General features: G+C 36.7%; 1 long non-coding RNA gene across 1 annotated transcript; it reads left to right on the top strand.

Annotated features, from left to right (window-relative positions):
* The first annotated feature begins 34,617 nt into the window (after positions 1 to 34,617).
* On the top strand, positions 34,618 to 59,516 carry LOC145671717 (uncharacterized). The gene is made up of 5 exons (XR_014128527.1): positions 34,618 to 34,721; positions 46,653 to 46,770; positions 51,537 to 51,695; positions 55,312 to 55,357; positions 59,425 to 59,516. It is a non-coding gene; the product is annotated as an uncharacterized LOC145671717 (long non-coding RNA).
* The last annotated feature ends 12,573 nt before the right edge of the window (positions 59,517 to 72,089 follow it).

Below are 72,089 nucleotides of genomic sequence, written 5' to 3'. Positions count from 1 at the left end.
TTCAAGAATTCTCTTCGCTCTAGTAAGTTTCATTGTAGCTAGTTTGAGCGAGATACTTCAGTAAGAAAAAAAACTTTTTTCGTTAATCTTCACCTGAGTCACTGAATGTGGAAGAGAATACTAAATTGGAAGAAAACTGAAATGAAATTAAATCTTTAAGTTTTACGTCCCACGAATATGCCGTTAGGCTAAAGGAGACGGTGATGATGAGAGATGAGTGAAATACGGGAATAAAGAAAGTGGGAGGAAACGGAAGAACCCCGAGAAAGCCCACGAGCACGGTGTTTGTTCACCACAAAGTCTACACGGCGAGAGCTGGCATCGAACCAGGGACCCCAAGCACCGGAGGTGAACGCTCTACCCCTGAGCCACCTTGCCCCCATACAAAATAGGAAGAGTTAATTTGAATTTGGTAAGTGTCCTCTGAAACATTTAGTTATCGTAATAAACGGAGAAAAAAGGAAAATTGACTAAAATTCTCTTATTCAAGTCAAATGTGAATATTATTTGTATAGTAAATTCAAATTTGATACGTTTCCAAAAATAGGGTCTCCATTTGCAATAGTTTCTCTAAGAAAAGTCCCTTATTCATGAAATGTTCCACTGTTCTAAATTTAGTTTAAATGTGCTGATTTTTATATACATCTATCTTACAAAAAGAAAAAAAAAGTTTCGGTTAGTAAGGAATAATATTTAGAAATGCATTTGTTTATAATGATGTGACATTCCTGGTGGTAACTCCCAAAATTTCATTCGATTTATACTGTAGTATTACTTTTGTCCTACTCCAATAACCATGCAATAGGTCCACTAAATAGAATTCCTAAATAGTAAATATTCGACTCTCTTACCAGTAAATACTTAGCTTTGTCGCTATTCTGCGGAAGACCCACTTTCAAATCCAAATAAAAGTACTTGTTTCGGTTTCCATGTTAAATTAGAACTCTGTATCTCGTTATAGCCTTTTGTACTGATAAGGGACATTAAATTAAACAAAAATAAATAAAACGCATACCATAGTGATGATTTTTGTGCTGCATTGTATGTTGAAATAACACGAAATATTCTTGAATAGAGTTATAAATTATTCCAATATTTTGATGTATTCATTAATATTATATTACAAAATTAATCCTATACATTATTTTTAGTAATATGTAGTTCTCTGTTTGAATGTAATACAGTTGACTATCTTTTAATCGTCCATCTACCAAGAAATAAGTCATTTTCGTTATCAGCTGCCCCCGATGCTCCACAAAAATATGTCTTTCCTTTGTTTAGTAAATGTATATATACGAGGTTTGTCCGGAAAATACGTATAAAAGTTGAATAAGAACTTTATTTTACAATTATTCAGGTATTATAATATGGTCTCCTTCAAAGTACTCTCCCTTAGACAAGATACACTTCTGCCAACGCCGTTTCCACTGTTGATAACATTGCTGAAAGTCTACAGTTGGGATGCTGTTCAGTTGCCGTGTCGTTTCTGCCTTGATGGCTTCCACATCTCCCAAGTGCCGCCCCCGAAGCACCATTTTGCATTTCGGGAACAGGAAAAAAATCACAAGGGGCTAAATCGGGTGAACAAGGCGAATGGTCTGTCACGGTGATTGAGCTTCGGGTAAAAAACTCCCGCACAACGAGCGACGTGTGAGCGGGCGCATTGTCGTGATGAAGGATCCACCTGCCCCCTTGTGCCAAATCCGGTCGAACTCGGGCCGCACGAGCTCTGAGACGTCTCAAAACTTCCACGTAAAACTGTCCGTTCACACTCTGGCGGGGAGGGACAAATTCCTTGTGAACAATGCCCCTAGAATCAAAGAAAACAATCAACATTGTCTTCACATTGGATCTTGCTTTTCGCGACTCTTTTGTTCTCCGTTCTTCTGGTAGCTTCCAGTCCTTGCTTTGAGATTTGAGCTCCACATCGAATTCGTAAAACCAGGACTCGTCTCCAGTGATGACTCCGTTGAGAAAGTCCCCTCTTTCCTCTGCTTCCAACCAATCTTCACAGCACTCAACCCTCTTTGCTTTCTGTTCTGGAGTCAAGAGCTTCGGTACGATTTTCGCACACAATTTCTTCATTTCAAGTTTTTGTGTCAGAATTTCGTGAACGATTGTTTTGGGAATTGACAGCTCGTCAGCAATCATTCTGACTGTCAATCTACGGTCTTTAAGAACACAAGTCCGAATTCATTCAACATTTTCATCAGAACTCGATGTCGACGGGCGTCCTGAGCGAGGGTCTCACCCCGCGAGAGTGTCTTTTTTAACCACTTGTTCACGGTTGGTTCCTTCAGAGAATTATCTCCGTACACTTGTTCCAAACACTCAAAAGTCTCACGGCCATTCTTACCTAGCTTTGCAAGAAACTTGATGTTGATGCGCTGTTCCTCAATCAGAGAGAGCTCCATGCCGACGGCAGGTGAAACAGGGTAACTTTCAACAAGTAGCCACACACTTCTACTGACACGCAGAGCGCTCTGACTCGAACTGAGCGTGGCTACAGCAGTAGTGCCACCTGGCGGTGACTGCAACCTGTAAAATAAAGTTGTTATTCAACATTTATACGTATTTTCCGGACAAACCTCGTAAAATATGAACTGTACTTCATTACTGTACTGCACATATACTTCATACAGTATTGTAGACTCAATCATATATTTTCAGTTTTGTGTCTTTCTTCAATCAATACATATACACTTAAATAAGTATGAGGTCTACGTGATAGTCTAGTGTATTTTATTCAATATACAGTATTTTGTGTGGATTATGTGATAGTCTAGTGTGCTTTATTCAATATACAGTATTTTGTGTGGTTCGTGTGATAGTCTAGTGTGCTTTCTTCAACATGCAGTATTTTGTATGGGTTTTGTGATAGTCTAGTGTGATTTATTGAATATACAATATTTAGTATAGATCATGTGATAGTCAAGTGTACTTTATTCAACATTCAGTATTTTGTATGGTTTTTGTGATAGTCTAGCGCAGTGTTTCTCAAAGTGTGGGTCACGACTCATTGGGGGTCGTGTTTTTTTTTTTTTTTTTTTTGATCGCGAGTTTTTCCTTTCAATTATGAAAACCTTATTTTGATGGAGAAACATGTTATAAGGTACTATTCAGGAATTGAAAATTGGAAGCATTTGTTAATGAGTTGTAGAGTAAGTGGTTACTCAAAGCCCTGCCCTATTGTATAGTCAGTAGAGATGCTGTGTTAGGATGGAAAGAAAGTGGGTGAGTCAAAATCTGTCACAGGGAAGGGCATTGCGTCGGAAGTAGTGTTAGATCTTTCCATGGAAACACTTTAACCATCTATGCGCATGCGTATAATTTCATATAATAGATAAAGTTATTGAAAAAGAAATTTATGTTATACTTGCTCTATCATCACAGACTGATATTCTCCTACCAACATGGCCACTATATTCAAAAATGTACATTATAATACGATAAAAGAAACCAACTAAATTTTGCTTTATTAAAATAAGCATCGAGCTTAACTTTGTAGCACTCGTGGTCGCTCGGGGTGTTTACAACATTCCAAAATAAATTTTATGTTAATCTTTCATACGGTTGGTTATAGTTTGACATTGGTTGTAGTTTGACAAAATTCGAAGAAATCGGCAACAGTAACAATCCGGTCATCCAGTGACCTCTGTAAACTAACATGTCTCGCTAGATATTTCAGCGTCTCACCTATGCTATCGCAAACACTTTTGCCGTGGTTTGTGGCAAAATAGTTCCACTCACAAGTGAGTCCAAAATCACTCATGCAGGCATAAGTTGACAGTTTTTTTTTAAATAGTCTTTATATCGGGCTGCTGACCCATCTCCAAAGTAGATAACGTGTTTAATCTGAGAAAAAAAAATCGTTAACATACTTCAAAAGAATAACTTGGAAAGCATAAAATGTAACTGCATCGTGCTTTAACATATCACCTACACAACACAATGAAACATTTGATAACAGAAGTTACAGGATCTCTTAGGATGTTGCATTGAAAAAGATTAGAATGTTGCACAGTTGAGTAGAATATTGGTCCAGTGCTACTCTTAAACTTCATCTATATATATAAAAGAGAACGTACAAATCCTTTGTTAGCTCATCACGCTAATACGGCTGAACCAATTTCTTTCATTTTTGGGGGGTTATTAAGATTTGGACCCTAGATGGTTTTTATCATATCACTTTAATTTTCAATTACCAGTGTCTTGAGATAATTGACCATTCAAGTGTCCATAACGTAGAAATCCTTTGTTAGCTCATCATAGCTAAATCTAACCGTATTTATATGCAACCCACATGACCGTGTCACTCGGCGGGTTAACATAAATGACAGGCGATATAATGTTAACATTTACTGCAATCTTCTATGGTTTTTATCATATCACTTGAAAGCGAAAAAGTAAAAATTATCTAAGTAACAAAGTTTATTGCGTTCCGGGGTGACCCCAGCGAAGCGGGGTGAACGCTGCTAGTCTAGAATAATACAGGATTAGTTTTCAGCAAAATCAACTATAATTAAGCATGATTTGTCATCCAAAGTCTCTATTTTGTGTATTTGAAGTAATCACTCTGGGATTTGGCTATGAAGTGATGCTGCGCTAATTTGTCATTTTTTAATTACTAAAATCTCAATGAAGTCGTCTGTATGTTTTATCATTGTCTCCATTTGGGTTCTGTCAGTTTGAACCCATTGTTTGTACTTATATCTTCTAAGTGAGCCAGTTCTTTTAGTGCACAAACGAGATACTCGGTAGTTTGAAATGTTTCAATAGTTTTCATAATCGTCCATGATTTTGGAACTAATGACAGAATCTAAAAATGAAATCTTTAAGTTTAACGTCCCACGGTTATGCCGGTTAGGCTAAAGGAGACGGTGATAATGAGAGATGAGTGAAATGAAGAAAGTGGGAGGAAACGGGAGAACCCCGAGAAAACCCACGTGCACGGTGTTTGTCCACCACAAAGTCCACACGGCGCGAGCTGGGATCGAACCAGGGACCCCAAGCACCGGAGGTGAACGCTCTACCACTGAGCCACCGCGCCCCCTGATAGAATCTGAGTCCCTTCAGGAATGATACTTGAAGTTTCAACTTTCTTTCACAATTCATCTATTTAATCACCTCAATCTTGACAATTATAAACATTTTCAACACGGAAAATTGGAGTCATTGGAAATAGGGGGGTTTTGTGCGAAAGGTGGCTAAATCCGCCTTCAACTTACATTGTGCCATAATTTGTTTTTCTTGAACATATCAGAAAACACCCTCCTAATTTTTTTATATGTTAAAGAGTAATATTAGAGCTACTTATTTTGAAAATTTGAGGTTGATGTTAGGTGGGCCTTTTTCAGAAATAATTGTCAAATTTTGACATTACTTTTTCTTCTTTTTTCTCTTTGATGGCGAAATTAATGTGCTTAACCCTATTTGAGAAGTTTATTAGTACAATGTTTTAAATGCTACAAATTCTAAGATTGTTTTAGTGGAAAACATTTTCCAATAGCTTTAATATCTCCATAGATCTACCGGTTTCAGTACTTTAAGTCGAAGGCGGACTTAAGTGTGTTTTTGCACAAAACCACCAAATTTTGAATGGCTCCTACAGCAGTTTCCTTTCAGGTAGAGTTCTAAAATTTGACAGGTGTGCTATGTTTGGATACCACAACATTTGTACAAAATTTGAAGAAAATCTAAAACACATGAGCCATGTTGATTTGTTGGTTTCATATGAAATGGACCTACTATTGACCATGAAATTTGAACCGGTAGAATCATGGCTAATATAAAGATAACCAAGAAAGTTCTGTCGCTTTTTGTAGAGGTCTGTGTTTAATAGACCTTTACACCGCAAGTAGAATGCGAATGGAGATAAGGTGAAGGTAAGTTGTTGGTGGAGATATATACAACATACTACTTGGTTATGGTAGTTCAGTTGCACCGTGAACTTGCGTAAGAACAGGGTGAACATGGGACTTTCACAGAGCGTCATAAGGAGTGTATGCTGTACGAGTTCAAACTGGGATCAAACGCCGCTGCAGCTCGGCTGAAGATATACCAGGTCTGGCGAGGGTGTCGTGGCTACGTGGACAGTGCACCGGTGATTTAACAAGTTTAAGGACGGGGAAGAAATACTCAAAGACGTACCACGTGCCGGAAGACCAACACATGTTCAAAATGAAGATCTTCAGGCAGCAATTTATGCGAACAGTAGCCAGACAGGTGAGGAACTGGGTCGGCTGCACCTCCATCAACTTGGGAAGCACTACAAGTTGGGTCGATGGGTCTCACATAATTTGACTCCGGGCCAGAAGGCAACGCGAGCAGACATGTGTTTCTTTGCTATCTCGTCTGAGGAAGCAGCAATTTTGGACAGGGTGTTGGCATGTGATCAGAAGTGGGTCCTGTACGAAGCTCCACGGCGCCATCATCGTTGGTTAGCATCCCATGGACAGGTTCGAAAACAGCCGAAACCAGCACTGCTTCAAAAGAATGCCCTCCTGTGTGTTAGTTGGACTATTCGCGGCATCGTGCATCGGAAACTGTTACCAGCTGATCAGAGCATCAATGCAACTGTGTACTGTCAGCAGTTGAGCCGTGTTCAAGATGAATTCAAAACTCTGGAGCCAGCACTTCTGAATCGCAAAGGAGTCCTCCTGTTACAAGACAACTCTAAGCCCCGCGTGCCTAGGATGACCCGAAACACCATTCTACGCCTTGGATGGGAAACATTGCATCTGCCATATTCCCCTGACTTTGCACCGTTCTTTTATCACCTGTTCCATTCCTTGGACAATCATCTTTGAGGACTTCAGTTGAAATCCCTAGTTGAGGTTCAAAATGCCCTTGATACCTTTTTCACTTCACGGTCCACCAAGTTCTACCGCGATGGAATCCGTGGCCTTCCAGAAGGGATCGATACTGATGGAGACTATTTTTGATCTTCCAGGTGCGTCTTAGGTGACATATAGATGTGCGAAGATGGTGGGTGAAAAAGCACGTCACACACTTGGTTACCTTTAAAATTAATAATGGTAAAATTGAAATTCCTTATTAGAATAAGATTGTTTGACAGTAATTATCTGAGCAACAATTCTAATCTTAGGGTTCAAATGAAGAGTTGGTCACAGCAAAAATTAAGGATTCGTTTTTAATTTCTTCATCTCAGTTCCTTTTAACACTTCATGAGTTTTCAATACGGAAAATAATCCTATTCACTCTATTTTTCAATAAATATTTTTCATAATATATTTCTTCAAGGCTTTTATTTAATAATAAAGCATATGGTATAGGATTAATTTTACATAATGTTTATTTCTATTTTAGCAGTTATCGAATGTGAATCCTCAAGCTGTAAAAGTAGACATTGCTTGGCTGCAGGACTCGATTAAACTTCAGGAAAGACAAATCACCAGCGCATATCGTCCAGGGCGAAGACATTCTTAAGGATGCCACAACGAAGTATATGGATAAATGTATTTCATTACAAATGTTCAAAATTATGTATTTATTTCATAATCATTATTTGGAATAAAAATTAAAGATGATATATACGATTTTTCATCTTTTTCTTCGAATTACTTCACCTGATTGAAAATTTTATATGCAGGGTAATTTTAGTTCATAGGTACAAACGTTTAAATGTTTAATTACTACCAATTAAGCAAAATAGAAATTTTAAGTAGGAAGTTGATTTTTTTTTTTCAGAGCTGTAAGCTGCCACAAGTCTGGAAATGTGAAGCTTTAAAGTTACCTAAAGCAGATGGTCAACTACAGAATGTAAAGGAAATCAATATTTCTTAAAATAGTTTTTTCATTTTATTTAAGGTTCAGTGAAAATTATATGCATGTTTCGTGCAATATATTGCATTTTTTATAAGAGAAATTTCATCATACCTGAAAATTCTGTCGATACTCAATCTTACATTGTGAAGCTCATAGTGTAGGTACGACAGGTTTCTTGAACATAGATGTTTTAAATGAAGGGATATATTTAACAGACAGTTTTAGATGCACTTGGTACAGGCAACACTGTACCCATAAAACATCTTTAAAATAAATAAACCGTTCAATAGTATTTTGTTAGTATTAAATTACCTATTTTTGAAAGCAGCCAAATTGTTTCTGATACTGAGTTAATTACAGAAAATAAGAGAAATTAAGGAGTGATCTTAGTGACGAGTCTGTAATACACACTTTCGACTTCTTTTGGCCGTAATAAGATTCCCAGATTTGGTAGGACCGAATGCTCGTACCAGTTGTTAGCTCCTTTGTGCTTATATCCATCCTACACTGCACACATTTGTCAATAGCGTTAAATTATTCCAAAGGAAGCAAGAATTTGACGAATAGTAAGAATCATCTGGTTATTTGATATTAAGTAATAATCACACTTAAGAAAAACTGTTCTTGTATGTGCTAAATGTTAAGTGCATCAGAATAAGCTCACATCATCTGAAATTGCTGTGAAATAGTAGCACACTTATTTATCACGGTCCAATTAAAATGTTAGGCTGACGATGAAACCACGTTACGGTTTCGAGGGTTCACGGTGGCTCTGTATAAACTGCTTATTTCTAGCACGTGGGGTCCTTGATTCGATCATACCTTGCGCCAACTGGCCTTGTGGTGAAAAAATACCATGTGCATGTTTTTACTCGGAGTTTTCCAGCTTCCTGCCATTTTCTTCGTTCCACGATTTTGTTTATCATCATGATCACAGTCTCCGTTAGCCTTGGAGCATAATGTGACACTTACACACACACACACACACACGCATATATATATATATATATATATATATATATATATATATATATATATATATATATATATATACACTTAGGAGCTTCCTATAAATAACTAGATAACCAACTGACACTCATATCAATCTTATTTCTCCCTTTATGTTTAAAAATACAATAGTTTTAATTTGTTTCCGTTTCTGTCACTGAATGCCGGGATTGTTATGACTATTACCATATTTTTGAGATAACAGATTAGGAAGAGTTGTTACAAAGTACCGGTGAATGTTTACCTAAGTGTTCTTAAGAAAATCACTTATTGGGTCAATTGGCGTTAATTACTGGTATCTTCAAAACTCATATTGTCAATTTCTAATATGTAACACAAGCTTCCTCGTTTATTATTTTTATTTTTTTGTTGTAAAGCAGATAATTAATAGTTTAAGAGTTTAATATTGTTATTTTAATCTGATGGCCATCAATTAAGCAAAGATATTTTTTAACCTGAATAACAGTCAAATGACGGAAAGGTATTAAAAAAATGCAGATTGGAAAGATGTCATTTCTTCTTACTATATGCTCCTATCAACTACTGGAACTTTTACCCTATGCCAGCGTTTCCCAACCGGTGTGCCGCGGCACACTGTTGTGCCGTGAATGGGCCGCTGGTGTGCCGCGAGGAATCGAAACAAAATTACTAATTTTATAGCAATCAAAATGCAAAAGGTAGGGAAAAATGTATATTTGTATTTCACATTACTATGAACCTCTACTATGAGTCTACAATTTTAAGTTTCATACCAGGTTACTGTTCTATATATTTCTAATGTTGAAAAAAATGGTTATCATTGTTATGACCATTATTGCTTCTTTATTATTACAGACTATTTCGTAACTTGAAAATTTAAAATATCATTCAATCCTTTCGATAAATTACCTACATTTGAGTTTTAAAAGTAAAAGAGATTTGTTTGTTTGTTCGTTATTTAGTGATCTTCCTTCTTAGTAAAAGGTTGAATACAGTTTTTTTTTTTTTTTAACAAAGCGTATTTTTAAAAACCTGAGTCCAATATTTCATTACAATTGTTTTCTATTTTTAAATTAGAATGAAAAATAAGCATAATAATTTACCATGGGCAGTGGCGTATTTACGATTTTGTTTCGGGAGGGGCTTTGCCTGAAAATGTGAAATTTCTGCAAGATATACTTGACTATAGTAAGTAAGATTTCAGGGGGGCTTAAGGCCGGAAGCCCCCCCCTAAATACGCCACTGACCATGGGTAAAAACCAGTGATAGTGCTTTCTTCTCTGTAAGAAGGAGATCAATAATCACAGAAAAATACCACTGTGTTTTATATTTACAAATGATAATATCTATAAGTGTGCCGCGAGAATCCACGTAACACCCGTAGTGTGCCGCAAGTTGAAAAAGGTTAGGAAACGCTGCCCTATGCAATAACTAGAGTCAGGATTGAAAGCAAAAACGAGCTCTCCGAAGAAAGGAAAAAGAAACACATTAAAGATGTTGATTCCAGTTAGGAATAGAAATAACTTTCCAGCGCCTTTTACCCCCTTTTTGGTTTTTTTTATTCCCGTAATCTAACCCTAATTCCATTTTCTCTTCTTCTATTAGCACTTTTCTTATTTTTATTTATAATTTTCCAGTCATCTTGAATTGGGTGTGCTGTATGTCGCGTGAAAATTTTTAACAAGATCAAGAAACTTGTGCTTTCTCTGGATCCAAACGACGCAGGTGCAATTTCCATGATTTGTAGAGGAAATCATCCAAACGATGCAGGATGCCGTTCTCATCCAGAGAAAGTTTATGATTTGTAGATAGAACTATATTGAATATATGGTTACAAATGTGTAGCGGCTTCCATTAAAACATTGGAACAACAACGCTTAGAAAAGGGAGGTGGACTATGTACTTGCTTTGTTGAAAGAGTGCTTGAAGTTAACTCTTCAAAAGAATCCGAATGTTTTCGAATTTGAAACATTTAGAGAGTGCTTCGTGTGTATATGAAATTTGCTACACTGGTCCCTGTGATTGTGGAAAAGAATGTATTCTATTCAATATTAGAAAGAGATTTACACAGTTTATACAGTATATTCAATTAGACTTGATTCTAATTATATGAAAGGCCAATTGGAAAAATACTTGAGGGAAATATATTTTTTTTTCCTTTTTTTGTACTATTTTAACACCTTTTCCATTCTTTTTTTCAAAAGTCCTAACCTTGGCAGTTATTTTTCTAGACTACGTTTCTTTTCTGAAATGAGGATCATAAACCAAAAAAGAAATGATTTTTAAGGTCTTGAACAGAAAGAAGTACTAAAAGAAGGAAAAACAACTTTTAATGTCAAAAAATATTTTCGGAAACGATATATATATATATATATATATATATATATATATATATATATATATATATATATATATATATATAAAATAAAGAAATTCGAAGAACGAAAAGCGATAAAATTTTCGAAAAACAAACTTTTCCGGTAAAAGAAAAACGAATATTCCTCTCAAAAACAAAAATCGAATAATTCTTCCAACAATTAGGTTTAACAAAAGCGAGAAAAATTCATTCTTAATTGGACATAGGAAAATTATACAATGCAATGAACACTAATCAACATTTGAAATTTCATTACTGTGAAATTCTATTATTTCCCATTTGGAGATACATTCGAGTGGGCCATCTTCACAAGGATATTGAAGTTGAATTCAGTATAATATGCTTTCTCTTCATTTTAATCATCTCTGCACATTATGTACGTTATGTATCCTAATTGATTCATTGAATGACTATCAACAACAAAGATTTAGCTATGATAGTTCGAGGTCTACAAGTATGTTGAATTTAGTCAAGATCGGATTGTTATTTTGCGTAATGATATTTCCTAATTTCAAACTAAAGTCAAAACTCCAAATTTGATGGTCAATAATTCGGAAGTTAAATCACACCAGAACATCTCATATGAATACTAAGCTATCATTGGATGAATTCCATCTTCCGTGTTTTAATGAAATTTCTTGATTTCACTAAAACCGAACCTAATTTTGAATGCCAGTAGCTTGGAAACCAAAGGACTCAGATCATAATATTTCACACTAAGCTTGCATGCACACGAAGCTCGTGAAAGTCTACCAATCATACCAAGTTTGGTGAAGATTAAATGAGTTACATCAATCGCATTTTAGTCAAAACTAATCTTCATGGGCGAATTACTCCGGAGCCCAAAAGCCTCAATATCGTAATATTTATATACGTACTCAGCTTGAGATCCATTTTCGTTAAAGTTGGCTGAGTTTAATAGAACGCATTGGTGAAATTTCTTGATTTCGCGAAGTTTAAACCCATATTTAATGATCAATAATTCGGGAACCAAACGCCCATTATACTATAATATTTCACATGCCTACTAAGTACGTCAAAATCTACCGAGAAACAAATTTTGATCAAAATCAGATTATTTACGTCAACAGTATACGTTAAATATCCTTTCGTGAAGTCCAAACCTAACTTTGATAGATAATAATTCAGGAATCAAAGACTTGCACACCATAATATTACACATGGTTACTAAGCTCTTCAAAGTCTACCACCATGCCAAATGGCCTAACTCTAAAACTGAAAGTTTCCAGGAGTGAAAGTTAAAGTTCAATATCTCATGAACAATCTACATTTCTGTTATGTTGGCAACCAAAATCATAACTATGTAGTTCATAATTTTATAATTTACTGTTTATACAAATCATTTTAGAAAGATATCTATAGAAGTGAATGTAAATATTAGTCCATTTTTTCTTTTAGTTAGGCCACTTGGCATAAAAGCAGTCCATTTATTGTAATACACTAGTAAAATATTCTTATATCCATATTATAATATTAATATACAACAATTATTACATTATACATTTTCCATAAATCATGATATGCTAGTCTTTCCTTTTCAAGTGTGCCCTCGGAATATATGCGAAACATACTTCGGTTCCACCCCGCCGCCCTCTTATGGAGAAAACCTTCCTTTTGCTTTGGGGATATAATTGAATGACCTCGGCTGTGTTGCCAATTTGTCATTCAGTCCTTTGGTCTTGGCGAGTGAAGATCGAAGGCTACTTAGAATGTCTAACAAGACAGTGCACAGCGAAGCCCGTCAATGTGGCAACCCTGTCCACATCAACTATTGAAGAATCTCGGCGAAATCAACTTGTCCCTCCTCTTTCGGGGAGGTACGGGAAAAAACACATCGACAGCAGCACCAGCAGGGGTTACACTTGAAATAGAACGGCTCTACAACATATTAGTTGCGGTAGTGAATAGTCCAGAAGTTATTATGTATGCCCGTTGCTTATTCATGGGAACGAAAAGACAATAACTATAAATATGTTAAATTACTATTGACTGTCCGTTGTTCACCCCAAGAGAATTTATAAAGTTCACATTATCGGAATAGTTTTATACAAACTAGATATATACTCGTAGATAGATGCTTAAGTATTGTTATTATACTTGAAATACTGTCAACTATCACGACACACAATCATTAGTTTTAATTAACAGAAATGAAAATGAAAAAACTTGTTGTCGAAACGGTAACTATTAAGTTCACTCATCCTATACCATTTCAAAGTAGTAAATGCTGGTATTGGTTTCAAGGCAGATAGCTGTTTCTGAGTCATTAATTTCTTTGAAATATTTTTTTAAAATATTATGCAAATATTTAGGAGACATCCGAGACGATTCAACATTTTAGGAGCAGTTTCATTTAGATTCATGCCTCGACTCGAAAATTCGAAACGAAACTGATATTCGTCTTGACTCGTCACGAATTTTTACAAAGTGTGTCTCGACTCGTGATCATCCTTAAAACTATTCCTTGTAGATTTTTCATAAAAATAATTTATGCCATGTGTTGGGGTTATTAATGAAATATTGTTTTTTAAAAATAACAACAGAATAATAAAGTAAAAATGATAACAATGATTTATAAAATAATAATAAAATAAATGGTATTTTACAAAATCTTCAAAAAAGAAACAAAAACTCACCCCAGGAGTAAACTACGCCTTATCGATATTTTCATGGAAGTGATTTATACAGCATGATAAGATTTTTAATGAAATATTTTTTTAAAAATAAAATTTGGTCAAAATCGCCCATGTTGTTAGTGAGAAAGCAGCCTGAAAAAAAAAGCCATCCCCAAGAGTAAACCATCCTTTGTGATTTTGTCATAAGGAAATTTATACAATATTATAATTATTAATGAAATATTTTTTTAAACTGAAATATGAATAAAATGACATGACTCGTTATGGAGAACATCGTCCAAGAAACTCACTCCTAAGAATAAACTACCCCTCGTAGATTTTTCAGCACAAATGAGTTTGACATTGTTAGGTATTAATTATTTATTTATAAAATATGAACAAAATTGCCTCAGTCGTTTATGAGGAAATCGTCATAGAGAAAACTTACCCTCAATAATAAATTCCCAGAGAAGTGACACGATTTTTTTTTGAAAATTGATTTATGAAATATAAGCAAAATCATTATATCTATTTTTGAGAAAATAGATTTTTTTTTTTACTTTTTATCCTTACTTGAGCTATCCTTATTTTTACGAGTAGGAAGAAAATTCAAAAGTTACCGTGCAGAATCACATGAAAACCTTAAATTTAAAATTTAGTCTCGATATGCTGAATGGTATGGCTTCTAGATGAATGGCCTCTACATTACGAACGGACGAATAGACTGACAGATGTCGAATCACTTTTTCGGTATCTATGGGCCAAGAAAGTGTAAACCCGTTAACATCTCGAATTCGTGTCTTTCATTATCACCAAACTTTCTTCTCTCCTTTCATCACTCGAAGTAACCTGGGTAGTGTGAATATTAAAATTTGCTGTTTTCTCATAAATGGCTCCAATGATTTAATTCATATTTCATAAATTAAAGTTCCACTAACAACCCTATAATATATGTCATAAGTCATTTCTCTAGCAAAAATCCAGAAGGGATAATGTTATCTTGGGTTGAGGTTTCCGGACTATCTTCTCAAAAATGATGTTAGCGATTTTGTTCATATTTCGTAAATAAATATTTCAATAATAACCTGACGATATTGTAAACAAATGTTTCATAAATAATGGAAGGGTATCAACGAATTTAAGAAACGCTATCAACCTCGCGCTTATATATTAAAGAAAGCCGACCGACTGTTCTCATTGATACAGATAGCATCTTAAATAGATGGAAAGATTTCTTTGACAATTTGCTTAACACGCAGCCAAAAGCTAATGTTCGTGGAGAAAGGGAAAAGCACATCGCAGAACTGTATATTCCAGTATCTAACCGAATAGAAGTAAAAATCGCTATAAAGAAATTATTAAAAAAAAAAAACTCAAATTTCTGGATGTAGACGAAATTCCGGCTGAGTTAATTTTAACTGGAGGGGAAAATTGTGGAGCAAGATACACAAACTGATTCTCCTTAACTGGAACAAGGAGGAATTGCCACAAGGGTGGAAAGAATTTTAACCCTTTAACGCACCATTTTTCCGATCAGATTGATTTTTTAAAATTTGGAGTGGTTTCGGTGTAGGAAACACGAGATTAAAAAAACATTAATGCAAATAATATGGGATCTATGGGATATTTTATGGTGTTTGCATATAGAGTGTAGGCAAAATAGCATTGAAACCAGATAGAACCAATAAAGAGCGACGAATGTCAGCGTACTTGTACTTTTGCACTCATTACACTTCTGCTTAACACAGAAAAAAAATCAACAATTCAAAATGTGCCCACCTAAACGAACAAAGAAGGCTCAAAGATGACAAGACGACAACTCCGCGTGCAGCAAGTAATACAAAGAGACCAACGCTGGCTTACTATGACATCTAGCGGGAAATTCAGAACTTCATTAGTGAAAGGCATCTTAACTGATACGCAAAGCTGCTTTTCTATGTCCGAACTAGAAACTACATTGTGCAATACAATTTCAAAGTAAATTTTGCATACATGCAAAGCTGCGCGCTAAAGGGTTAATCATTGTTTTAATTATAAGAAAGGTGACAAAACTGTTGTAATAATTATCGAGGAATTTCTCTTCTGTTGACATCCTATAAAATCCTCTGAAAGATTCTATTAGCTAAATTGACCCCATACGCACATGAAATTATTGAGATTATCAGTGGGAATTTAGACGAAATCGATCAACTATTTACTAACCAACCGACGAAATATTTACCATTCGACAAATACTCGAAAAGAAATGGAAAGATAATAGCCCGATACATCAATTACTTATTTATTTTAGATAGACTCGGGTAGGAGAGAAAAAATGTACATTCTTGAAGAACTTGGAATACCGAAAAAACTAGTTAGATTAATTAAGATACATTTAAATGAATCCCAAAGTAAAGTCCGGGTAGGAAAATTCTTGTCCAGGAACTTTCACTTCTACCTAGGTACAAAGGTCTTAAACAAGGAGATGCGTTGTGGCGAGTATTATTCAACTTTGTTCTGGAATACGCTATAAGGAAAATCAAAGACAGCAACCTGGCCTAGAGTTGAATGGTATTCACAAGGTTACGGCGTATGCTGATGATGTAAATTTAATAGGGGATGATAGAACAATAGAAAGGAATGCAGAGGTTTTATTAAATGCTTGCAGGGACATGGGTTTAGAAGTAAATGCAGACACATGGAAGTTCGTCGGGATCGTAATACTGCAAATTATGATGAGTGAATTAAAATATCAAATAATACTTTCGACAAAATGGATAGTTTCAAAAATCTAGGATCAGTATTAAAAGACCAAAACCATATTCACGAAGAAATAAATGTCGACTAAAAGCAGGGAATTCGTGTTACTAAAAAGTTCAAAATCTTTTGTCGTCGCGAATTCTGTCGAGGAATTCGAGGCTTAAAATATATAAAACAATAATCATGCCTCTTGTTCTGTATAGTTGTGATGGTGAAACATGGTCGCTTACTCTGAAGGAAGAACGTAGACTGAAAGCAGGGTTAAAAGTGAGGTGGAACTCGGGGTACGGCGTTATGTCATGCGTTCCCCTACCTTTTCAAATCCACTTTTACCCCTGACTGAAAGTATTTGAGAACAAGATCCTGAGACAAATATTCGGACCCAACAGGAACGAGAATGGGGAATGGCAGAAATTCATAACGAGGAACTACATAATTTAACAATTACTCTCCCCCCTATAGTTACCAATTTCTTAACAAGTTGGCATATTAAAATACCTAGTTAGCAATTTGGAGAATACCGTTTTGTTCAAGTGACTTATTTGGTTTAACATTTTCTTTGGTACCCAGTTGCTGTAACTTATTATCGGTTCTTTTATAGACTTGGCATAAATTTTTTGTAGTTTCTGACCTTGAAACAAATTGATATATTCGTTTAAAGCTTCTTCACTTGTTGCAAGTGATTACACTTCACTTTTGTTCATTTGATATTCCTAAACATTTTAAAGAATCTTTAATAAAAAAAGCGGGAAATCGTACCACTGGCAAAAGCAGAATAGAGGTGGTGTGCAAAATTAAAACAAAGACAGACAGAAGAGGCCTCTCGGTGGTATTCTTGCCGATCCCAAACGTTTCAGTATTCGCACGTTACCCTGTATTTGTTTTCGCGCGCTACACCGCTTTAAGTTCGTCATGTGAAATGTACAGAAAAAAATTGAACAAGTCTGTAATTTGCCGATTTGATGTCGAGAATAGAACTCAACCAACCCCTGCGGGGCTTCTATTTCGTTCCTACTACTACTACTACTACTACTTATACTATGGATCCGTATAGTAAAATTGCATGCTTTTTAATCAAAAATGTTATGAAAATTGAAAAATAAACTTTCCTTGGGTCGGGTTTGAACCTACGCCAAAAGCGACTTTCATTACTAGACCGCTCGGTAAATCACTTTTTTTAGTATTATTTTCAATCTTATTTTAATGAAAAAAGTGTTATGAAAATTAAAAATAATAAAACTTTCCGTGGGCCGGGTTTGAACCTACGCGAAAACTGATTTTCATTACTAGCTCGCTTTTTTATATATAAAATAAGTTAACTGATTCACCGAACGTGCCTCAATTACTTGCTTATCTACTTATTACTAGTTTCTACTTCATTTTACTCGCATATTACTTGTTTAACTCGCTTTACCAGTAATCTAGAACGACAAGGACACGAACACAGAAACATCGAGGACAGTTAAAATTCCAAAGGCTCTCCCACCGGGGATCGAACCCGGGACCACGTACACCAAAGGCCCTCTCGGCTACGAGGGCCTACAGCTTCTGGCGTTTGCTTTCTGCTTTATGTATGTCATGACTCTTGATGTCCTGACTTATTTTTTAAACTGAAATCGTGTTATTATGATCATTTAGCCAAATATGAAGTAAAAAAAAAATAAAATAAAAAATGAATTTTGAAATTTTGGAATTCTTGCTTCATATGTATGTTTTAGTATTAACTGATTCATATCGGACTCCCGAAGAGAAACATGAAAGTATTTAATGACCGTGTCTATAGCGACAACTCGCAGTCACGACCCCTCTTCAGTTTTATTAGAAACAGGAAAAGAAAGAGTGAGAAAGAAGAGAAGAAAGGAGGAAAAGAGGAAAAGGAGAAAGGAAGAAGGAACTAAAGATAAAGGATTACTGGATAATTATGGAAATATGGTGAAGGAACTTGAATAGTTATTAAAAGGCGATTCATATTCGAAGGTTATTACTTGAGGATCAATTCTGAAGTGATCCTGAAGAGACACGTGTTCCCTCATACTATCCCGACCTGGATCTAGGCAACTGCACAAGTGGGAGTTGCCCTAACCCAGGCTAGGTGACGAGAAGTTTTAATATTATTCCGCTGGGAACAACACTGATCTTTACGACGCTGTTAACTAAAGGATGGGGCTATAAGTTTTTTTTGGTTTGATTTAGTTTAACGTCCCACGATTATGCCGGGTAGGCTAAAGGAGACGTGGACCTACTGATTATAGTGGAATCCGACCTACCTCGGTCGTTCAACTGGGCTCAAAAGCGGAATAAGGACTGTTCGCATTCGTATCTCAGATGGGGTATGGAATGGAACGAATATGAAAATAAGGTTGCGGTCATAGTTTTCTACAGGGTTGGTAAAAGTGAGACTAAGATTTTCGAAAAACTTGGCATTTTGTTTTATCAAGACCTGGCATTTTTTAAAAATCAAGACTTGGCAACTTTAAGTTTCATCAACCCCCGAACCTTGTAATGCTCGCTACGCCGCTGGAAATGAAAGAATAAGAGGCAGCGTGAGATATCGAAGGAAGTACAAGACAGAAAATTACACTGATATCATCATGTTATGAGAAGAAATAATTCTAGGAAGATTGTGTAGAAGATGGAAGTAGAAGGTAAAACAGGAAGAGGAAGACTAAAAGATGGATAGATTGTGTGACTACGAACTTAGAAGAAAAGGGGTTAATAGAAGATAATTTGGGACAGTCTGATGGAGGCAAATGGTCAAAAGTATCAAACAGTGTTTCTTCCAGACCCGTTTTTCTGGGTGCACTGTACCCCCCGGAGCTCTGAGAGTGCCCCCTGGAGGAGACCAAAATAATATGTCTATAATATAATAATAAATAGAATAGGATTAGCAGTGCCCCCTGGAATACCAAATGTGCCCCCCGGAACAATTTTTCTGAAAGAACTACTGGTGTCAACCCCCGTAAGCAGGAAAAGACAGAGGAGGAGGAAATTCAAAGACCCTTTTGGATGTTATCCGATGCTTGGGGTCCCTGGTTCGATCTCAACTCGCGCCGTGTGGACTTTGTGGTGAACAAACACCATGCTCCTGGGTTTTATCGGGGTTCTCCCGTTTCCTCCCTCTTCTTCATTCCATCATTTCACTCATCTCTCATCATCACCATCTCCTTTAGTCTCACCGGCATTACCGTGGGACGTAAAACTTAAAAAGATTTCATTTTTTTCTTTTCTTTTAGATGTTTGTGGATTTTCAGCTGATTGAGTTTGAAGGTGTTCAAACGATAGTCTACTGGAAAATAGACAACTAATAAGTTTTCTCTTTCCTTTTAAAGTGCTGAATGATCAGATTAAAGGGAAAATACACTTTCATATCCTCCCCTACAGGTCGTCCTCTTAAAAAAATCTAATCTAGTGGTCGTCCGTCACACTTGTTGCTGTAATATAATTTATTGAAAGTTATTTATTTTTATTTTAATTTTAAAATATTTTAAAGAATTGTGATTGTTGTTATTGTTTCATAGCGATGAGTGATTCAATTGTTACCATAACAATTTCTTCAGAAAGCGCTATAGTTTTGTGTGATACGGTTGATAGAGAGAATAGCTCCGCCAATAGAGAGTGAAAAGAATAAAGAGAAAAGAAGCACTTAAAGGTAAATAAGTAATACATATAAATATGCTACGTGGTAGTTAGTTTAGCCTCAATAATTAGATTTAAATCATATTTAAATTAGTGCTTTTCTATTAATTGCTTGGACTTCACATTGCTAGTGATACCTAAAAGCTTACTTACTTCTTGAATGTCATTTGCCAACTAAAATGCTGTAAGAAATCAAATACAACAAAATAAAACTTTTATTCAAAAAAAAAAAAATAGATAAATTAGTTCAATAGAATTGTCAACAAACACGATATATGTAACTAAAATGCTTGCGCGTATAAAATTTCTTTTACTTTAACAAAATATAATGCTATTTTTACATACCAGTTCAAATTTAGAGATGGTCAATAGTTAAGCCTAATAGCAGTGATGTATTGCTAGAATTTCTGGTTTCTGTACACTAGAGACTCTGTTATTTATTTGGGCCGGGCCGGGCTTGAGCGGGCCGACACTGATTTCTCTTCAGGTCGGGCCGGATTGGGGCCGATTAATTGCAATTCTTTAACAATTATTGGCTTTCGTTAAACGATAATTAGAATAAAGGCAAACGTTGAAGAAGTGTGCTAGTGAAAAATGTTACAAAATGAGACTTAAAATTTATCGGGCCCGGGCCGGGCTTGGGCCAAGAATTAAAAAAAAACTTATCGGGCCGGGCCGGGCTCGGGGTGGTCCGGGCCTAGGTACATTCGGGCTGGATTGGGCTCGGGCCGAAACATTCGGCCCGCGCAGGTTTCTACTGTACACTCAATTCTGTATATATATACAAATGGTGATCAGAAAAATGGAAACACCTGAACGAAATTGCAACTTACCAGATTAATATGGTGTCGGGCCACCTTTCGCCTTCAGAACAGCCTTGATGCGACGTGGGATGGAGGCACAGAGGTGGTGAATGGTAGCAAGTGGAATTTTACACCATTCCTCGTGCAGGGCATCGGCCAGTTCTGTGAGAGAGGATGGAGGTGGAAATCGTCGCCGGAGTCGTGTTTCCAAGACGGACCACAGATGTTCAATTACGAGTATGTTGAGATCTGGGGATTGGGCGGGCCAGGGGAGGTGTTGAACTTCATCTCGATGTTCCTCAAACCACGCTGCAACAACGCCAGCTGTTTGAATGGGTGCATTATCATCCTGGAAGATGGAGTCATTGTCCGGGAACAACATCCAGACCATAGTATGCAAGTGGTCTCCTAAAATTGCGACATAATCGTTGGCAGTGATTCGTCCGCTAAGTGTGACCACAGGACCCAATGAAAACCATGATATGGCGGCCCACAGCATCACCGAGCCGCCGCCATGTTTCACAGTTGGGCGGAGACGCTACAGATCATAAGCTTCTTTGGGCGTTCTCCACACATAAACACGGCCCGTGGTTGGGAATAGGGTGAAGGATGACTCATCCGACCATATCACACGTTTCCAGTCCTCAACGGTCCAAGTTGCATGGTCGCGGCACCATTTACGGCGTGCGAAAGCGTTATGGTCCCTGATGAGTGGTTTGGCCCGTGCAACACGACTCAGTAAGTTCATGTCATGTAATTTGCGGCGGACTGTGATTGTCGAAACAGGGTGGGGGAGGTGCTGATTGAGTTCCTCCGTCACTTGCTCCGCGGTGGCACGACGGTTCTGCGTGACAATGCGCTTTAATACCCGGCGTGACCTGTCACTCATGATTTTCTTCCGCCCACTGTTCCGCTTCCCCGATGTGGTTTTCCCGTGTGTTGTGTAGGCCGTCATCACCTTCGACACTGTCCCACGCGACACACCTAACACAGTAGCCACTGCCGTCACACTCGCTCCACATAACCGCGCACCAACAATTTGCCCTCTTTGAAAATCTGAGAGGTCTCCCATTTTACACTACCTCCGTCTGCTGCAGCCAGTGGACACTGCTGTTCCACTGCGCCTGACGTAGTATGGTGACCGACCTAACACCACCACCAGCGGTCCGGCGCTGCGGGCGCCACGACACCACTGCCAACCCATACATCTGACGTGTTGCCAACTACAGGTGTTTCCATTTTTCTGATCACCATCTTTATATATATATATATGTATGTCTCTGTATATATATGTCTCGAAAAAAAAGACAAGTGAGGTCGAATGTTAAGATGATGATCATTGTTTTTTTTAAGTTTGTGCAATTATGGGCCGCGAATTTGTCCACCCTGGTCCTACTATCAACCAGCACTTTTATTTGGAAATTATAAGATATTTGCTGGAGCATGTGCGTAGGAAACACCCGGAACTCTGGTGATCTGTTGAATTGTTCCTTCCCCATAACAACGTCCCTGCACACACGGCCTTGTCTGTGAACCAATATTTGGGTTCTCAGCGATGTGGTATCGTACGATACCCTCCGTATTCGCCAGACCCCGTGCGTCTTTTTCATGTTCCTGAGAATGAAAACACCTAAAATGGAAGCGTTTTAATGATGTGAAGATTGTAAAAAAAGACTTTAACAGAGGGCATTGAATGACATTAAAGTTGAGTTCCAAAGATGCTTCAGTGTGCTAGTTATGACCTTGCTAAAAGGTGTCATATTGTCCTATGTTCGCACTTTAGAAGATATTTACCCCCTTCATCTCCCATGTTGGTAAAAAAAAAAAAAAAAAAAAAAAAAAAAAAAAAAAAAAACGTATGTCCTACTTTACTCACTGCAGGAGTTTCAAGCAAATCAGTATTGTGGGATGCTATTACGGCCTTGCTAAAAGGTGTATTGCCCTCTGATCGCACTTTATGGGATGTTTACCTCTTTCATCTTCCACGTTGGCCGATATAAAAAGACAAGTATGTCCTACTTTTGATTCCTTTATTCACTCCAGGAGTTTCAAGCAAATTGGAGTGTGACACTTGGAAAACCTTGCTTGTGAGTTTTGTTGGAAACACAACCAGGCTTTTTTCCAGAAAAAAAAATGTTTACAAGAAAAATCAAAAAGTTCGAGGGATGCAATTGGACACTATTCGCTAAAGAACGTGCGCTGAAGAAGAATGACAAGTAATCTTGATTTAATTTACGTTGATTCCTTGGGAGGGTGCGGTTGTCTATATCCGGGAGGGTTTTACCCCCTCCGGAAGTGTGCTAGAAGCAACACAAATTTTTGCAAACAATAAGATAGATAAAAACAGAAGACTTCGGAGAACGATAGAGTGTTGACACGCTATTCAGTTTAATAATTTTTTTTATTTATTTATTTATTTTTTTTTTAAGTTGAAAGTGTTTTCTTCAAAACTAGTGCTAATATGGAGATGCAAAGTGTTCAAGTGTAGAAAAAAAAATCTCAACATATGGAACTGTCAACATTGTTATCTTTGTGAAAGAACTATTACACACTTTCCTTTATTCTTTTACGGGAATTGAAAGGTAAATAGAGCTCTTTTGTGGTTAACCGGTTAGTACACGCTCATTTGACGTGGGAGACCCGGGTTCGATTCGCGGCGGGAGCTCATGTGGTTCAGATTCCACGTTAATCAGTAGGTCTACGTTTCATATAGCCTCGCTGCTGAATGGGATGTTAAACCCAAAATCAACTCACCTCAAAAAGTAGTGTTTCCAAACGGGCTTTCAAACGCTAAATGCCAAGGAGCTGTTAAATATCATATTTTATTTTGTTATCTATGTTAAATAAATGTCACAGACATTTCCCATTCGCTTTCCCTGTCTCTTCAGGATGAGAGTAAACAAAACCCTCTTGACCGACTGTCAGAATTCTTTCTTGCTTGACTGTACATTGTATTTTTCTTCTATATATACATATATATACTAGCTGAAATACCCATTCTTCGCATGGATAAGATAAAATACGAGGGTGAATCAAATATGAAAGAGCCTTGATCGGCTAAACATCGGAACGGATTGCTGGGTGTGATTGGGCAGGTGTGCTCGGTAGGTGGGGCTGCCAAGAGTCAAGAACCAGAACAAATGGTTTGTCGCATGCTTCGTTTAGTAGCCCTCACGATGAGTGATAAAAGTGCGCCAGTGTCTGTTGCGCAACGCATAATTATCAAGTTTCTCACCCAGGAAAACTTTAAACCGTCCGAAATTTACCGCAGACTGCAGGCCCACTTCGGGAACTATACCCTTTCGTGTGCAAGAGTGAAGGTGTGGTGCAACGAAGTCAGCGCAAGGCCGTGAACGTGTTGCAAGTGAAGTTCACCTTTGTCGTCTTCCCACGAGTGTAACTAATGACAACATGGCACGTGTTCGTGAAATTATCGAACGGGATCGACGTGTCACTGTGCGTCAAATTGCGGCACAACTTAATGTGAGCTGTGGAAGTGTCCAAATCAATCATCACAAAGCAGTTGGGCTTCCGCAAAATCACAGCTCGGTGGGTTCCCAAGATGCTGAATGATGATCAAAAAGCTGAACGAGCTCGCATTGCTCGAGTGCTTTACACTTCTTTTGACGTGGAAAGGGAAGCTTTTTTGCATCGCATCGCTACCTCTGACGAGACATGGGTACATAATTACACTCCAGCGATTTGCGACCAACGATCAAGTGGAAACCTTCGTGCACAAGTGGTTGGCTACCCGCCTAGACTCATTCTACCAAAACGACATTAAAAACTTAGCAAAACATTGGGGAAAATGTATCTGTAAAGGCGGAGATTATGTAGAAAAATATTTTGTGGCAATGTCTCTGTTTCCTACAATATATATATTGATTCAACACAAGGCTCGTTTATATTTGATCCCCTCTCGTATCTATGTAAACAAAGTGAAGAACGAAAGAAAAAAATATCAGTCATTTTCGATACTTTTACATATCCCGGTAAACGCCCATGAGACCCCCTAGTTTGAATTTTGAAAAACAAACGCCTCTGACCCCCAGCTGATGGGAGCTGTATTTAGAAGTCAACGCCTGTGTATCACCATTGATCTCAGCGACCGCGAAAACTGTGGATTTGACACTAATATCGGTCATTTTAAATTATTTTTACATGTCTCTGTATCTCCTCCCAGCAACCCCGAGCCCGCGGCCGAATGGGGTGAATTTGGAAGTTAATGTGATTAGAGGTTCACCGTTGATCTCAGCGACCGCGAAAACTATGAATTCGACACTAATATCACTCGTTTGTACAACTTTTACATGTCGCGATAAACCCCACCCTGAGACCCTTTAGTTCGAATTTTCAAAAAAAAAAAAAAAAAACGCTTCGTCTTGGACCTGGAGCCTGGACCAAGGTATTCGTGACCAAAATTTGATAAGTCTCGGTCCACTCGTCTGGTTCCCAAGCCGCGAACAAACCCTTCATTATTTATATATATATATATATATATATATATATATATATATATATATATATATATATATATATATATATATATATATATATATATATATCTGTGGCTTGGGTCTAAAAGGGCCAATGTCACTTTTTGGCTGAAATGAGATACTCTTCAATTTTAACGTCTATAAATGAATATTTTATTCTGCAAGAAGAGCAAATGTCAATACGAAATAGTTTGGAATATATACCATTCATATTAACATTTGCTTTTCTTGCACAAGAAAATATCCATTTATAGGTGTTAAAATTCGACGAACATCTCTTTCTTTTGCCAAAAAGCGACATTGCCCCTTTTGGACCCAAGCCACAGATATACAGGGTGAGCATAAAGTCTTGCCCTGATTACAAAAATTTATTATAGAAGAACCGTTTGACATAATAATGTAAATACTGGTCAGTTAGATTAGTATTACAAGTTTTCTTTTTAAAGACCACTTACGTTACTTATGTTACTGATGGGCGATTTGCTTTCGTGATACCACAGCACGCATTGCGCTTTCTCCTGCTTCCATGCCATTTCGCCAACTAACCCGCGCGCGCCAAGTAACGTATGCGTCACTCTTGGGTAGCACTAGTGCCATCTATTGGTCTTTAAAAAAACTTGTAATACTAACCTATGTAACGGACCAGAATTTACATTATTCTGTCCAACGGTTATTCCGTAATAAATTTTTATAACCAGGACAGGATTTTATGCTCACAATATATATATATATATATATATATATATATATATATATATATATATATATATATATATATATATATATATATATATATTCACAAGCCTTATTTGAGTCCGCGAAAGAGAGCTGTCACCATAAATAATTATCAATTTAATATAAACACATGAAAAGTGCAATTTACGATATTAATATGGCATAAGAGAACCTATCGCGCCCACACAGAACAACTCTAATGCGACGTAGAATGGAGTCAGAAAGATCGAAAATGGTCCCAAGCAGAATATTTCACCAAGACTTGGCAGATCTTAGGTTTTCCCCGTCAGTTTTACGTTTTGCTGGCACGTTTAAGTTATACGTTTTTATTTCCCCTCCAAACAATTTCTTCCCTTTTCAATGAAAGAAGTGATCGTCCTGGATATTTTTAAAATGTTTCTATACGATTTTGTTAGTATGTCTTCTTTTTATTTTATTTTATCTTAATTTAATTAGAGGAACTCACACACTGTTAACGCAACGTTAACTTAGTATTCAGAGAGAAAATACAGCAGGTTGCTTTTCTTTTATTTCCTTTCTAGCCTTACCCCAGCCTTGTGATTAAAAATAATTTGGTTTTCGTATTTTAGCCTTTGTCTGATAACATCGTCTCGATCAGATTACAATTTCGATCGTTCGTGATATGCTTATGTCAGAAACAGAAGCTACAGAGAACTAACGAAAGCAGAATTCCAAGTGCTTGTGAATTGACCTGCAAGTATTTTTGAGCGGAGACCATATGCATGTTACGATTCAAATATTGTTTCCGAGCAATAATTCCATGTTCCAGGATAATAATGTGTCCAATCACACTGCTAGAGCAGTAGCGACATTTGAGGGACGTCGTAATGAAGTTGAATATCTCGCCTAGCCCTCTTAACCTCCGGACCTGAACATAATTGAAGATCTGAGGTTCGCGTTGGAGGCACTAATCCAATTCAGATTTGTCCATCCTCTCTCATGGAACTGAGTGGTATGCTGCACCTGGAATGGTATAATAACTAGGATTGTCAAGTTTTTTAGAAAGAAAGAGGAAAATCTTTACGGGAAAAACAGAAGATATTTGATATTGAAAATGCACATACGACAAATGTAGTACGAGTATATATTAGTTCACATAGTATCGCAGAATAATTTTGATTGGAAAACTGAAGCAGAATCATTAAAATCAATTGCAACAGATAAAATACACAAAAAATATTATAATTCCCGGTGGGAGATCGTGTGGCTCGGATTCCACTTGAAGTTTTCAGATTCTCGTCTCATATAACCTCGATGCTGGAAGAGACGCTACTCTCAAATTCATCCAACCATGTATTTTACACAAATCATGCTTTTTAACTGTATTTTAATGAAAATTGCATAATCACAGGCAATCAGACGACCAGTAAACTTCAGTACCGTTCATTTAAAACCAAGATATTGTTATTCACAACATCACAGAGCTGCAACCATGTTTCACAGTAGAACGGAGAGACTGCGGATCGTACGCTTTTTTGGGCGTTCCACACACATAAACACGGCCTATGATTTGAAATAAGCTGAAGGATGACTTATGCCACCATATCACAAATTCTTAGTCATTAGCAGTTCATGTTTCATTTCATGGAACCATAGGGGTCGCGCTAAAGCGTTTTGGTCTCTTATCAGCAGTTTCGCCCGTGCAACCCGACCCCGTATGTTCATCGCGTCCAAATAGGTCCTCATGTACTAGAACCATACGTAGAAAGCAGTGCTACTCAATGAAACAGGAATTATTATTTTTTTAAAAGAAGTTATTAGGCAAAAATCGCACTTTTCTACTGAAACAATAATTTACACTGGAAATACTGCCACTCATGATGTCCCTGATATTACAGAAGGGGTGAAATAGTCCTCAAAGTGTTTGTGATCGCCACGGATAGCAATGTATGCTCTGCAGCATGCTCCCACGCTACTCACAAGGTTTGTAATGATTTGTAGTGGTATTGAGTTCTATTACTCCATCTGCGCTGTTGGCATATGATGGATGGTCGTTGTATATCTAGAAGTACTGCAAGACGTGTCCCCATAGTATCCCATACATGCTGCATGGGATTCAACTCGGGGGAAAGGCAAATCAGTCCATTCGCCGAATATCCTCTCATTGCAAGAACTCCATTAGCTGCGCTGTTCGACGCGGTCGCGCATTATCATCCATAAAGGAGAGCTTCGACACGATTGCATCTTTGAAAAAAAAAATAATAAAGGAGTATCGTGTCACAACAACGTTGACCGGTGAGTGTATCGCATTCAGAACTTGGGAGGTCGGTGTGCTTACACAACATTTTGCCTTCTTACACAAGAACACTGGACCACCAAAGTGGTCATGCTAGACAATGTTGTTATGTTCATTTCGTGTTCCACTTCTCGCCAGATGAGTGTACGTACAGAATCACTACTCAGACTGAATTTCATCTTATCTGAGAAGAGAACGCGATCCAGTCCTCCTCAGTCCAATTCTGGTGTTCTTGACATCGCCATAAATGATGCCGCCGATGTGCGTGTGTCAATGGAACACAACTAATACATGTCGGACATAAATGCCAACTTAATGCAGAGACGCTTCACTGCGGAACGTGACATTGGGTGATTTACAGCCTTCTTAGATGTATCTGCAATTGTATCGGTTGTATGACGTTGATTTCTCTTGCCTGTTTCACAACGTAGTAGTCGTTTTGAGCTGCAGTTGACTGTAGTCGACAACCACCTTCAATTCGCACGTAATTGATTGTGGTTTCCAATTATCGTCATTTGCAAATCTGTTAATAATATCAAATTTTGGGTCACACTCGTCATACTTCGTTCCTTCTTAACGTTTCCCGATGCTTCTTCCCCATGTGAAGTCATCCGAACCATGGTGCTGTGAGTAACACCACCATAATGCACCTTAATATCTCTCTGACTGGCACAAGAGGTTTCGTCCATGTCATTTCAACTGCTTCGTATTGGAGAAGGAAACGTTCAGCGCTATGGTCACGCTTACGTAACGCTATGCAACACCTTCCTCCTTGTGTATATGTGATACACCTTTGGCAATATGTCATCAGGCTATATTTATTTCTCCGACTACGCAATATTTTGTGTTACTTCAACTATCTTGTCCTTACGTTTCGCGCACTGGTATATCAACCGAAGAAGCACATCTCTAATAAAAACAAAAAGTAACCAATGATAATAAATGTAAAATTCAACTCAATTATAAATTCATTTTTCTAAAACTTTTATAGAGAAAAAAACTGAATACAAACCAGAAAATATAATATTAAGCAAACATCACGTATCTCATAAACTCTAATAGAAACATGATCTCTGATTAAATTACATGTAACATATTTTATGTAAGTCAAAACAAACCATATAATAACATTTTATATTTATTTTTCAGAAAAAATAAACTCCAAAATGGAAAATGCTCAGAGAAATATATCCAAGAAAAGTAATTCGTCGTCTAGGTCTAAGAACAACACACCTAATATTACAAACGAAAATAACATTAATGCTGTTGAACGAAATAGTGATTCGGCAAGTGGAAGAACAGAGACTCAAATGTTTCTACAAGGTAAATTGATTTTAAGGTACTTACATAAATTCTAGTAGTTTCTATACATATTACCTTACATACATTGATGCTTTTAATTGTTTATTTTCATTTTTTTAATTATTTCAGCCCGTAGTCATTCCTTCTCAGCTGGAACATCAAGTGATAGTGCTATGGTTCCATGGCGAAGCAATTCCCGCCAATCTAATGTAACAAAGAGTAAATCGTGGTCTGGATCTACTTTTGCGAAAGGTAAATTGACTTCAATGAAAACATACATATTTTATAGTTTCTATACATATTAAATTACACACATGTGTGTTTTTAATTGTTTCTTTTTTACTTATTTCAGCCCGTAGTCATTCCTTCACAGCTGGGACATCAAGTGATAGTGCTATGGTTCCATGGCGAAGCAATTCCCGCCAATCTAATGTAACAAAGAGTAAATCGTGGTCTGGATCTACTTTTGCGAAAGGTAAATTGACTTCAATGAAAACATACATATTTTATAGTTTCTACTACTATATAGTTTTATAGTTTAACTATGCACATATATATTGTCTGACATACACACACCCCACTAAACCTTTCTGAACGTGTTTTAATGTTGTATTCACTCTTGTCCCCGTAGCTCTCTAAGGTTTATTTAGTTAATAATTCGGCTTGAGCGATAGCCATGATCACAAGCATATGTTAATTTTTCCACTCATATTGAAAGCTTCCACTTTGCATTAATACATACAGGTTGCGAAAAGAAACCTACTTCAGTCTTGTGAAAACCACTAAAATTATCAGTTAAACCGGACTTTTTTTTTTTTTTTTTAAAGAAAATCTAGATATTAGCCTATCAAATAAGAAATGGGTTGTTACTGGCCCCGATTTCTCACATCAAGGTCAAATCGAAGGCCAAATATTTAAAATCTCTCAATTCAAATTTCGAGCTTGTGCTTCTACTTCCCGCTAAAGCTGTGGTCATCACGACTTTTTTTTTTCTTCAAATATCGATTCCGTGATGGGCACAGAAAGTCAACATTTAAAAATTACTTTACTGTTAGGTTGAAGATGAGTTGATTCACTATGGGCTACGTTATTCAAATAAAGTAAAACATTACACTGAAGTTTTTCAGACAACATTAATTGCGTGGACAGCAAACTGTACAGCGAAAAGATGGAAAAATGAAGGGTTAACTTTAAAAAAAAACCCGCTCCAGTTGAAATGCTTATACAGACACGGACAATGACACGGAGAACCAGTCGTATTAACAAATGATGAAACAAATCTTAAATTATTCGCTTATTCACCTAAAAATCACCTTCATTAACATGTCTGCTCACTAGGAGCGTATCCCTTAGCGTGTACGTTAACATATACTTACGAGAGAATACATTTTTCTCAGATTTTGAGTACAGTTTCAAAAGTTCATTTCCGTAAATTGTAAAAGGCAGTGACTACTATGCTAATTATCACAAATTAAATGCAGCTTTTGAGTTGCATACACACAACCTACTAGGGAATGAAGACCATGTGCTAACAAAGAGTACACTGGAAAATGAAATAACATGTTATAACAAAAATTAAAATAAGATGATAATCGATACAAATATAGAGGATGAATATGACATATCCGAACTTCGCCAAGTATGGTAGAAGAAGTTATTTGTTTACTTCTTCTTGGCCAACCGCTAAGAACATTTATAAATCTATATGTGGCTCTGTTATACGCAATTAGTACATTCAAATTCACAAACGATGACGAACTGAAGGGTACGAAGGTACAGTTGCAAGTAACAACCGCAGTCATAATAATATAGTTCCACTAAACAACGTTGAAAATAGTGGATAATTAGGTGGTAAGTAGAAATGACCAAAACTGAACAGTTTACATCGATCATTTCGAAATACAGCTAGAAGATTAAATTTACAAGAAATAACAAAAATCAGTGAAATTTGGAGTTATACTAAGCATAGTTTGAGGGGGAAAGCGAGCATCCACGGTGGGGATACTTCAGCTGACTTCTTTGGTGGGGAACAAAATGTGATTGAGGGGGAAAATCCCCCTCATCCCCCCCGGTAATTCGCACCCTGGTTTCTATACGTATTAAATTACACACATGTGTGTTTTTAATTATATTTTTTTTACTTATTTCAGCCCGTAGTCATTCCTTCACAGCTGGGACATCAAGTGATAGTGCTATGGTTCTACGACGAAGCAATTCCCGCCAATCTAATAAAACAAAGAGTAAATCGTGGTCTGGATCTACTTTTGCGAAAGGTAGTCCTTTCTTCTCAGCTGGAACATCAACTGATAGTGCTGAGGTTCCACGACGAAGCAATTCCCGCCAATCTAATGTAACAAAGAGTAAATCGTGGTCTGGATCTACTTTTGCGAAAGGTAAATTGACTTCAATGAAAACATACATGTTTTATAGTTTCTATACATATTAAATTACACACATGTGTGTTTTTAATTGTTTCTTTTTTACTTATTTCAGCCCGTAGTCATTCCTTCACAGCTGGGACATCAAGTGATAGTGCTATGGTTCTACGACGAAGCAATTCCCGCCAATCTAATAAAACAAAGAGTAAATCGTGGTCTGGATCTACTTTTGCGAAAGGTAGTCCTTTCTTCTCAGCTGGAACATCAACTGATAGTGCTGAGGTTCCACGACGAAGCAATTCCCGCCAATGTAATGGAACAAACAGTAAATCGTGGTCTGGATTTACTTTTGCGAAAGGTAAATTGACTTCAATGAAAACATACATATTTTATAGTTTCTATACATATTAAATTACACACATGTGTGTTTTTAATTGTTTCTTTTTTACTTATTTCAGCCCGTAGTCATTCCTTCACAGCTGGGACATCAAGTGATAGTGCTATGGTTCCATGGCGAAGCAATTCCCGCCAATCTAATGTAACAAAGAGTAAATCGTGGTCTGGATCTACTTTTGCGAAAGGTAAATTGACTTCAATGAAAACATACATATTTTATAGTTTCTATACATATTAAATTACACACATGTGTGTTTTTAATTGTTTCTTTTTTACTTATTTCAGCCCGTAGTCATTCCTTCACAGCTGGGACATCAAGTGACAGTGCTATGGTTCCATGGCGAAGCAATTCCCGCCAATCTAATGTAACAAAGAGTAAATCGTGGTCTGGATCTATTTTTCCGAAAGGTAAATTGACTTCAATGAAAACATACATATTTTATAGTTTCTATACATATTAAATTACACACATGTGTGTTTTTAATTGTTTCTTTTTTACTTATTTCAGCCCGTAGTCATTCCTTCACAGCTGGGACATCAAGTGATAGTGCTATGGTTCCATGGCGAAGCAATTCCCGCCAATCTAATGTAACAAAGAGTAAATCGTGGTCTGGATCTACTTTTGCGAAAGGTAAATTGACTTCAATGAAAACATACATATTTTATAGTTTCTATACATATTAAATTACACACATGTGTGTTTTTAATTGTTTCTTTTTTACTTATTTCAGCCCGTAGTCATTCCTTCACAGCTGGGACATCAAGTGATAGTGCTATGGTTCCATGGCGAAGCAATTCCCACCAATCTAATGTAACAAAGAGTAAATCGTGGTCTGGATCTACTTTTGCGAAAGGTAAATTGACTTCAATGAAAACATACATATTTTATAGTTTCTATACATATTAAATTACACACATGTGTGTTTTTAATTGTTTCTTTTTTACTTATTTCAGCCCGTAGTCATTCCTTCACAGCTGGGACATCAAGTGATAGTGCTATGGTTCCATGGCGAAGCAATTCCCGCCAATCTAATGTAACAAAGAGTAAATCGTGGTCTGGATCTACTTTTGCGAAAGGTAAATTGACTTCAATGAAAACATACATATTTTATAGTTTCTATACATATTAAATTACACACATGTGTGTTTTTAATTGTTTCTTTTTTACTTATTTCAGCCCGTAGTCATTCCTTCACAGCTGGGACATCAAGTGATAGTGCTATGGTTCCATGGCGAAGCAATTCCCGCCAATCTAATGTAACAAAGAGTAAATCGTGGTCTGGATCTACTTTTGCGAAAGGTAAATTGACTTCAATGAAAACATACATATTTTATAGTTTCTATACATATTAAATTACACACATGTGTGTTTTTAATTGTTTCTTTTTTACTTATTTCAGCCCGTAGTCATTCCTTCACAGCTGGGACATCAAGTGATAGTGCTATGGTTCCATGGCGAAGCAATTCCCACCAATCTAATGTAACAAAGAGTAAATCGTGGTCTGGATCTACTTTTGCGAAAGGTAAATTGACTTCAATGAAAACATACATATTTTATAGTTTCTATACATATTAAATTACACACATGTGTGTTTTTAATTGTTTCTTTTTTACTTATTTCAGCCCGTAGTCATTCCTTCACAGCTGGGACATCAAGTGATAGTGCTATGGTTCCATGGCGAAGCAATTCCCGCCAATCTAATGTAACAAAGAGTAAATCGTGGTCTGGATCTACTTTTGCGAAAGGTAAATTGACTTCAATGAAAACATACATATTTTATAGTTTCTATATATATTAAATTACACACATGTGTGTTTTTAATTGTTTCTTTTTTACTTATTTCAGCCCGTAGTCATTGCTTCACAGCTGGGACATCAAGTGATAGTGCTATGGTTCCATGGCGAAGCAATTCCCGCCAATCTAATGTAACAAAGAGTAAATCGTGGTCTGGATCTACTTTTGCGAAAGGTAAATTGACTTCAATGAAAACATACATATTTTATAGTTTCTATACATATTAAATTACACACATGTGTGTTTTTAATTGTTTCTTTTTACTTACTAAAGCTTCTTTTCGTTCCTTTTTAGCTGAGCAATCCAATAGACAAGTTCGCCCGGTTCCATTTAGAAACCACTTACGAGAAAGTAGTGGTAGCAGAGCTAGATCCAGACCTAGAATTGTTTTACAAGGTAAATTGATTTTAACCGAATTAGAGATAATTATTATTTCGCACGTTTCAAATTACTATTATGATCATAATGATCTTTTATTTAATTATACCTCCGTTAAGAGTTTAGGTTTTAAGCTGTAGAAGTAAAGTGAGAATGATTTATCTCAGGGAAAACTTAGTTGTTGAAATTCATGTCTATAAAATGGTGTTGTAACTAGTCAGTTCTATACATAGTTCTTTAGAAATCTCTAGTCTCAACCTTTTGTTTCTTTTTACTTGTGTTTTTCAATTTTAAAAACCCTTTTTGAATCAGTGGGAAGAAAGTAGACTACTTTCACCATGTTTTGCTGTCTGTTTCATGCGTCACACATATAGGCAAATGAACTGTAAAGGTAACCAACAAAGTTCTGTCGCTTTTTCACTCACCAACTTCGAACATATATATGGCACTTAAGACGTACCTGGAAGATTAAAAATTGTCTCCATCTGCATTGACGATGGTGTGCAAACGTTCTGGAAGACCATGGATTCCATCGCGGTAGAATTTGGTCGGCCGTGAAGTGAAGAATGTATCAACTGCATTTTGCACCTATGCTAAGGATTTGAACTGGCGTCCTCTAAGGTGATTTTCCAAGGAATGGAACATGTGATAATTTGACGGTGCAATGTCCAGGGAGTATGACGAATTCAATAGGGTTTCCCATCCAAAACTTAGAATGGTATCCTGGGTCATTCTAGCCACGTGGGGCTTACCGTTGTCCTATAACAGGAAGATTTATTTGAGATTCAGATATGCTGACTTCAGAGTTTTAAATTTTTCTTGAACGTGGCTCAACGGCTGACAGTACACAGTTTCATTGATGCTCTGATCAGCTGGTAGCAGTTCCTGACACACGATGCCGTGAGCAGTCCACCAAATACACAGGATGACCTTCTTCTGGTGCAGTGCTGGTTTCGGCTGTTTTGGAACCGGTTCATAGGATGCTAACCAATGATGACTACGCCGTACAGCTTCGTACAGGATCCACTTCTCATCACATGTCAACATCCTGTATAGATATGGCGCCTTCCTCAGACGAGACAGCAAAGAAATACTGGTGTCTGCTCGTGTTGCCTTCTGGTCCAGAGTCAAATAATGTGGGACCCATCGATCCAACTTGTAGTGCTTCTCAAGTTGATGAAAGTGCTGCCGAATGGTTTCTCCACACACACTGAATTGTAGTCCCAGTTCCGCACATATCTGGCCACTGTTCACATCAATTGCTGCCTGAAGATCATCTTTTACATGTGTTGTTCTTCCGGCACGTGGTGCGTATTCGATTTTTCATCCCTTTCGTCACCGTTCTTAAACTTGTTAAACCATCGCGGCACTGTCCGGGTAGTCACGACACCCTCACCAAAGGCCTTTCATATCTTCCGACCCACTGCAGGGGCGTTTGAACCCAATTTGAACTCGTACAGCATACACGCCCTTATGACACTCTGTGGAGGTCCCATGTTCACTTTGTCCTTACGCAAGTTCACGGTGTAACTGAACTGCTACAACCAGGTAGTATGTTGGATATACCCACACCAACAACTGACCTTCGCCTTAACTCCATTCGCATTTAACTCACGGTATGAGGGCCAATAGAACACAGACCTTCACAAAAGCGACAGAACTTTCTTGGTTATCTTTATAGAATATGCTTTAGGGTGATCAAAGTGTAAGATTTACTAAGCTAATCAGAGTTACGGGCACGCCTGCAGCCAAGTAATCCTTAGGGCTATGCTCTGGATAATTTTCCTTACAGTGGCATTTAATTGAACTTTGGTCCAAAAGGCATGATAACAACTGTTTTAAATTTAGTCCTGGAAATGAGCTTTGTAAAGATATACCACATTGACTTGATCCCTAGCATTCCGTTGCAAGCGCTGCTATCGGCTGAAGGAAATCCACTCGCTTTCTCTCGCTTAGCAAGAGCTGAACCCTTATTGGCTCAACGCGTGGGTGTGTGAGGGTGTGAGCTTTAGTTCGCATTTTTGCCACGGCTCAAGACATTTTGGCAGCACAATAGACAGGAATATTTTATTAATCAGATAGATTAGATTAAACATGGTATAATTTCTATTTAACATTATATCACGTCTTTCTTTTTTTATATATATACGAATAACATTTGACTGTTTGTTTACCTTTGTTTACATTGAATGTGAATGCGAATGACGATGTTGGATGGGATGACTTCATCAAATATTACCTTATACTCTCCACGGAGAAAAGCATTGATAGCAGGGAAGTTTCTTCCAAAATCTTTTACAGGTATAAAACTTCCTTCTTTTCTTCCCCACGATTTCCAATCCAAGAAGACAAAGCACTTGTTTTAGCACTCTCGATCATCCTCAGGCGGATAATTCGCTTTTATCCTTTTCTTTTCTTCTTTTTCTGCAATGATGCATCCATTTGGGTAAATATACTTTAAAAATTTCAATTACAAATTAAGAAAAATGTTTTAACACACACACACACACACACGCGCGCGCAAAAAAAAATAGTTGATCTATTCTTGTCAAAAAGTAAACTATCAAACTTGCATGTACATAAAATCACTGTTTATTAAGCCATAATTGGTAAGTGTAAGCTCTCGTACCGCAAATAAAATTGTTAAAAGGCATTTTTATTTTGATTTATGTCCTTTTTGGTTTTTGCCTTGATTTTTGCCATTTCCCTTATTATCTGCAGTTACCGCACACACCTTCCGCATGTAATACTGAGTCTGTGTCTTGAGCGTCTTCGGTACCTATTTTAGTATTTATTTGTTGTATAGGCTATATATAATTCCTAACGAAATGCTGCTCTTTGAGAATGTAGTCCTTCCTACTGAATCGCTTCTTGCTATCGACGAGAGAGAACAAATAGTTCTACTGGTGAATTTATATTAGAGTTTAAGGACATAAAATCATGATTGTCCAATAACTTTGTTTAATAATTATTATGTTCCTAAGTTATGGGTCCAAAATCATAGGCTAAGAAAGTTTAGAAACATATACAGGGTGTCCATTCTGGAAGTGGCAATTCTTTGGGAAATGGTAGTATAGCTAATCCTAAGCAAGAAAGTTCGTATGAACAAGGGTCCGATTTTGAACGATAATTGATATATGATCAGAAATTAATGCACTTCATGTTTGGAAAGTAAATATTCATTGAAGTAGGTAGTAGCTACGTTGTGGTAAACCGTTAAATTCCCTAACAATTACTAAATATTAGTTTTGAGGCTCATACCTGTTAAGGTTGTCTATTGACAGCGTTTCGTATCGAGCTCAGAGGTTTGGGAACAGGTGGCAGCATATCTGTCACAGTGTTGTGAGAGTGTATACCCGGAACACATAGCATCTGCTGTTATTTGGGTTGTTTCCGAAGCATTTCACACTCAGTTACCGTAAAATGACACCCATATACACGAACGAGGAGTATGCGGACATTATATTAATGTACGGGTTTTGTACTGGAAGTGACAACGCGGTTCTGAAAAATACAGGAAGCGGTTTTCATTATGTCGGACACCAAGTAACGCATTGTTTGTGCATTGAGAGAGCGTCGAAGTGCTAAAGTGAATTCCGAACATCAAACCAGACAATGTGTGGAAGAGCAGAAGTAAATAATTGCGCTGGTGCAAAAGTCCTACGACAAATGCCAAACGAATGTCCACACGTCTGGGTATTCCAGGTACCCGTGTGTGGTGGGCACTGCATGCGGACAATTTGTATCCCTTTCACCATCAACCCGTGCAGCACCTATCTTATGCTGATTACGCTTCCCGCCTTCAATTTAGTCATTGATTACTAGAGAATGCAGCACAAGCGCCTTACACTTTCGATTTTCACTCGCCGGTGTGAGTAATAGTCGTAATAGATATCTTTGGGTTTGGGAAAACAATAACGTAACCCTTTTCACAGGGTACCAAGACAGATTTTTCATAAACGTATAGTGTGGCATGGTTAGCAACATTACAGTATTATTACTTCTCTCATCCTTCATGAACGCATGAATGCATAACGGTACCTTCATCTGCAACAAAATGATTTGACGTACCAGTTAGACCAGTGTTTCTCAAAGTGTGGGTCGCGACCCATTGCTGGGTCGCGGGCCGTTTCTTTGGTAGGTCGCGAGAAGTTTTTCCTTTTAATTGTGAAAATTTTATTTTGACGCAGAAACATATGTTATAAAATAAGTACCATTCACGAAATGAAAATTGAAAGCGATTGTTAATGAGATGGAGAGTACACAGTAAAAAATGGTTGTGTTAATTCAATTCAATTTTAACACAGTGCAGTGGTTACAGCGTGAGTACCACTATGCGGTGTTAGTTCAACACATACCCCGCGGTGTTGGCATTTAACACAAGGGGTGTGTTACGTCTTTAACACACAACCGGTGTTGGGCCATGCCGTAACCGTTAATGAACCACAAAATTACTCCCCCAACATATGTTAAATCGCCTACATGAGTAATGTGTTTACATTATGCTGAGTCTAAAAAAAAAACACTTTAAACAAGTAAAAAAAATGTACTCCATTGGCAGTGCAGGCACGAACCACCAACCTTTCAATTATTAGCCGCGTGCTCTTCCAACTTGGCCACGGAGGCGATGGAGAAAACGTCGCTTGTAGAGGAAGATCTTTTGAATTTGGCTAATTAGATTGCTCCTTTGAGCCGCGTATATTCGACGATAACCGTGCGGGATAAGATAAAATCTGCTCGCCATGTAGACCTAATTTTATAACAAAATGACGACTGTCTATTTACTTTATTTTATAGTTCTTCCATATTCACTTTCAAATGATCGGCGACAGTTGCCATCTAATAAAATTGATGCGTTTGTTGCTTCTAGTACACAATCGCTTAGAAAAAGAAGCAATAAATGCATCAAATGTGGGAGATGAATTTAGAACACCTAAATGACACATGCCTAGCACATCTTGTGCTGTTAGGGTTTCTTCAGAAACATTATGTAAAACAATTGAAAACACATCGCGCCGTTTGCATTTTGAAATTTTGCGTATACCTGGATTTGCTTAAGTATTTCTTTCTACTGTGCTTGTCTGTAGCTTCAATTCATAAGCCTTTTATAATTAGATGCCCAACATATTTGGCAATCACGCAGAAAACAACACCGAAGATTCTACACTTGTGTTAATTTAACACAAAGGCTGCGTGTCATTTCAACTACCGGCATTTGACACAGAACTGCAAATGGAGAGTAAGTTGTTCTAACCTCTTGTTTGTGTTATATTTTAACACAATCGTATTAACACATAGGCATGTCGTTGAAATAACACAACGATTTTTTACAGTGTAAGTGGTTATTCAGAACCCTGACCTGTTATACAGTCGGTAGAGATGCTGTGTTAGGATGGAAAGAGAATGGGTGAGTCAAAATCTGTCACGGGGTAGGGCATTACGTTAAGAATAGTGTTAGCTTTGTGTTACCTTTATATGAAAAAATTAGAATTATAATTTACAAAATTGAAATACCACCATTACGTAGAATGACAATGTGTATTTGAATAAAAGTAGGTGGGCCACAAAGTACTTTTTAATATTTAATGTAGGTCGCGGTAATAACAAGTTTGAGAACCACCTAGTTAGACGATACTCCTTTGTAAACAAGGTGGAACCTCATCTTGCAGCATGATGGAGCACCGGTTCATGTCATACAGTTGACCATTGAACATCTAAATGCCACCCACCCTAATGGTTGGATTGGTCACACTAGTCTGGTTACATGGTCACTTAATTCTCTTCACCTCACCCCTCTTGATTTGCTTATGGAGGTGGATGAAACAGGAAGTTTACCTGGAAAGGAAAATACAACTTATGAACTGCAAGTTCGAATCAAGAATGCTGCTGAGTTAATTCGTCAACCTCATCGGGAGTATCGTAGTGCAACACAAAACTGTTTCCCTACGTCCTCAGAAGTGCATTGATATTGGCAGTGACATTTTTTTTAGAATTTCCTGTGACCTTCTTATCGCCTTAAAATCGTTCTTGCCAGTACTAAACTTTTGTATTTTTCACCATTAATTTCTTAATTATCATGTATTAATTACTACTAAACCACAAATTAATGCAATAACAATTACTAACATATTCCTTCTAGTATTTATTTACATAAGTACCGTTACATTCCCATATTTCACATGCTACTGCTTTTGTTTACATTTTTCTATTTGATTTTTAATTCTGTTTATACTCGTATACCAGTTATCGTTCAAAATAGGACCCATGCTCGTATGAACATTTTCTTTTTTCAGTCCGGGGAAACGGTGGCTCGGTGGTAGAACGTTCACTTCTGGTGCTTGGGGTTTCGGGTTCGATCCCAGCCCTCGCCAAGTGAACTTTGTGGTGGACAAACACCGTATGCGTGGGTTTTCTCTGGGTTCTCCCACTTTCTTCATTCATTTCTCATCTTCACCGTCTTCTTTAGCCTAACCGGCATAAACGTGGGACGTAAAACTCAAAAATTTCATTTCATTTCATTTTTCTTTCAACATTCAGTCCTTAAATGCTGAAGCTTCTCAGCAAGCGAGCGTTTTATAAAACATACTTCTTTTAACTTCTTTTGTACTTAGCACCTGGGAAGTGTGTCAAGTCTTTGCTTTTTACATTTCTTTCAGAGAAGTAACTTGCATAGAAACGTTTTTACCTGATAATCTTTTCCTTCCAGTTTCAAACTCAAATCTGACCCTTTATTTTATCGGCCATAAAAGAAAGATCCCATAACCACAAAGGATCCACCACGCGTTTTGTTCTTTAATTTCCAAAAAGTGGCGATATTCGTCTTTCAAGTTCCAGAACCTTTTGAGACCAGGATACCAACCCATAGGCAACTTGTTGCCTAATGCATTGGACCAACGTCGGCTCACAATTGAGTGACCAATGTATGTTTGGCTCACTATTGAGCAAAGGCAACATGTTCATGGTCCCCAACGCACTTCTGTCGTATAAGGTAGCCCAGAATCATTGCTTTCTAAATATTCCAAAAAAAGAAGAAAATTATCGCTGCTTTAAAACACAAAATCTTATGAAGTAGATGATATTTTTTTGTTAATTCTCGGAATGAATCGAGGGCCACGGAAAACTTTCTATCACCGTCTGACTGTTGCCAATCTAGATATCTGTCGTGTTTCCAACTCTAGGTGTTTTCATTTAATTGATATAATGAATAGTATCTGTTGTGTCTATATATATTATCTATAGTTATTCCACTCACTGCATGGTTACTTGATATACTGCAAAGCATATTACTGTGTTTCAAAAATATAGAGTATTCTTTTACGTGAGGTTTTCAAAGTTACAGATAGGCCTATTCTATTAATCGTTTTCATTTCATAAATTAGCAATACCTTTACAGATAAAGGAATCAAATATTTTGACTATAGATGGAACAAAATTATAGTATGTACATATGTACGATTCAGGGGGCGGACTGGGTATATTATGGCCTAGGCCGCGGTTACCAAGGAGGGCCCTCAGACTATAACACCAATTTCTAAAATAGCGTACAATGAACATCTGCGATGAGGCATCGCGTTATTCAGTTGTAAATTCGTTGTTACTTGATAGTTTTTGCAAACTATGATTTGTCATTCGTCATTGGAAATTTGATGTCACAGCAAGTTTTAATCAAACAGCAAAGCACGGGGTTTCCACAAACATAATTCTCAAGAGAATATTTTATAATTATTATTGTATTGCCATATAGTAGATGAAACACTAAACAAATAATAGCCAATAACTTTTTACTATGGAACGAACAGGACAGCTTACTGAAAACTGAAACACGAAATAACTAATAACAAGCTTTTGACTGTGGAACACGACAGTTTTACTGAAAATGGAAAACAGTGCTGAAACACTAAACAACTAATAATTTTAAAAAATTAAGATTCTTTTCAGTTCAGATGATGAATTGCAGAGTTCCTGAATAACTTCGTCCATGGAGACTAAAATTAACATGTCTCTTTTCATACCCATTAGTAAAAATGTGTCCAAAATATGTTGACAAACTAGCTCTGAGATTTGTTTTCACCAACTTTAACTTTGAGAAACACCTTTCACATATCACTTGTATGCATGGTAAAGACAATGCATATTTGTATACAATGTATAAATTATTAAAACAACTATACTGACATAGAAATTGGAACAATTTTTTTCCTGCACATGATAAACAATTTTTACACAAGGTGTTTGCAGCATCATCATCACTCTTGCCTGAATCCCGTCCAAAGATGTCCCATCTCATGCATAATGGTCATCATCTTCTTCTTCTACGGATTCAGGAGTATCATTCTCTTCAGGATTATCATAAAGCAGAACGTTTTGTGACAGAGTGTCATACACGACAGAACTGCTGGAGCTCTTTGCATATTTCCTGCTGTTTTATATTTAGTTTTTTCGCAAGAACTCTGAAAGCACCTGCAGGCACACCATTCTTCTTGATTTCCGAAAAGTGCTTTGGATCCAGCATCTGAAGTTCAGACAGTAAGTCTTTTAGCTGCTGAAATCTATCACTGACACATGTAGCAGCTGTATTCAGAATTTCGTTGAAGTGTTTTATTCTCAATAAAACATATTCACTTACATTTAAGTTCTCCTGGCATTTTCTTGTTCTTTGAGATTCTTCTGAGCGGAAAGTCTTCTTCTATTTTTATCCATACACCAGACTGCGCAAGCTGTTGATTTATCTTCTCACAAAATAGTTTTGTACTTTCGTAAAGCATTAAACAGACATCTTTTTTGCCTCTATTTTCTTCTGAAGCTGCTGCTGCAAATTGTCTACAAGTCTCCAGACCGTAAGATAGTCAAATCCGTGAGATTACAGGTATTTACAAACAGTTCTTATACACAGAGCACGTCATTACAGTATTAAATTCTGTCCATTTATTCAGCAAAGTCTCAACTTGAAAGTTTGATTTTACATCAAAGCGCCTGTCCTCTAGAACATCATTGAGGAACAATAAAAATGTGAGAAATCTTGATGGACAATCGTCCTCGTCTTGGCTTCCTGTTTCGTAGCGAAACTCGTTAGTGTATATTATCGCATTCAATGCCTTGTGTTTGCTCCACCATCATGTTGCACCAACTTTTTAAAAAAAGTTTTTGAAGTCTATCATGTTCCTCATGGCTTGCAACAATCTTTTTCTTCCAAGCATCCATTGTTTTGTAGAGTTCAGACAGGAACACAGCACTGGTTAGAACTACACCAAAGAAGGTTGCAGCTTCAGGCATCTACTCAGCCGAATTTCTCATAACCATAAGAACATGAGCCATACAGTGGGTGTAAATGATTTCAGGATTATCCTTCTCCAGTAATGCTTTAACTCCTTTATAAAATTCACTCAAGTTAACAGTTCCATTAAAAGAGCAGCCCACAATATCAAACATCAAAACATTGTTGGCAGAAAGTACTCTTTTGATTTTATTGCAAATTCCGTAGTGTCACTGTTTACAACAACTGCTATCAGCCTCTTAAATACTTGAGCGTTTATAACGTAGCGAATTATTATAGACAGCTGATTGAGCACTGAAACATCTTGGGTACAATCAACCGTTATGCTGAAAATCCCCGCTTCCTTGACGTCTTCCATTTTCTTCTGCAATAACTGTCCAATAATACGGATTAGTTTATTTATAAACGTTTTTGATTAAAAAAAAAGTCATTAGCGATCCTCTTTCCTGCCCTTTCAAATGGCTTCCTCCGCAGCCTGAACGTGGAACAAGGAATTTTCATGGCGTTTTATATCTTTGTACACGTTTTTCACATTCGCTCTACATACTATGTCAAACTGACTACTTAGGGTGACAGTCCAAATTTTCCCAAATGCCATGCAGGTTGAGCAGTACAATATTTGCTTGCAACACAAAATGATATCCACTGTCGTTTAACCTTGTAGCTGCTAAAATTATTTTCCTAAAAACACCCACTAGTACTTCCTATAGGAACAACCATTCGTTCCCCTAAGAAAACCTTAACTTTTATACAATTTGTATTTCGGACTTCCATTACGATTAGCACTAGTCGAACAGGTCCGGATATCATGCGTGGAAGCAGATTCACAGCATTTAACAAACATAACCATAGTCATACAGATTCCAAATCTGGGTGCCAAAAATTAATGTTTATTTCAAGTACCAGGATACAAAAAACTATATTACAGCTGTCTGCTTTTAAACGATCCGGATTGTAGGATTCATCAATTATCTCACCACTTTACTTCCTACAGCCAGTACATATATTATTTCAAGACAACGACGTATTTCCACATGACTGCGAAGCTTTATAAACAATGGCTAAGAATACATATAAAACATCCGTAACATCCATCTCGTGTTAGTACATAGGCTGTAATATTAGCTTTCTAAATTCCGTAAAATTCATCTACAAATGCTGCTGATGTGCCTTGGATGTTTTTACCGTGATCAAAACACCTCTGTGACCAAACCTGAATCAACCTCATACAGCAGACCTAAAAATAGAAACTTGGAAGCTAAGGAAGAGGCATTGCTCACTGCAGAGTTTCGTCTATTTTGAACAGGCCCTACTGTAAAACGTCGTGCTCTGTCCTCTGATTGCAATCACGTTATTTTGGATCTACTGTAGTAATTACCCACACCATTATTTTCAATCTCGTACTTCATTGGCATTATCGCCTATGCACATGATTGTAGTAGAACACTTTTATTCCAGAGCTAGATAAAATTTTGGTATTTATGTTGGCGAAACTTTTTTTTATGTCAACACTGTAGCATAAGTTCCAGTGGATAATTCCAAAAACGAAGCATATTTTCTGTTCTAAATAAACTTGACATTTGGACTAAGCAAAAGTAAATACATTTTTAAAAATGCGCTGTTTTTCCGTTTTTAAATTATCAAATATAGACTTACAAAATGTGTTAACACCCATAAAGGACCTATCAGCCTGTGGTTAAATATGGGCACAGCTATAAATCAAACCCCAGTTTTCAACGATGAGAGGACCACAACTGCCCAACATAATGAAAAAGGGCCCAGGAACCAAACTGCCCAACATAATAAAAAGTCCCAGGGCCCCAACTACACAATGTAATGAAAGAAGGGTCCCAACTGTCCAATATAATGAAAGACTGTCCAACATATTGATAAAGGGCCTTAACTGCCCAAGAATGAAAAAAGGGCTCAGGGCCCCAACTGCAATGTAATGAAGGAAGGGCAACAACTGTCCAATATACTGAAAGAAAGACCCAAAGGCACAAACTAAATCACAGTTTCCAATAATAAAAAAACAGTGAAAGATGGACCTGGCCACAAATTCAGTAACAAAAGGGCCCTATTGACAAAGTTAACTTACTGATGGAAGGATGGAGGAAGGGTGTGTGTTGCCAGCATAATAACCAGTAATCTATCGAATTATTTAGCTTTCTTCCGTTTTAACTTTTCTCTCTTTCTTTTTTCATTGTTTTCATTAATATTTATTTGACAGGCCCTGGCCAATCCGCCCCTGGTACGATTACAGTTGAATTTATACCAGTGAACCTATCTGTAAAGTTAATGAACTGGGTAATACTTTTCATATTACTTGGAACTTCCTTGAGAGCTCGCTCACAAACAAATTTTAGTTCGCCAAGCCTATATTTATCCAATTTTTTTAATTTGCATGTTCCATTTAGTATCGGCTATAACTTAAAATTTAGATTGGAACATTACTATCATTTTCACTTATACAGTACATTTCCCTATTCTTCATATTCACGTATTTTATACTGTCACCATATATGAGGCAGAAAAAGACAAACCAAGAAAAATGACTAAGACAAGAATAATATTCACAATCAATCCTAGTTAAGATATTTTTTACTTGAAATTTTGTCGAAAATAGTCCATACATGCTTTATGAAAGTAATAAAATAATCCCTTTTATATTTCAGAAGCTGAAGATGTGACAGGGGAAAAGAAAGAACCTAATAATACACCGACAACAGACATTAAGATCTTAGATGTCAAGTCTGAACATGTTGTTCAGACATCGAAAACAGATATTTCCAAGTAAGCACGTATAAAACGTATTTACCATAATGAATTGAAAATATAGTTGAATATTTAACCCTAAGCCCATATAATTTATCAGCTGTCTGTTGAATCCAGGGCTAGTCTAGAGCTTCCATCATTTTAGGCTTCTAAACCATAGATATCAATAAACTTAGAGAAAACCTTGAAATCTCAAGTGATCAGTAGACAGGATCCTTTTACTTGTGACAAAGGCACTAACATTAGATGTGACATCAGCTATTTGAAAATTTTGAAAATAACCGTCAACTGGAATGGAGGAAGGAGTCGTAGTGTCCAGAGATAGGAAAATAAGCAGGAAAATGAATATTCTAATCTAGATACAGTAGTCCACGAAACTGAAATGAAATAAATGCATGGTTGCTTTTATTTAGGTTACAAATGACTATAATAGCAGAAAGAAATTAGTAGCGGGCGTATCTAGTAGGGTTAATTTTGTATCTGATCTTTTCGCACTGCCATTGAGCCGACTACTCACACGCGAGCAAAACAGCTGATTACTACATAACCCATGACATCATATGCAAAAACCGATGATGGCTAGAGCCCCCAAATCCTTGCGACGAAATCTAACGTTGACTGGTTCTTTCGCCCTGTAGATAACCAAAACGGATTTCCACTATGGTACCTACCGTAGTCGGGTCAAGACTTCACTTAGGAACTAGCATGTGTCCTATCCAAATATCCATGTTTCAGAACCCTGTGGTATTTCCACAACAATTTTTATAGAGGGAGTTTGGCTATACGCATATAATTTGAAGTACTCACCAACTACCTCTATGAAAATTGTTGCGGAAGTATCACAAGATTTTGAAACGTGGATATTTAGATAAGGCACATACTAGTTCCTAAGTGAAGTCTTGATCCGACTACGGTAGGTCCCATAGTTTTAGAGCTATGGACATTTAAAGTTCATTTTTTCATGTTTTCGGCAGCCCATAACTCCAAAATGACAGAGTTCTGCACGCAGGTACCGGTAGGTCTAAACTTTGTCTTATCTTGGTGTCAGAAATCACTTCCCAAACGTTGCCGGTGGTTTTGAAGCACTCTGTGTATATATAGCGAGAGAGAGTGGAAGGAAGGAACACCCTTTCACTGTTTTGTGTATGATGAAGGAAAAACAAGCGGGCTACGTCCTTCGGGCGCGTGGTTGGAGAGGCTCCTAAAAGGGCAATATGCATATTAAAAATAATCGAAACTGAACTATGGTGTGATGTACAAGTATAAATAGGGACCGCCAAATTTTACATTTGCCCCAGGTGACATAAACCCTAGTTGTGGGTCTGTTTTGGATTAATGGATATTCAAGCCTACACTTTTTGGAAAATTTTAACTAGGATCTGGTAGAATGATATGGAATTATTGAACTTAATTTACTTTATTATTACTTTTCTTGTCATCAGTGCCGTGCCGTGGAGGGAGCGATCGGGGCAACGGCCCCGAGGCCGAGGGAGCGAAAAACTCGAGAGGAAAGAGGAAAAGAAAAGAGAAAAGAAAAAAAAACTTTGAATATTACTAGTGTGTACTTAAATCCTCTTCCTGCTTTAGGAAGTAGTCCTATAATATTACTCATGTTAGGAAAATGCATATGCACATATGTAAAATGCAAGGAAAAAGTAATAAAAAGTGCTTAAAATCAAGGAAAAGCAGGATTTATTTTTGAAAATTTTCTTACGCTTCGCGCCAACCATGATAGCGCTTCTCGGGTGGTCTGTCGACCTCACTCATATGTACGGGGGCGCCGTTGTATGCTCTCGCCCCGGGCGCTGATTTTCCACGGCACGGCATTGTTTGTCATACAGAATGGTTACAGAAGACCAATGTGCAAGACACATGAGAACCATTAGTATGTTCAATTAAAAAGCATAAAAAGTTAAAAATTAAAAAAATACGTAAGTAAAAAACAAATTACAAAATAAGACATAATACCAGTGGTCGAAGTGAGACGGTATGCGGTGGTATGCCATACCGCCTCTGGTTTTTCAGTAATGAGGACATACCATCTCTGGTTTTTCAGTGATCAAGACAATATTTAAATAACAGGTATGTTGAGTCAAAATCATAATAAAACATACCACCTCTGCTTTTTTTCCGCTTATAACACTGCATAATACAAAAAGAATATGAGCATAGAATACGTAAAAAAAAAATAAAAAAAAACGTGCATAAAGAGATTAGATTTACCGAAACTCTATAATAAACTTTATCTTTAATAAAAAAGTCTCATTCTTAAACTTTTATTGTTATATCGGTGTTTTACAGATGTTATGGTAAGTGATTATACAATCTTCTACATATGAAGAAGAGAATACCTAATTAGGCATATAATTAGGTATTTTACGCTCCTGAACCCAAGAAAATGTTCGTCTTTTCCCTTTATTTGTTCATATTCAGTTATGTACAAGCAAAAAATAAAATTTAAAAAAAACTGACAAAAGACAAGCGTATCTCTCTAATGCAACACATTTTCGGGGGAAGGGTGTCATATTAAAAATAAATCAAGATTGAAGTATGGTATTCACGAAAAATGATACTCTAGGATACAAGATAAAAGCAATTTTAAAGACATTTCTTTCGTGGACCTTCTAATTTTCTCGAATCTCATATTTCAATTTCGATTTTTAACATGTCACCTCTGAAAATTTCCTGCCCTAGGGCCAGGTCTCTGTGTTCGGTGCGTAAATACGGGCCTACATGAAGTGCACTTTTTGTTTAGCTTTTTTTTTTTTTTGATAGAAATCTATTCGTGGCTGTTATTTATAACCGTGTTTTTCCTATTATATATTTTATCTATTAACAAATTAATAACACGTAGTAGAGTTACAATCTAAACCAACTTTTCTTAGCAGCAGTAACTATAATAGATCTAATTTTGCCACTATAAAATGGTAATGCGCTTGCCATTGTCATCAGCAATGGCGGCTGTATATAATAATTAGTACTCTAGTTAAGTATTCTTCCCTCAATTTCAACCGATAAAACTATAATTTTTACCAGTGCGACTCCCCTCACGAGCCGCCATTAATCACTAATGGGCACAAGAAGATTGATCTCCTTTTCTCTTGAATAATGTTTGTCTCTTGCATGTCTTGGCTTTTAAAGAAAATGACGGTTTCGTTTTTATGCTAATTATACATAACACCCTTCAAAATACTATGCACAACAGCCAAACACAGACTAGTGCAATGTTGCTATTTGCCAGTTGTTATTATTATTATTATTATTATTATTATTATTATTATTATTATTATTATTATTATTATTATTATTATTAAATATTCTGTCTTTTGGAAGGTCTGGAATTAATGAGTTTTTCTTTCTTTCTTTTTGTTTTTTCTTTCTTTCTTTCTTTTTAATTTTAGGTTTAGACCTCGAAATATTTCTTCCACGTTCTCGATCTTCAGCTTCCTCTTTTAACATCTAATATTTCTTATATTTTTCAAATCATCAATTACTTGTTTACTTTTTCTTCCTACACCTCAATTTCCTTCCTTCTTTCCTTCTATGGCAGTATGAAGAATATATTTTTTCGCAAGATGTGTCCAAATCCAATTGGCCTTCCTACGAAGGGTGCTGGCTGGCTAAAAGCGTCCTCTTCTCTCCTATCCGTTTTTAAACATCTTCGTTTGTTACTCTCTCTGTCCATTTTATCTTCTCCATCTTCCTCCATTATCACATTTCGAAGTTCTCTAAATATTCTTCTCTTCCGTAATGTGAAAGTCTCTGTACTATATAATCCAATACTCCACACATATCACTCGACTAATTTCTGCCTTAGTCCAGTATTAAGCCTGCTAGTTAAGAGTGACCTTTTCTTGAAAGCTTCTTTGGCTATGGCAATTCCTGATTTGATCTCTTTGGTGCAAGAAGTGTCTTTCGTCAAAATACTTCCTAGATACTTGATATTATCGACCTCTTAAGTTCTCTTTGTTGTACTCTGACCCGCAAGGGTGCGTTTCTACGGGATATTGTCATGACTTTCGATTTTTCGATGTTTATTTCCATTCCATATAGTTTCCTAATATCAACTATTTTGTCAATCATTGCCTGTAGTCCTTCTTTGGTTCTAGCTATAATAACCGTATCTTCTGCATACCTGACTTAATGATCTGCTCTCCAATCTGGAAGTCTCCAATTCTCCTTAATGGTTCCTTCATTAAACACGTACTGTAAATATCGAATAATTGCAGTGACATACTACATCCTTGTCTGACTCCTCTTCGAGTCTCCACACTGTTGGTTTCTCCTTTATTCAAGCGCAACTTGACTCGTTATCCTATGTATACGTTGCGAATGAGTTGTCGGTTTCTCCAGTTGACCCCGATTTCTTTAAGTGTTTTTAGAAGTTTGTTTCAATTGACCAGTAGAAAGCTTTTTGCCAGTAGATGAAGTAAAACCACAATGTTTCTCCCAATAGTATCTCTGGTGCCTTTTTCTTTCTGGAATCCAAATTGATCTTCCTCCAACATATCATCTATCTTACTTTCCAGTCGTCTGTTCAGTATGCGCGCAATAGGCTATTGCATTGTGGGAATATAGAATAAAATAAATGAATGGAAGTAACTTTCCATCTTCTACGGGAATTTTGTCAACAAAGGAAGGTAGAGTTAGTCATCAATTAGGTAACACATAGCCCAGCACTATACCCAACATTCATTCTTAATTCTTCTTTTGTAGTACCTTCTCAGGTAATACTGCATCAGGGAACATGTTATTAATACTTTTTATAATTACTCTTCTTTTAGAACTCAAAAAGAAGAAAGACCTAGACGACATGAACAGCCGCGACGACGAAAATGGCTGTCATTCATATGCTTTTGTTGTATACGACGAAAATAAATTTTCACACAAAACGTAACGCTCGTGTCGCACGACCATCTTGTCGACAAGAGGTGCACTTTGAGGTAAGGAGATTCTCATTGAATTTATTTACTTACTCATACGATAGGTATAATAATTATTAGTATAGGGCAATTCAAATGCCATTACCTAATATAAGCACCAATAGTTCCGTATTTATGTAATGTACACATCATAGGGGCAGGCAGAAATTTTCTTGTGGACGTGGACAAAGGAAATTAAAGCAGAACTTTTCATATGGGTGTGCATAAAAATAATTAAAGCAAAACTTTTCATATGGGTGTGCACCCACCCTTTCATACAATATTCTCTTGTGAATACTTATTTTGTTGGATTTTAATATTTAAAAAAATATTTCAATAAATTGAAGAAATAAAAGTAATAAAAATTTAGAATGCATTAAAATTGAATAGAAGAAAATAATCAAATCATTTTCTAATAATGACAATCATTATGAGGATGTGCGGTTGTGCACAAGGACATTTGTCACTCCCCATAGCTACATCTTTGAAACGCATAGACGTGGTTAATGAATGGAAATCTACACAACCTCATCTATCTTCTATAAATGTTTAATACTATGCAATGGCGTAAGTAAGAGGTTTCTGGGTATTAATCCCGCCGTGAGCAGGATATTTTACAAAAGTAAGCATTCAACTATACATGTGTATTAAAATATGTATACAAACACTTGAAATGATCATGATTTTTGAGCTTCAACCTTCCTTAAATAATTTCTGAATAGCTATACCATTAACGTATCAGTTAGAAATATACCCACCAGTGTCTTCTTTCCATAGTTTTGCTAGTAACTGCTCACCTACTTGTAATATCGCGTGATCCGTTGATACAGTTCATCACCCAAAGTTGCAGGAAGGGGAGGAACAGTGACTTTTTTCTTTCCCGAAAGCGAATAATGTTATGGCGTTTAAACGGAGACGGGGTGACTAGACAATTAAGCTACTTCAATCAATCAAATCGGACGTTATAAGAAAAATGTATGCTGTGAACTTCGATAATAATATGAAGGTGCTCCATCTCGTTGAAATTTATAATTGGCACCCATATTTTATTGTACGTTGGTATAATTCATGTCTTTTGAAAAAAAAATAAAAAAGATGGTTATTCACCTCTTTCAAAGCCCTGCATTCTTAGCTACAACTGGAATCAAATCAAACAACAATGGATTTTCCTTAATCAATTGAGATCTTTATTTACAGCTGCAGTATTAGAATTTCCTAAGAGCGATTGCCACAATATGGCCTCCTAAAGCAGGGCCGTGCGGTGGGAAATCAGCGCCCGAGGCGAGAGTATACTACGGCGCCCCCATACATATATTCCTAGTAATTTTTCCTTTCTTTTGCCCCTTTTTCTCCCGATTTTTTCGCCCCCCTTACTTCGACGCCCGGGGCCGTCGCCCCGCTCGCCCCCCTCCCTCCCACGGCACAGCCCTGTTCTAAAGCAAGGGTGGTGATCAACATTTTGTGGACAGTACTATACATATGTGAAATTATGACAGACAGTTTCCTCATGAAAAAAAAAAAAAAAATCTTCATAGGCTTTCGTAAAGCTTAGAAACCTATCCATCTTTGGGAATCACGTATATTTCAAACAACTCCTTCGAGATATCTCTTCTTATCAGAGGAGTACGAAAGGGGGAATTCGAGGATTTAACCCACCTTGAGCAAGAATTTATGAAAAAAAATTAAAAAATACTATATTAAAGTTTATATATAAAAATATCATGTGTATTCTGAAAGGGTATAAGATTGAGTGCTTGACCCCCCTCCCCCCTTCCTTCCTTCCTGCGTACTCCAATGTTTTTTATTACTGATATTGAGAATGTTATTACATACTTTCGTATCGATTAACATAAAAGCTGATGTGAACAAAACATTGGGGGGCTCAGCTTTTGTAATAGGGATAAGGGAATTGTTAGATACAGGTTTAAAATAGAATAATCTAGAATAAGTATTCTACTCTGAATTAGAATAATCACAAATACATATCTAAAGTTCTGTGATTCTTAGCTATCCTCTCTGTTCACTCTTCAACAAATCGTATCGACCAACGGTACAAACATATGTAATGATAAGTTAATATGTATGTGTATACTTTCCACTGTTGTTAAAACTAAAGCATGCTATAAGCAAAATTTTATATATCCATGCATTAATCAATATTATAGAGCTTTGTCATGTTAGAATTTACTATTAAAATGTATTTAACATTATTCTATGAAAATAGCACTGAAAAAAAAATAAAGGCTATGCAATTAAAATTTATCGCAAGATTCACATCAAACAGACGTACAAATATAACACTAAAGTAAATGTTTTCTTTTATCATAATAAATTCTTTACTAACTAATTATTTGCTGAGCAAAACTATATATTTTCATTCAAATTCAACACGTGTTATAGTTTCACCAACTAGTCTTTGGCTTAATCCTGAACTGATGACTGGCTGAAGCCAAAGAGTAGTTGGCGAAACTGTAACACGTGTTGAATTTTAACGAAAATATATAGTTTTGCTCAGCAAATAATTAGTTTGTATTTAATTATAACAAAGCAAAGCTTCTACTTATGGAAAATAAATTCTTGTATTTCACTGTTGTATGAAAGAAATAGGGCCACTAATGAGTAAGATACGTAGCGGATACAAAAACGTGGAAGCACGTAATAAGAACTTACGCCTCCCTGATTATATAAAATCTTACATCGATGCACTTTTTAAATAGTAGCGTCTACTGTTTGTTAATTGACCAATTTCTGAAAATAAATAACAGTAAACGACATAATTTTGTTATCGAAGCGCCCCTTTTGGCTAAAGAGCAAGAATTCGCATATTAGTGTACTTCAGTTAAACGTGTAGCGCTCCCGCTCCCGCTTAAAGCAAATTGCAAAGGGCTTTGGGCAATTTCACTTTTACTCGTTACCAGGGTTGTTGGGAATGAAAATGGTAGTTTTCACATAACTTACAGTTTCCAATCGTGATTATTGGATGGCTATCATAGTTTTAGATATTTGAGCATAGATGATTGTTTGGCTCACATTTTGGGTCCATATACCTGTTAAACTGCTTTTCTATCTTTTTCCCATCTTGGCACTTTTCCAAGATGATGGATGTTTGGAAGAGTCCAATCCAAAGTGGCACTGATTAATAATAATTATAAGCAACCAGGAATACAGTTTACAGGCATTGATCTCCAATTTGTTACCTTTATGGAGAATGAGTAGTGGATAAGATGAACAAGGAAAAGCTTGGTTTGTTGTGCACGTAGCTGCTTTGCATCGTAGATGGATTTCCAAGAATTTTAGCCTATACGAGATTTTTTTTTTTTTAAGTATTGAATTTTATAACTGATCTTCGCAATTATACCTGGAGTCAGAAAGCAATTACTAAATCGTGAAATGGTGTATCAAAAATTGAAATTAACAGTAGTTGATTGAATTTCTTTTTAGACTCTTAGTTTCTCTGGATTTCCAAACTATGCTATGCATAACTACTAGGAATCTTATACAATGACAATGTCCGTCCCTACAAATTCAACTTTAATTAATAAAATAAATGTTTATGTAACATTTTTAAATTATTGGGATTAGACTTCAAGTGATCTTAAATCCTGGTTATTAATTATTTCTTTCATTTCGTTTGCAGCATACAAGAACTGGTCTCATCACTGAGTGGGCTGACACCTCTCCTGGTAAGTAGAAATTACATGAACATAGAAAAAATATTTTTATGGTTCTATCTCACAACATTGTGTCCTTATGTACAATCATCTCAAAACAAAATACGAGGCGCATCCAGAAAGTAAGTTTCCCACGCGTTCCATAGCTAGGAAACGGTTAGCAGTGCCAGGTCCATGGGCGTAACGGCATGAGCAAGCAGTTCCTACAGATTTTCCGCTCCTTATTGCACACCACTGTCACGGAGTGCCTGTTGATCAAGAAGTTTTGTATTGAAGCAACTGACCCTAGAGCACAAAGCAAGGCGCACAAGGTCAGCATTGACATGTTTGCAACGATACAGCTGACGATGGATTTCAATCGGTGCTATGTCCTGTGCATTCAAAAAATTTATCACTGCTCGCACTTCACACGCAATGGGAGCTGGAATAGGAACGTCCATCTTCAACCACTGCCACGACGCTACTGAGAGCACTAGGGAAGTTCCGCTAGTTCATGTGCCATGCTAGGACCTTACTCTCTCACGTACACGCAATCGTTTCGCGCAACATACCGTTTCCTAGCTATGGGACGCGTAGGAAACTTACTTTCTGGATGCGCCTCGTAGCATAGATACCCAAACTGAGATTTTATATGAAATATACCACTTACTTGTATTTATGACTATAATGAACTATTTTCTGAAATATTCTTATCTTGTAACAAAAATATCTACCTAATTATTTTACATTTATTCCATTTTTTAAAAATAATTATTCCTGGGTTGTCGAAACTCTTTCAATAAGAACAGTTCGAAGGTATTTTAATACGTATAAAGGATAGGTTATTTTGGAAAATCATGAAGTCTTTTCATCAGTTTTCCCTTGCTTAGCCCACTGGCGCCATGTTGGTTTGTTGTTCAGTTAGTGACTGATCCCCCATAAAGTAAAACTAAAATTTTCGATATGTTGCACTCTATTCCTTAAAAAAATTAAGTAAATAGAGACATTACAGAAGGTCTATTGCTCTTTAAATAAAATATATCATATTTATTTATTTATCATTATGATTAAAATTTTTATACAAAAGGGTAATGAATTAAATTATTGAAGAATATTTTACAGAATGGAGAACACTGCTTAAATATTACTATGTACCTAAAAGAAAATTGCAAGGAGAGAACATACCTACGTTCCTACATAGATGTAACCGTAACCTTTCATATGGGCGTGCATAAAGTTTATTAAAACGCATCTAATTATAACTAGAACATTGTCAGCTGCTTATTTTATTGGGCTTTATGCATATTTAAAACTAGCATCAAGTACCCGCTTCGCTGGGTTAAATTAAGAAAATATAGTAATATGTTCCGTTAGTCAGTCATTTTTTATTATTGCTAAAGCGCTCTTTGATATCGCTCATTTTCGATGATTTTTATATATCCCCTTTCCCTCCCCATGTTGCGGGGCACAGTATCTGACATATCATTGTTCATCTCAGCAAACCCGAAAACTATGAACGAGACACTGACATTTTTCATTTCGATCATTTTTATATAATTACTACTTCCCCTCCCGCAAGTTGCGGGGCTGAATTTCGATTTAAACGGCATCAGAAGTGCCACTGTTTATCTTCGCGACCCCGGAAACTAATATCGGTCATTTTCGATCATTTTCAAATGTCTCTCCCCTCCCTCACCTTTAAGTTACACCGTTAAAGTGATATGGCAAACACCATCTCAGGTTTAAACTTCATCTAGGTTGTAAATTTGATCAAGATCGGTCCGGTAGTTCAAGATTTACATACATATATATATATATATATATATATATATATATATATATATATATATCCCCCTCCCCTTAGTTTTACCGTCAAAGTAAAATGATAAAATACATCTCAGGTCTGAACCTCATCTATGTTAAAAATTTGATCCAGATTGGTCGTTGATTGATTGACTAACACCCGGGCAGTTAAGTGTTACCTACTTGAGCCTGTTTCTCTTCGATAAAGGAATATCTTTCAAGTTTGTAATCAATAGTAATATTAGTCATATAAAATGTTTGTATCTTAACTAACAACATAAAAAAAAAATAAATAAATAACGTAGTAGAATGTAAGTTAATATTCGCAAAAAGTGTGTTCTGTTTTTAGTTTCGAGCGACGATAGGAGGGAGAAAGTATGGTGATCATGAAAGAATGGAATTTGAGGTTTCAATAGATTTACGCGTTTCATGCCAAAGCGATTTTTGAATGTCTTTTCGTTTATTCCTTCCGATACAAATATATTCAGTCGCCTACAGACTCTACCGTTCAATGTATTTAGACCAAATGTTAATCTTAAAATTTTTATATAATCCTCTAGGCTGTAATTTCGAATTTTCTTTCCACTCCCAAAAATAAGAATATTTCTTCTTATATATTTTTCCTTAGTATACATATTTTAATTGACGTGACATAACAACAACCCATATGTTCAAAAATTCATTTCAAACGGTTCAGCCATTTTCTCGTTTTGATGTAACAGATAACCTCGATTTCACTTTTATTGTGGATACATAAATGAGATAAATGTCCTTTCCACTAGGATAAAAGCTTGTTTCCAGTATATTTATAACATCTGAGTAATTCTACACGCAATTGAAAGTAAACTCAAAATTGATTAAATTATTTTAAGAAATCTCTGTAAAAGAAAACTACTGCAATAACTAGTCTTCCACACGTTCTTACGTGTGGAAAGTTACTTTACCAATAATTTCTTTTCTCGTGCATCCCAAATCATACCTCGGGAATTAAAACTTCTATCAAACACTTTCAATATTCGCTCACATCTTTATCAATGACTGTGATAAATTGGTAACAAGTCAAGTTCATAACAGTTTGAGAAATGATGATTAATTTACTTCTTTTCCTCAGAGGGCGTTCATAGAAAGGCAAGAATCCACGAGTTTAACAGAGAATAGAAGTCATTGATAAAGATGTCAGCAAACATCGAAACAGTTGGATTCGAATACTTGATAAGATCTTTAATTTAGTTATTTTATATTTTAGTTATTTTATATTTTAGTTATTTTATATTTTAGTTAATCATTATGTATTTTGCAGCAACTATTGACAAATAAAAACTATCAGTTTAGTGTAAAGAAACGTAAAACCACAATATATCCTCATGTGCTAAGACATGTTTTCAGTGAAGTTTAATAACGAAGATACAGATGTTATTATTATTATTATTATTATTATTATTATTATTATTATTATTATTATTATTATTATTATTATTATTATTATTATTATTATTATTATTATACATTCATCGCATTAGACAATGTAACTACTCTTCAACTCAAAGGTTAGTGGCACTGGTTTACCAGTTCGCATCAAACAATAGAAAGCAAGGAGCAGTGGGATTAGTATTAGGAATTTTATTTCTGGGCTTTACTGGCACCTATATCCTAAGAAGCTCGCCACGTATGAGAATGATATCTCTCGGCGTTCTACCCAGGAAAGTAGAGAAGGAAGCCAGTGGTTGGGAACCTTTATGTTAGTTACCATTCCAGCATTTTTCTTGGTGTAAATAAGGAAAACACCTCACTCAGGATAGCTGGCCTGAAAAAGTTTTGCACTTTTTGGGCCGAGTGTCGCCATTGAAGGAGCAGTGGGTGCAGTCAGTAAATGGGTGGATGGGGATGGTTTTGTGATGTTACGTTCACTCAATACGACGAAATAATTGGGAATCAACTTAAACAAAAGCAATTAGAATGTTTCAGGTCTACAAAAGCAGCAAAAGGAATGGAACTTACGACGTACTGTGACTTCCAATCGCTGCTTGGTCGGTGCTTCATGACAAGGAATTTAGCTTATTAACTATCCTTCTCTGGAGCTCTTTGATACATTTGATGGTACTGCCCTGCAGTTTGCAGGAAACGAAATACAGTAGAAGATAAATATGAAGCTTAAAGGTATAGTTCATAGAACAAAGAATAGTATTAGATGGGAATTCTTCTCGGTATAGATCTGCTACTGTACGTATATTGTTATACTTTTAAGATGCTAAGCATAATTTTTTATTCTACAGATCTGTTTCTTGCATTTATTTCAGGTCCCTGTGGCCACCCTTTGGGCCTTCCTAAGTATAAAAAAGATAAAGTGAGTACCTTTTTAAAGTTTCTTGCCTTCTTGTTTGAACGTTAAAAGGAAAGAATTTACTAAAACCATTTGTTTCGGTTTTTGGCTCAAATACGGAATTAACATAAATAATTCAGCGAGTTACAAAACACTGCGTATTTACAAGTATAAGACCTACAAAAATGGATAATACATGAAAAAATATATACACTCACCAAGTTTAATTGGAGCTATGCATAGGCGACCTTAGCCTTTGCAAGACTTAGGCGAACAAGCCCCACGGGACTCTTTCTTTATTCCATGACACAATATCAAATGCATAGGCGTCTTGGACATGTGGAAATTGAGAGAAACGATTAGAACAAAAAACTTATTCTAGATCCCAACTTAATTTACGTGAAAATAGTAAAGTATTTGGAGATCTAGAATCATACGTAAGACCTTATGTTATTATCTTAGCAAAAAGTAAGGAAAAATCTAACACGATGAAAGTAGATCTAAGACTGTAATACCACATTTTATAATTATTCCATCGAAAAAAAAGTGGATTTGATGAAGACTAAAATATTGACCAGGTGATTAGTGAGTCCGAATGATATCCAGTATGTCAAATATTTACACGGTGTATTTCTGTAATCAACATTAAACATTCAAGTGATTTTTATATTCCTATTGTGTGAAACCTAATATGTAACAGTTTCTCTGCTTTCCTTGCTTGTGTTAACACTATTTCTGTCGTATGTTGCGTAAACTGCGTTTGCAAATATAATATATTTTGCTATTTTAGCAAGGTCTATAGCTTTAAAAGTGTTAATGTCAATTAAATGATTAACTGAACGGATTTTTTCATATCAACCATTGCTTCAAGGACAAGAGATATTATCCCGCGAAAGATATGCATTTTTCATTATGACAGATAATACATACAACGTTGTCATCAAAACAAAAATATTTGCTGGGAACCTTCTCTACGCTAACAAGAAAATATACAAATTAAGCCCCCATTCCACAATTTGCTGCACCACTGCACCACCATTTGACGTGTAACTGGCAGCCAAGACAAAGTGTTCTTTGCACTGCTCTATCCCGGTGAGTTCGTTCTTTTTTATTTTGTATTATTTTTTTTTATTGTTTTACCTCCTGTTTTTATCTTCCGTGAACAAGGCTGTAGAGGAGATCCGAAAGTTAGGAAGCACAACGTATTTCAAAATTTACAATAACAAGTTAAAAAAAAAAAAAAAAAAAGCATATCTCTCGAATAAAGTAGATATATGATGAAACGAATATATATTTGCAAATAGCGTGTATTTTACTTCCATCTCTTCATTATTGATGACCATATAACTAAAAAAAAATCGACCAGTGTTTTGTGCGCATCTTGTATTATGTTAAAACGTTTATTTTGCAGATATCAATTATGTAACTGTATATCAAAAGTAAAAATGTCGACGACAGAGTATCACCTGCCAAAAAATCTACAAACAAATCGCCCCCAGAAAGCAGAAAGGTATTAAGCGCGAAAATGCAAATTTCGCAGGAGATGAATAAAAAACGAATGAAACACTAATTAATTCCGATTCTTTCTTTCTTCTAGAATTCAGTTTTCACTGCAGACCTTTCATATTGTCTCCTGCCACTTGTCTCCTTTCTGCACAACATTAAACATGAAATGGCTAGTCAGGATGTGCACTTAGTTGGAAATCAATGAAAATGGCGCTTAGCACCTTTCTGCTTTCTGAGGGCGAAATATAGAATTCTCATTGATGGGTTTGTTTGTAAAGTCGCAATATTGTAGGGAGCTGCTAATCAGAAGCAATATGTTCTGTACAATGAAGAATAACGGAATAGTACTAGGTTTTATATATATATATATAATTTATTTTGAATATTTTTGTTCCGAGAGAGTGATTATTTCCTGTTCCTTTTTGGCTTAAAGTTACATCACATGTAACAATTTATTAGACTAAATTTAAAACATTGCCACAAAAATTGGTGTTCAAATTTTCTCTATAACTACTGAATGCTAAATTGCGTGAAGTTAGACACTTAACAATGACTAATAGTCTCTCTAAAATATATGTTTAGCGCTCTTCGACTCCAATTTGGATCTGCAACAGGCAGCCGATAGATGTTCTATGTTTCAGTCATTTTTCAAGCTCGTACCAAGCACTTCAGCATATACTCTTTGTGACTGTAAACTTACTGTGGTATTTTAGTGATACTTGATACACTTCATCTCACGTATTTCTTCAGTTGAATCGAGATCTTTGTGATCAGAAATAACAAATGACTTCGGAATATATTAATGTGCGTCTATCCTTTATTCGATAAGCGGAGCTACGGGGGGTATGAGGGGGCATTGCCCCCAACTTTTTTTTTAAAAAAATAGAAATGCCACTTATAAGATCCTTTAATTTTCATTTGTATTTACCGTGCCCCCCAGCAGACAATTCCTAACTCCACCCATGCTTTGTTCCGCAGTTAGCCAAAATTCTCGTGTAACGTTTACTAAAATGCTGCCCATCTTCACTTTAGCACTTTTTCTTTTATTATTGTGGATTGAACAGAACGTTTAGTAACAATCGTATTCTACATTAAGTTGCTTATCTGCAGTGAACCTGCACCGCATTCGTACATCATTTTATAAGTTTAATTGTCTGGTGGAATCTTCAATGGCTGCTAGTACCGCTGACAGAGGAGGAAGTGTTGATGATGTCGAAAATAATAATTCAGTGGAAACCAGTGACAGTGTTTTATCCTATCTCCTTTCCTAAAATCTTTAGGTGATCCGCCAAATTCATAGCCGATTCCACTTTCAACCCGATTTTGGTTTTCAAATACCTTGTCATAGGTCCACGAAGATGCTGTGTTGCTTCCTTTCTTCTCTCCTGTTTCCTACGTTTTGTACTACTGTCGCGATCACGTGAAGATATTTTGTAAGATATCATAGACACAATATAGAATAAATTGGCCAATAACAATGCAGACCTTAAACCAAAACTGAGGAATTAACACCAAATGATAACCGGATGCACAACACTTCTTCAATAAGCAACTTTATTCACGAAGTATACCACTGGTGTTCCTTTACCTGTTTACTTCGTGAAGCATCGACTATCTTAAAAGGTAAGACTACAGAATAAATTGGAGAGCAACCGAAGTCACCAACTGTAATAAGTTTGACTCTTCTGGAATTTTGTAAACATCAGAATGAGTGCCATAATTGTTGTTCATAATTTTTATTTATTTATTTATTTTTAATCAAGAGTAAAACTGGGTGAAGCGTGGGGCTCTTCCATGCGCTGGACTCCGGGCGGTTGCTCGATTCGCCGCTACTGGCGCTACGTGGTTTGTGTTCATATGCTAAATGGTCGACATGGAGCGGCAATTTACAAGATGGCGTAAAGCAGGACAAAAGGTTTTGTGTTAGAATATGGGAAGTATTTATGGGTGACGATAGTCCAGCGTGCATTTGAATGCCAATGCAGAAAAGATGTATCGGTACCTGGTCACCAGACCATTTTACGTTGACATTGTTAGTTTCGTAATTCTACGTAAATTGATTTTATTTATTTATTTATTTCATTTTCCCCCCTAAGAACACTGCGTTCATGGCTTCGCTCAATGAAAAAGCACTGGGCGAGTACCTGTTTCAAAGGAAAGCGTGAAGAGCGTCTATCTATTGATTGGACCCTAGGTCTCCAGATATCACGCCATGCGATTCCTTTCTACGGGGGTAAGTGAAGGATGTGGTTATCTATGTTCAATGCTAACAACACTACAAGAACTAAAAGAATGCATCACTACTATTGTGACGAAAATTGATAGGAACATACTGTTGAACGTATGGAACTAACTGCATTACCATCTGCACGTGTACTGTGTGACCAGTGCCACGCATATTGAACTTTTGTAGTATTATGTACCTTATACTTTGCGAATTTATGTATCTTTGCATGTATTATCCATCATTGTAGGTCTTATATTCTAAACACAAAGTGTTTTGTAACGCGATAGATCATTTGTACTAGTCTTGTGTACTGAAATGCCTGAAGACTAGTAAAAGAAACAGATAAATAATCTAATTGATATGGCTCCTGAAAAAAAGAATGAAAAAGTAAAGTGTCTGTACAACGGGAGTAAATAGACAAGCGCAATTATACTTACTTGTTACAAACCTTCAAGTAAGTATATGTCTATATTAGGTGTTCAAAATGTTGACCGTTGTTTGGGGCGTTCGAGAACCTTCACCAGAAGATTACAGAGGCATGTGCATCGGTCTCCATTAATACATTGACCGCTGTAGTTGCAGCGACCGCTCGTCGTTTCATGCGCCTCAAACTTGTCAACAATGCGTTTGATTGTTAGGTGGGTTGGTGGTTCAATATCAAACTTCCTTCTCCACCGACTCTGCACTTCGATGGCATTACTAAACCTGATAAAACACCTCAAAACGTACTTATGCTGCTCGAACTTCAAGCATGCTCCTGCCATTTTCTTATCCGTGTTGACACTACCGACATCTATTGAGCGAAAAACCGTACTACAACATAGTTTTAATTGAAAACAATGCCGACATCTGTTGGTCGAAAAACCATACTACAACATACTTAAATTTTAGAACAATTGTCAATGCCAGTATCTTGATACAGGATGTATACATTTTTTTCTGGCGGACTCTGTATAAGAAACTTAGAAGCAATTATCTTGCCTACATCAGCATAAACTTTAGTGTCTGATGAAGACAACGTTAAGTTGTCGAAACCGTTACACTGTAATTTAGTTTTTAATAAATAATAATAAACAGAATAAAACAGCATAAATAATAATAAAACACAATGAAAATGATAGCACATCTATATTTTAAGCACTAATATACCTTAAATAATTAATATTTTTCTGACCAGAGGTATGTTCTTATTTATTAAAATTAAAATAAGTACATACCTCTGGGCAGAAAATTATTAATTATTTAAATAATAGTTCCAGAGTCAAGACGGAAGAAGTTAAATATACCTATATCATGTATTTGAGTATTAATTTTTCTTTTTGAAAAAATGGGTTCAAAGTATTCAAATCACTGTAATAAAATGTAAAATACATGCTAGGACTAGGGGGCGCCAAAAAGTCACTTTGCCCGGGTGAAAATTTTGCCTTGGTCCGCCCCTATAGGCCGACAGGTTCCGTAGTACCGTTCAGCATAGTTCCGCAGCCGGTAGTTCTGGCTCTGCGTGATCTGTTTGAAGCTCCAGTTCCTCGTGATTAGCTACAAATGAAATGCTGGTGGTGTAAACTGATTTTCGTATTCACTGCAAGTGCCAGCCTGTGGTAGATAATTTATTTGGTTTAACTTCATTTTAGCAATATACTGATTTTTGTTTTCCACATATGGTACTATATTGTAACGCTCAAAGTGCAAACTTTTTACTGGACAGCTGATCCGGGCAAAGCAACACGTTGGTGAAAGAGCCTTTTGAGAAAATATTGATCTCATTCCTACCTACAAAACACAAGAACATCAGAATATAGATGATCACAAGAGAAATGAGGAATATCGTGACGTTCTTCATTGAATTTCTGACGCCTGGCAAAGCGTTTAAGAGACAAATGTCATTGTTCTGTTTGAAAGTGGTCATACAGGAACGTGATATATGAATGACAATACAGTCGAATAGGGGTAGCAAATACATTTTGTTAGCTTATCGCCCAGGTATGCCGAACAGAAGGCAATTTGCAAGCTAATGCTCTTCAGTTCCTCCCCAATAAATCCCCTTATCTTGCAAAATGCGTACGTTTTGACCTCAACACGTGCTGGGCACCCAAGAAAACCCCCCGATACCATAAATAAAGCGTCTATCTAAAAAAAAAAAATAAATAAAAAGTTTCTTCAAACTTTCTGCAAAATCTGTTCAATTTTGAAATTATAACGCTCGTAATTCCAACACGCTTGCGATCGAGGATTTCTCCGTTTGCGTAAGTGTTTCATATGTAAAAGGAAATCAATTTAGCATAGTATCGATATGAAGTCAGAGTAACACCCGTCGACCTTCCCTTGTTGGAAAGACAGTAAATACTACAAGCATATGCCGCGACATTTAAAGAAGTACTTACTTTTGCAGCTTCCCGAAACATGTTCGTTACCATTACGTGCAGTTTTCACTTTAATGAAATACGTCAAAACTCAAAAATTCTTGGAATCACTCCACACTCCAGTTATACAAAATAATCCTAAAACCTAGAATGATATTGAATTCAGTAAATTTATTTGCACATACACTCGTACACCCCTAAACACACCACTTCACTCGTACGTATATTATACTGCAAAGCAATGGAAAAGTAGAAGTTGTTTTTTTATTACTCTCTTTTTAATCAATATTCCTTACTATTAGAAAGAAGAAAGACATTTTAGGAACTGTCAATTTTTGTGCAATAAAAGAGCAACTTGTGAAATACTTTTTTTTTTTTTTTTTTTTTTTTTTTTTTTGCAAAATGTTATCTCAATTAGTTTTAAAGCGGCGGACTAACATATCGAGCCCTTGCAAGAAGAAATGAAAGTACGCTGGAATTGTTGCTCCAATAGGTTATGGGCCATTTTCCGTGGCAATTAAAAGACAATCCCTGCAGCTTTCTTGACCCCACGGGAAGACAACCAATACGTTCTCACGCAACGCCAAATATTATATGATATCATTTTTTTTTATGTTTAGATACAACAACTTAACATTTCCAACTGAAACTATATACTTTAATGGGTCACTTCAAAAAAGTGGGGGCAACTGTCCCCTTTTACGCCCATGGCTACAGAGATGTACGAAATGCTGCAAGTAGCATATGTTCATGCAACAATGAGTCGCGCAATGATCTTTCAGTACTGATGCACAAATACGAGCTGCAAGAAGCTTCGTGTGGGGATCCCCCTTCTGGTCGCATGTCCGTGAGTCAGAATTAGGAGAAAATTGCAAAGGTCAGCGCAACGACTTTCCAAAATTTATGTGGGTGCATATCAACGGCGGGACCTGTTAGCCTATATGTTTTCAGGGAAGACTCGATATTTGATTGATTTATTTTTAGTTAAAATCTTTTATGGACACTGTTATAGAGAGGGCTGTGTTGTGATAAAGTAAAATATACCGGTACTATAAGGATAAGTTGGGGCTGCCCTAGCTCAGTCGGTAACACAGTTGACTTAAACGCAAGAGAACGGGTTCAAACTCGGCTGCAAACTAAAAATCTTGTGGGTCGCCACACCCACAAGATTATTTGTGTTTGTGCTGGAGCGCCGGAGCACCCACGTAGTCGGCGCGCAGGAGTCAGCGCACTTATAAAATCCGATCATCGAAAAATTGTCTGTAAAGTTGGGGAGGGGAGGGAGTTAAACATTCCTATGGCTTATGTCACTAAATCCCACATCCAAGACCTAGGGATGTGGCATATATCGACAAAATTTATGCCGAGGATTCTTACATACTAGAATACTATCGTTACCATCAGGAGACAACTGGAGGAAACAGCCGGCAACGATTCGAAAATTCTGGCCAGTTTCTTCGCAGACAATGAACCATTGCCTTACGCGTATGACTCAAAAACTAAGACAACGTCGGCCCTATTGAAGTTACTGAATCCCCGAGACCTAGAAAGCCAAGACAAATCCTGAGCGTAAACGCTGCTAATTGATTATTTTTTTTTTTACATGTTCGAGAACGTGCATCCACTCTACACGCCGGATACAGCCCCGTGGGACATTTTACTATTCATTATACTGAAATCAACTTTAAAATAGAAACAATTTGATAACATCCTGGACATCCAAGATAGTATAACGATGGGACTCTGGAGTATTCTACAAGAGACCTTCCAGGACTGTTTTCAACAATGGCGATAACTGGAATTGTAGGTGGATGCAACAGGATAGTACTTCGAGAAAGAAAAGCACAAATGAGTGGTCAGATGTTCCAATGATTTTTTACAGCATGGTTCTGGGAAATAAATAAACAGTCCTTGTACACTCTAAACCGCGTTGTTCGTTTTCTTCTTCAGAATTCCAGACTATGTTATGCATAAGTAAGAGAAGACATATAAAACGAAGTATTTGTCTTTCCGTTCCTTTGTGTGCCGACAGGTGTCAAAGAAGTAGCAAGAAACACTTTTCACATGAGAATTCAGTGTTCCCAGGATCTGCTCCTTTATCTCTCTCTCCAATAATTTGCAAGTGAAAGTTCACTTGTCTTATCCTAGGAACGCATGAGACATTGGATCTTAGGAGCTCTTATTATTTATTCGAATTTTTTTATCTTTTAGAAATAGACATCAGGGCAGGGTTACCAACTCTGGAAAATAAAATTACCGGCACACTCTCAAAATTCCCTATGATCAGTGGCGGCGATTGGACGTTAAAAGTAGGGGGGGCAAGACATGATCTGAATATTAGTTTCTCTGGTTCTTTCTAACACTTTGTTTGACGAAAGGTTGCATAACCAATAGTATAGTATGTTTTTCAGTTAAAATACCGTATATCGTATTTCATATTCTATTAAGTAAATTGACGAGGGCAAAAGCAACGTCAGTAGGTAGTAGTCCTTTGTACTCTTAAACAACGATGTAAGAAAGATTTGATTCCTTGCTTGTGAACATCTTAAAATTCTGTTTGGAAAATTGTGTGATCAGATTATTAATAATCTTAATTATCTATGATTAATAATCTATGATTATAAATTTAATATTAAATTTGCAAAACAAATAAATAAAAAGGATAATATTAATCAGTAATGAATAATAACGCTTGTTTAGCAAAATTTATATTGAGACTGGGGATTAATGAACAACTCATATTTATAGCTCTTAGAAAATGAAAGACAGTAAATACTACGAACATATGCTACGACTTTAAATCAATATTTGCTTTTGCAGCTTCCCATTAGGTGCAGTTTTCACTTTTTTGGAACACATCAAAACACAACAATACTTAGAATCACTCCACACTCCAGTTATACAAAATAATCCCAAAACCTAGAGTTATGTTGAGTTCACTAAATTTAATTGTATATACACTCGCATACACTGGCGTCTCTGACATGTAAAATTTGGGGGGACATCAAAGAAAGTGATTTAAATGGTACTACCTAGCAAGGATGCCCATTAGGGGGGCAAGGTGGGGTACTCGCCTCCCCTAAGAGGAAACTATACTTGGGAATATCGAAAACCCAATAGAATTTTTACATTAGTTACAGCAAAATTTGAAACTATATTTGAAATGTCGCTTATACTTGCCCCCCTTGGAAACCACAACATGGGCGCCCTTGCTACCTAGCCCAACCTGTTTATTAACTTCGATTCCATTTGTTACGTTTCTGCTTACCTTCACGGATCCCCTAAGGTATATCAAGAACTCAATTACAATCGTTTCACAGCCTGAATATTATATTCCAAATAAATATTATTATTATTATTTATATGATATTCTGTCGTTAGTAAATGAATTGAATTAGAATAAAATATTGAATATTTTGTACTTCAAAATATTGAGGGGACGCGTCCCCCTCGTCCCCCCGCCAGAGACCCCCGTATTCGCACACCACTAAACATACCACTTCAATGTATATTACACTGCAAAACAATGAAAAACGTAGAAATTGTTTCTTATTACTCTCTTTTCAATCAATATTCTTTACTACTAGATAGAAGAAAAGATATTTTAGGAGCTGTCAATTTTTGTGCAATTAAAGAATAACTTATGAAATACTTTTTTTTTTTTTTTTTTCGAAATGTTCTCTCAATTAGTTTCAAAGCGGCTGACTTATATATCAATCCCTTGTAACAAGAAGTGAAAGTATGCTGGAATTGTTGTGCTCCAATAGGTTAATTTTTGGGTTATTTGCGGCCACAATTAAAACGCAATTCCTGTAGCTTTCTTAACTCCACAGGAAGACAACCAATATGTACTCACGCAAAGGCAAATATTATATGGTACAATTTTTTCTATGAAACAGTAATACATACAAAAACTTCACATTTCCAAATGAAACTATATACATTAACAGGTTACTTCAAAAAAGTGGGGGGGGGGAACTGCCCCTTTGCCCCCCTAATCGCCGCCCAAGCCTATGATATAGGCCTAAGTGTGAAGTATCTCTGTTCGGACCCATCCATGAGAAGGAAATGTACTACAGGATTTCCACATTCTGAAAAATCAGGGAATATCTGGGAAAGTCAGGGAAATCAGGGAAAGTCAGGTAAAGACATGTCAGGGAAATCATGCATTTTTCGTAAAATGTCATGGAAAGTCAGGGAACGTAAATATGCAAGTGTTTTCTTTTTTCTTTCTTCAATCGAACATTGTTTCCTTTCTATCAGTTGTATAGATCGACATGTGAAGAGGACCACAATGATACAGCATTCCCATGAAGACAGTGATGCAGTATTGCTATTTTGTGCTGAGTGAGTGAGGTATTGTGTGTATGAGGATTGGGGGTAGCTCCAACAGTGTCCAACACTATACCACTACACTTCACTGTTATGTTTAGTGATAATAGTGCGTTTTAAATATGTGAACACTTGTATATGGTACTATTTGAAACAAAATAGTTTTACGCTGAGTTGGCAACACTGCTTCATCTATGGCAACACTGTTTAAAGTTTTCAATAGGATATATCGTTCTCATTAAATTGTGCAACTTTTGTTTTGATTGCTTAAACGGTTTTCAAGATATTTACTTTAAAAGTACATAATTCCATGATATAATTTTTGGATATTGAAATTTTGAAGCCCTGTAGCTTCTATCCTTCTGATCCATAGAACCTTAAATTTTGCTCATGTTCATTTCTCATGATGCTCTATCAGATGTGCTATATGGCAATCAGATCTTAGCGACAACTTGTGGGACCCTCCCGTGTAAGAAGAAATACGTGTTTAGGAAGTGTTAGACATGTATCTTTATCACCAGCAACATATTAATAACCGTCCTCGTCAGAAGTATTCTACCATAACATTTGCTGTTATTTGCCTTTTAACTCAATTCTATCGGGACAGTTTCTGCCTGCTCAAACAATGCCTTAACTAGTTTCTTTTACCTTTATATATATATATATATATATATATATATATATATATATATATATATATATATAATTATGAGTTTTTATTATTTTCTTGCCAGTTGTCTGGAATTTTTCCTTAGTCTTCCTAGGGACCAACCACTTTTCCCTGTTTTCCTCCATACTCACATGCCAAGCGCAAATAGACTTTTGTTATCACTTGTTGCTAAGATCTAGAGTTTTAACCATTTATGGTATCCAGTACAGTAATACCAAATAATGATTTTACATTAGAGCAACGTGAAAATTGTTGTATTATGGGTACTTGGGATGTGTATATACATTAAAAGAATATTATAAAGGTAACCAAATAAGTTCTGTCGCTTTTTGCGGAGGTCTTTGTTCCATTTGCCCTCATACCGTGAGTTAAATGCGAATGTAGATAAGGCGAAAGTCAGTTGTTGGTGTGGGTATATCCAACATACTACCTGGTTGTGGCAGTTCAGTTACACCATGAATTTGCGTAAAAACAGAGTGAACATGGGACTTCCACAGAGCGTCATAAGAGCGTGCATGCTGTACGAGTTCGAACTGGGGTCAAACACCGCTACAGCGGAGCGGAGGATATGCCAGGCCTTTGGTGAGGGTGTCGTGACTATAGATAGCGCAGCAATAGTTTAACAAGTTTAAGGACTGTGAAGAACCATACGAAGACGCACCAAGTCCCGGAAGACCAACATATGTACAAAATGAAAATCCTCAGGCAGCAATTGAGGCGAGCAGTGCCCAGACATATGAGGAACTGGAACTACAATTCAGTGTGAATGGAGAAATCATTAGGCATGCCCCTCCGTCAACTTGGGAAGCACTGCATGTTGGATCAATGGGTCCCACGTGATTTGACAACGGGCCAGAAGGTAATGCGAGCAGACACCAGCATTTCTTTGCTGTCTCGTCTGAGGAAGGAGTCATTTCTGGACGGGGTGTTGACATGTGATGAGAAATGGGTCCTGTACGAAGCTCTACTGCGCCATCATCATTGATTAGCATACCATGAACCGGTTCCAAAACAGCCGAAACCAGCATTGCACCAGAAAAAGTTCCTCCTATGTATTTGGTGGACTAATCATGGCATCGTGCATCGGGAATTGCTACCAGCTGGTCAGAACATCAATGCAACTGTGTACTGTCAGCAGTTGAGCCATGTTCAATAAAAACTCAAAACTCTGGATCCAGCACTTCTGAATCGCAAAGGGGCCCTCCTATTACAGGACAACGCTAAGCCCCACGTGGCTACGATTACACGGGACACCATTCTGCGTCTTGGATGGGAAACATTATTGCATCCGTCATATTTCCCGGTTATTGGAACGCCCGATTATCACTTGTTCCATTCCTTGGACAATCACCTTAGAGGACTTCAGTTCAGATCCCTAGTAGAGGTTCAAAATGCACTTGATACTTTCTTCGCTTCTTGGCAGACCAAGTTCTACCACGATGAAATCCGTGGCCCTCCAGAACTTAGGCAGAAGATCGTCGATGTTGATGGGGACTATTTTTGATCTTCCAGGTACGTCTTAGTTAATATATCGATGTTCGAAGTTG

The sequence above is a fragment of the Thermobia domestica genome, chromosome 15 (assembly GCF_964235325.1).
Source record: "Thermobia domestica chromosome 15, izTheDome1.hap1.1, whole genome shotgun sequence".
In the NCBI taxonomy this organism is placed as follows: Eukaryota; Metazoa; Arthropoda; class Insecta; order Zygentoma; family Lepismatidae; genus Thermobia; species Thermobia domestica.
This window is presented reverse-complemented; position numbering and strand designations above follow the sequence as displayed.